The 61,520-nt window shown below is 44.6% G+C and overlaps 22 non-coding genes and 2 pseudogenes across 22 annotated transcripts; 2 read left to right on the top strand and 22 right to left on the bottom strand.

Moving 5' to 3' along the window:
- Nucleotides 1–12,856: 12,856 nt before the first annotated feature.
- LOC135019897 (U1 spliceosomal RNA) lies at nt 12,857–13,035 on the bottom strand (annotated as a pseudogene).
- A 3,497-nt stretch (nt 13,036–16,532) lies between these two features.
- On the top strand, nt 16,533–16,696 carry LOC135019749 (U1 spliceosomal RNA). Its single transcript, XR_010217269.1, has one exon. It is a non-coding gene; the product is annotated as a U1 spliceosomal RNA (small nuclear RNA).
- Nucleotides 16,697–16,848: 152 nt separating this feature from the next.
- LOC135019777 (U1 spliceosomal RNA) lies at nt 16,849–17,011 on the top strand. Its single transcript, XR_010217292.1, has one exon. It is a non-coding gene; the product is annotated as a U1 spliceosomal RNA (small nuclear RNA).
- Nucleotides 17,012–17,835: 824 nt separating this feature from the next.
- Nucleotides 17,836–17,998, bottom strand: LOC135019818 (U1 spliceosomal RNA). Its single transcript, XR_010217329.1, has one exon. It is a non-coding gene; the product is annotated as a U1 spliceosomal RNA (small nuclear RNA).
- A 152-nt stretch (nt 17,999–18,150) lies between these two features.
- On the bottom strand, nt 18,151–18,314 carry LOC135019747 (U1 spliceosomal RNA). Its single transcript, XR_010217267.1, has one exon. It is a non-coding gene; the product is annotated as a U1 spliceosomal RNA (small nuclear RNA).
- Nucleotides 18,315–18,988: 674 nt separating this feature from the next.
- On the bottom strand, nt 18,989–19,149 carry LOC135019882 (U1 spliceosomal RNA). Its single transcript, XR_010217381.1, has one exon. It is a non-coding gene; the product is annotated as a U1 spliceosomal RNA (small nuclear RNA).
- Nucleotides 19,150–19,301: 152 nt separating this feature from the next.
- Nucleotides 19,302–19,465, bottom strand: LOC135019713 (U1 spliceosomal RNA). Its single transcript, XR_010217234.1, has one exon. It is a non-coding gene; the product is annotated as a U1 spliceosomal RNA (small nuclear RNA).
- A 674-nt stretch (nt 19,466–20,139) lies between these two features.
- On the bottom strand, nt 20,140–20,302 carry LOC135019802 (U1 spliceosomal RNA). Its single transcript, XR_010217315.1, has one exon. It is a non-coding gene; the product is annotated as a U1 spliceosomal RNA (small nuclear RNA).
- A 152-nt stretch (nt 20,303–20,454) lies between these two features.
- Nucleotides 20,455–20,618, bottom strand: LOC135019732 (U1 spliceosomal RNA). The gene has a single exon (XR_010217252.1). It is a non-coding gene; the product is annotated as a U1 spliceosomal RNA (small nuclear RNA).
- A 674-nt stretch (nt 20,619–21,292) lies between these two features.
- LOC135019819 (U1 spliceosomal RNA) lies at nt 21,293–21,455 on the bottom strand. The gene has a single exon (XR_010217330.1). It is a non-coding gene; the product is annotated as a U1 spliceosomal RNA (small nuclear RNA).
- Nucleotides 21,456–21,607: 152 nt separating this feature from the next.
- On the bottom strand, nt 21,608–21,771 carry LOC135019733 (U1 spliceosomal RNA). The gene has a single exon (XR_010217253.1). It is a non-coding gene; the product is annotated as a U1 spliceosomal RNA (small nuclear RNA).
- Nucleotides 21,772–22,445: 674 nt separating this feature from the next.
- Nucleotides 22,446–22,608, bottom strand: LOC135019778 (U1 spliceosomal RNA). The gene has a single exon (XR_010217293.1). It is a non-coding gene; the product is annotated as a U1 spliceosomal RNA (small nuclear RNA).
- A 152-nt stretch (nt 22,609–22,760) lies between these two features.
- On the bottom strand, nt 22,761–22,924 carry LOC135019701 (U1 spliceosomal RNA). The gene has a single exon (XR_010217222.1). It is a non-coding gene; the product is annotated as a U1 spliceosomal RNA (small nuclear RNA).
- A 674-nt stretch (nt 22,925–23,598) lies between these two features.
- On the bottom strand, nt 23,599–23,761 carry LOC135019784 (U1 spliceosomal RNA). Its single transcript, XR_010217299.1, has one exon. It is a non-coding gene; the product is annotated as a U1 spliceosomal RNA (small nuclear RNA).
- Nucleotides 23,762–23,913: 152 nt separating this feature from the next.
- On the bottom strand, nt 23,914–24,078 carry LOC135019793 (U1 spliceosomal RNA). The gene has a single exon (XR_010217307.1). It is a non-coding gene; the product is annotated as a U1 spliceosomal RNA (small nuclear RNA).
- Nucleotides 24,079–24,749: 671 nt separating this feature from the next.
- LOC135019826 (U1 spliceosomal RNA) lies at nt 24,750–24,912 on the bottom strand. The gene has a single exon (XR_010217335.1). It is a non-coding gene; the product is annotated as a U1 spliceosomal RNA (small nuclear RNA).
- Nucleotides 24,913–25,064: 152 nt separating this feature from the next.
- Nucleotides 25,065–25,228, bottom strand: LOC135020004 (U1 spliceosomal RNA). Its single transcript, XR_010217497.1, has one exon. It is a non-coding gene; the product is annotated as a U1 spliceosomal RNA (small nuclear RNA).
- Nucleotides 25,229–25,899: 671 nt separating this feature from the next.
- LOC135019791 (U1 spliceosomal RNA) lies at nt 25,900–26,062 on the bottom strand. Its single transcript, XR_010217305.1, has one exon. It is a non-coding gene; the product is annotated as a U1 spliceosomal RNA (small nuclear RNA).
- A 152-nt stretch (nt 26,063–26,214) lies between these two features.
- LOC135019773 (U1 spliceosomal RNA) lies at nt 26,215–26,380 on the bottom strand. The gene has a single exon (XR_010217288.1). It is a non-coding gene; the product is annotated as a U1 spliceosomal RNA (small nuclear RNA).
- A 972-nt stretch (nt 26,381–27,352) lies between these two features.
- Nucleotides 27,353–27,516, bottom strand: LOC135020008 (U1 spliceosomal RNA). Its single transcript, XR_010217501.1, has one exon. It is a non-coding gene; the product is annotated as a U1 spliceosomal RNA (small nuclear RNA).
- A 674-nt stretch (nt 27,517–28,190) lies between these two features.
- On the bottom strand, nt 28,191–28,353 carry LOC135019885 (U1 spliceosomal RNA). The gene has a single exon (XR_010217384.1). It is a non-coding gene; the product is annotated as a U1 spliceosomal RNA (small nuclear RNA).
- A 152-nt stretch (nt 28,354–28,505) lies between these two features.
- Nucleotides 28,506–28,669, bottom strand: LOC135019703 (U1 spliceosomal RNA). The gene has a single exon (XR_010217224.1). It is a non-coding gene; the product is annotated as a U1 spliceosomal RNA (small nuclear RNA).
- A 692-nt stretch (nt 28,670–29,361) lies between these two features.
- LOC135019767 (U1 spliceosomal RNA) lies at nt 29,362–29,503 on the bottom strand (annotated as a pseudogene).
- Nucleotides 29,504–29,655: 152 nt separating this feature from the next.
- Nucleotides 29,656–29,819, bottom strand: LOC135019851 (U1 spliceosomal RNA). The gene has a single exon (XR_010217359.1). It is a non-coding gene; the product is annotated as a U1 spliceosomal RNA (small nuclear RNA).
- Nucleotides 29,820–61,520: the final 31,701 nt, after the last annotated feature.

Genomic DNA, 61,520 nt, shown 5'->3' on the forward strand with positions numbered 1-61,520 from the left:
GATAGAGTACATTATATTTATGAATTAATTGCTTCCAGATTCTGCAGCAGCATCATCAGCACCACCAGTGTTACTCACAGTCACTTCACACTGACTGCTGCACAACACATCACTTAATTTCCGGGCCGCCCGCCACCTGGTGAAGAGACATGGGAGATGAAGGACCAGCAGTGCCACGTTGAGCGGAAGTATTGTGAATTAGTTACCCACACACTCCTTGTGACACCTGCTCCCCGTCTGCCCTCCCACCCGCCGCCTGCCGTCCGGAACCCGCACTGACAAGTAAGTCTCAGCAGAATGTGTCTGCCAGCAGCTCCCAGTCCCTCCTAGAGGAACACTGCCAGTGGTGTGGCGGCCGCGGCACACTAGGACTGAGAGACCGCAGCAGGAGGAAAGCACAGGTGGGCGGGAGGAGAGCATGGGCGGACATCACCATGTCACATTGCAAGGTGACGCCAGTCCCCCCAGTGAGGCCGCCGACGAATGCACTCAGCATAGTATTAGCAGCAGGCAGAGGGGGGTTGGGTGCAGCGGTGGTGGGAGGTACGGAAATGAGCTGCAGGCTAGGCTCCACCGATCACACACTCAGCGATCACTGTGCTACAGCAAGCGTGGCGTGCAGCGGTGCTGGACATTAGGGAGTGCCTGTGCGCACCAGGCACCCCCTGTACGCACGCCTATGCGCTACCACCACCCATATGCCACACTACATCACTATGCTACAGCCCTCCCATATGCTGCACTTCATAATTACACTATACCCCCCATACAACATACTACATCACCACACTACACTACTCACAATAAAATTAAAACATCCCAGTTCCTCATTCTTAATGAGCTCACGTGAGTTCTCTCCCCAACGGAGCTCCAGACCAAGTAACAATGAAGACACCAGCAGCGTGTAGGGGGCAGGCCTGGTCCACTTGTCAGGAGAGAGCAGTCACAGGAGGGTAAGAAGGGGGCGGGGCCTAGTCCTACAGACGGGAGAGAGCACAGACAGGAGAGAGCAAGGTACAGGGGTAGAAGGGGACGGAGCCTATTCTTACACGCTTTCAAAATTCGACTTTAAAATTCGACATTTGACAAATTCGACTTTTCTGCAATGGTACAAATGCGGCAATTCGACAAAAGTATATTCAATTGAAGTTTGTAAATTCGACAACAGTGCTTTTAAACAGTAAATTCGTCATTTTCAATCCGCCACACTTTGCTGGCGGAATCTAATAAAAAATTTTTAAAAACATGTTTTTTTTTTGCAGTTTTTTTTTTTTGGTAATAGCATATCTATTTATATTAGAAGGGATTAGGTACTTGGTTTGTCTTTTTTGGAGGCACAAGTATTATTTATATATTTTTTAAAATATTATTTATTTTTTAAATGGAATGTGAAAAACCCGAAAAAAAATTGCGTGGGTCCCCCCTCCAAAGCATAACCAGCCTCGGGCTCTTCGAGCCGGTCCTGGTTCTAAAAATCTGGGGGAAAAACGGACAGGGGATCCCCCATATTTTTAAAACCAGCACCGGGCTCTGCGCCTGGTGCTGGTGCAAAAAATACGGGGAACAAAAAGAGTAGGGGTCCCCCGTATTTTTTACACCAGCATCGGGCTCCACTAGCTGGACAGATAATGCCACAGCCGGGGGTCACTTTTATACAGTGCCCTGCGGCCGTGGCATTAAATATCCAACTAGTCACCCCTGGCCGGGGTACCCTTGGGGAGTGGGGACCCCTTCAATCAAGGGGTCCCCCCCAGCCACCCAAGGGCCAGGGGTGAAGCCCGAGGCTGTCCCCCCCATCCAAGGGCTGCGGATGGGAGGCTGATAGCCTTGAGAAAATTTAAATAATATTGTTTTTTCTAGTAGTACTACAAGTCCCAGCAAGCCTCCCCCGCAAGCTGGTACTTGGAGAACCACAAGTACCAGCATGCAGGAGAAAAACGGGCCCGCTGGTACCTGTAGTTCTACTGGGGAAAAAATACCCAAATAAAAACAGGACACAGACACCGTAAAAATTTAACTTTATTTCCCACCTGCCGACACACCCATACTTACCTATGTTGACATGAAGCAGTCGGTCCTCTTCTCCAAGTAGAATCCACGGGTACCTGAAAATAAAAGATAATTATACTCACCTGATCCAGGTTCCAGATTAAATCCACGTACTTGGCAAAACAACAAACCGAACACCCGGACCAGACGGACTGAAAGGGGTCCCATGTTTACACATGGGATCCCTTTCCACGAATGCAGACATCCGAATCTCGCGAGAATCCGACAGCGGGATGATGACGTTCGTGCGCGCTCGGGCTAGCCGAGCAAGGCGGGAAGGTTCGAACCTGCCTCGGACCCGTGTAAAATGGGTGAAGTTCGGGGGGTTCGGATTCCGACGAACCGAACCCACTCATCACTAGTATGTACGTGAGTGTCAGGTGCCATGCGCGTACATACGTGTCAGTGCCGTGCGTGTACGTACGTGTGTGTCAAGTGTCGTGCGTGTACGTGTGTGTGTGTGTGTCAGGTGGCGCGTACCTACATGTGTGTATGTCAGGTGCTGTGCATGTGTGTACGTACAGGCGTGTGTCAGGTGCCGCGCGTGTACGTACGTGTGTGTGTGTGCCAGGAGCCGCGCGTGTACATGCGTGTGGGTGTCAGGAGCCGTGCGTATACGTACATACGTGTAGGTGTCAGGTGCCGTGCGTATACGTATATACGTGTGTGTGTCAGGAGCCGCGCGTGTTCGTACATGTGTGTGTGTGTCAGGAGCCACGCGTGTGTGTGTGTGTGTCAGGAGCCGCGCGTGTTCGTACATGTGTGTCAGGTGCCGCACGTGTATGTGTGTGTGTGTGTTAAATTCCGCGTGTGTACGTACGTATGTGTGTGCCTGGAGCCGCGCGTGTACATACATGTGTGTGTGTGTCAGATGCTGTACGTGTATGTGTGTGTCTCAGGTGCTGCACGTGTATATGTGTGTATCTCAGGTGCTGCATTTGTATGCGTCAGCTGCCACGTGGGTGTCAGGTGTTGAGCGTGTATGTGTTTGTGTCGCATCTGTATGTGTGTGACTGTCAGGTGCTGCACGTGTATGTGTGTGTCAGGTGCTGCATGTATATATGTGTGTGTTAGGTGCTGTTCATGTATGTGGGAGTGGCAGGTGCTACATGTGTATATATGTGTGAGTGGCAGGTGCTGCGTGTGTATACGAGTGTGTGTGAGGTGCTGCGAGTGTATGTGTGTGTTAGGTGCTCTGAGTGTATATGATTGTGTGTCAGGTGCTGTGCGTGTGTGCGTTAAATGCCACATGTATGTATGTATGTGTGTCAGGTGCTGCGTGTGTGTGTGGGTGTGTCAGGTGCTGCATGTCTGTGTGTGTGGGTGTGTCAGGTGCTGCATGTGTGTGTGTGTGTGTCTGTCAGGTGCTGCATGTGTGTGTCAGGTGCTGCATGTCTGCGTGTGTGTCAGGCGCTGCATGTCTGTGTCAGGTGCTGCGTGTGTGTGTGTGTGTGTCAGGTGCTGTGTGTGTGTGTGTGTGTGTGTGTCAGGTGCTGCGTGTCTGCGTGTGTGTGTCAGGTGCTGCGTGTCTGCGTGTGTGTGTCAGGTGCTGCGTGTGTGTGTGTGTGTGTCAGGTGCTGCGTGTCTGCGTGTGTGTGTCAGGTGCTGCATGTCTGCGTGTGTGTGTCAGGCGTTGCATGTCTGTGTGTCAGGTGCTGCGTGTGTGTGTGTCAGGTACTGTGTGTGTGTGTCAGGTGCTGCGTGCCGTGTGCGTGTGTCAGGTGCGTGAGTGTGCGTGTGTCAGGTGCGTGAGTGTGTGTGTGTCAGGTGCGTGAGTGTGTGTGTGTGTCAGGTGCGTGAGTGTGTGTGTCAGGTGCGTGAGTGTGTGTGTGTCAGGCGCTGCGTGTCTGTGTGTGTCAGGCGCTGCGTGTCTGTGTGTGTAAGGCGCTGCGTGTGAGTGTGTGCGTGTGTGTCAGGTCCGTGTGAGTGTCAGGTGCTGCGTCTGTGTGTGTGTCAGGTGCTGCGTGTGTGTCAGGCGCTGCGTGTGCGTGTGTCAGGCGCTGCAGGGAGGGCGGGGGGGACGGACAGCAGGGAGGGCGGGGGGGGGACGGACACACAGCAGGGAGGGCGGGGGGAGAACGGACACACAGCAGAGAGGAGGAGGGGGGGTGGCCGGACACAGCGGGAGGAGGGGGGGTGGCCGGACACAGCGGGAGGAGGGGGGTGGCCGGACACAGCGGGAGGAGGGGGGGTGGCCGGACACAGCGGGAGGAGAGGGGGTGGCCGGACACAGCGGGAGGGGGGGTGGCCGGACACAGCGGGAGGGGGGGGTGGCCGGACACAGCGGGAGGGGGGGGTGGACGGACACAGCGGGAGGGGGGGGTGGCCGGACACAGCGGGAGGGGGGGGTAACCGGACACAGCGGGAGGAGGGGAGGGTGGCCGGACACAGCGGGAGGGGGGGGTGGCCAGACACAGCGGGAGTGGGGGGTGGTCGGACACAGCGGGAGGGGGGGGTGGCCGGACACAGCGGGAGGGGGGGGTGGACGGACACAGCGAGAGGGGGGGGTGGCCGGACACAGCGGGAGGGGGGGGTGGCCGGACACAGCGGGAGGAGGGGAGGGTGGCCGGACACAGCGGGAGGAGGGGAGGGTGGCCGGACACACAGCAGGGAGGGCGCGGGGGGGAACACACTGCAGGGAGGAGGGGGGGGGACACACAGCAGGGAGGGCAAGGGGGGGGCGACGGACACACAGCAGGGGGGGGGGAGGGAGACGGACACACAGCAGGGAGGGCGAGAGGGGGAGGGGGGGGTGACTGGTGACCATAGAGACCTTGATAAATACCGCATACTGCACGGAGGGAGGGCCGGACACAGCGGGAGGAGGAGGAGGGAGGAGTGGCCGGACACAGCTGCCCGAGGCGCCTCCTACTGCCAGCCGCACTACAGACGCGGGGAGGAGACGCAGGCAGCCACCAGGGAAGGTCCGGCGGGCGGCCGGGCACACAGCGGGCGAGCGGGCGGGCGAGCGGGCGGGCGGGCGGGCGGGAGGGGAGGGTGGCCGGGCGGGCGGGAGGGGAGGGTGGCCGGACACGCGGGGGAGAAGTGGAAGCTGGGTACACAGCGGTGGGCTGCCTGACAGAACTCACCCAGTGCTACGCAGCTCCTGCGATCTCCTCCCGCTTCATGGACCTCAATGAACTCACACGCCGGGAACCGCTGGCTGTCCTCCTGCAGCTCCACGTGACTCCTTCCCGCTCTGTCTCCTCGTGCCCAACTGCCAGAGCTACTCTCTGTACACCCCCTGCTGGCGGTCACTGCGCAGGCGCAACAAATTGAAATGTCCTATCTCTATAATGGGGCATATTTCTCTTAATTAAAAAAACCCTATAACTTTCTGAAAAACCACAACCCCAAAAGGCACTACACTGGGGCATACTCTATCTAGTAAAACAAACCCCAAGTCTTAATTCGTCCTCTATCCTGACTTATGCCTTCCCAAAAAAATCTTCATTCACTCTATGGGAAAACGTTGTCAAAAAGCCACAGAGGGAGTGGCAGAAAAAAACTGACAGTTGGAAATTTAGCTTACTCCCAATTCCTCATTTTTTATTATTTTGCCCTGAAATTTGTCCTGCAGCAGCGGGTGACGATTCTACGCGTCCATACCAAATTTCAGCTCAGTACGTCCAATCAGTTTTGAGGTGTAGCCCCTCAAACACCATGCCCCCATCTCAGAAGTTCCCTATGGGAGAATTCCGTTTGTTCGATTCAGCCTTAATATAAGGGCACGACCGTGCCCTTATAATTGACTGTATTGTTTTCTTTCAAAAATCCACTTAATTTTCTTTACCCGATTATTAAAATGGTAATTGACAAAAACAAACTACATTGTCACCAGAAGAGCAATACAAAATGTACAAGTGATATATTAAAATCATCTTTCCAGCTTGAATTTCAATGATGCATTGGGGCAACGATTTTGTGAGAAACATCTTCACCCTTAAATAAAGATTTTCTTAATTCCTTACCTGTGTGCTAATTAGATATCACCTTGTTTTCACATTAAACAGACTTCCACATGAGAAAACAGCAAAGATGCAGTGGCGTTAATGTTTCCTGGTGTCAACCTGTATTATTTCCGTAGATATTGAAATGAGGATGCATCTTGCTGCCTTTCCAATGAAGCAAGTTTAATTTAGTAATAGGTGAAAAACCATCCCTACAAAGATGTTAATCAGATACTTGGCTTTGTGGACACTTTTCAGAGAACAAATTTGTTATCATAAAAATTAAGCCAGAAAATGAAGAGCTGTTTAATCACTCAATTGGATTTTTCTGCCAGCATTTTTCTTTTTCTCTGCAACCCACTGCTAAATTGTGCTTCCTAGCTGTTTTTTTATAAAATCACTTAATCAAATCTAACTCTGATTACATCAGAGAAGGCCAGGTACCCTACACCATAAGAGGGGGTTTGCAATTTTGACTTGTCTACTTAAATATCACCAAAATCTGATCACAAGGTCAATTACGTCCCTGGGTGGGATTGAACCACCAACCTTTTGATTAATAGCTGAACACACTAACCGATTGCGCCACAGAGACACTTTGCAAAAACTATATACTGACAAAGACTAATAAGCATTCATCTAGAACGTTTCCTAGAAAAACTTTAAAAAGTCAATAATCTGGAGAGTTTTTGTAAGATGTTTCTTCCAGCAACCAATGAAGAAACACATTGGTACTTTCGCATGATGAGTGAGTGCTTCAGGATCTCTTGCACTTACATGTGCAGCAGAGTACTGCAATGGAAGCATGCTGGGCCCATAACCCAGAGGTAGGCAGATTGAAACTATCCTTTGCTATATGCATTTTTTTTTGTTCATTAAAGTAATCCAAAACTGGGATTGATATTTTAGCTTTTATTTTTACTTAAAGTACAATAACTTTTACCATTTTAATTTGTTTTAATAGTATATTGACAGTATTGTTTTCTTTCAAAAATCCACTTAATTTTCTTTACCCTATTATTAAAATGGTAATTGACAAAAACAAACTACATTGTCACCAGAAGAGCAATACAAAATGTACAAGTGATATATTAAAATCATCTTTCCAGCTTGAATTTCAATGATGCATTGGGGCAACGATTTTGTGAGAAACATCTTCACCCTTAAATAAATATTTTCTTAATTCCTTACCTGTGTGCTAATTAGATATCACCTTGTTTTCACATTAAACAGACTTCCACATGAGAAAGCAGCAAGGATGCAGTGGCGTTAATGTTTCCTGGTGTCAACCTGTATTATTTCAGTAGATATTGAAATGAGGATGCATCTTGCTGCCTTTCCAATGAAGCAAGTTTAATTTAGTAATAGGTGAAAAACCATCCCTACAAATATGTTAATCAGATACTTGGCTTTGTGGACACTTTTCAGAGAACAAATTAGTTAGCATAAAAATAAAGCCAGAAAATGAAGAGCTGTTTAATCACTCAATTGGATTTTTCTGCCAGCATATTTCTTTTTCTCTGCAACCCACTGCTAAATTGTGCTTCCTAGCTGTTTTTATAAAATCACTGAATCAAATCTAACTCTGATTACATCAGAGAAGGCCAGGTACCCTACACCATAACAGGGGGTTTGAAATTTTGACTTGTCTACTTAAAGATCACCAAAATCTGATAACAAGGTCAATTAAGTCCCTGGGTGGAATTGAACCACCAACCTTTTGGTTAATAGCCTTACACACTAACTGATTGCACCACAGCAACACTTTGCAAAAGTAGATACTGACAAAGGCTAATAAGCATTCATCTAGAACGATTCCTAGAAACATTTTAAAAAGTCAATAATGTGGAGAGTTTTTGTAAGATGTTTCTTCCATCAACCAATGAAGAAACACATTGGTACTTTCCCATGATGAGTGAGTGCTTCAGGATCTCTTGCACTTACATGTGCAGCAGAGTACTGTAATGGAAGCATGCTGGGTCCATAACCCAGAGGTAGGCAGATTGAAACTATCCTCTGCTATATGCATTTTTTTTTGTTAATTAAAGTAATCCAAAACTGGGATTGATATTTTTGCTCTTTTATTTTTACTTAAAGTACAATAACTTTTACCATTTTAATTTGTTTTAATAGTATATTGACAGTATTGTTTTCTTTCAAAAATCCAATTAATTTTCTTTACCCGATTATTAAAATGGTAATTGACAAAAACAAACTACATTGTCACCAGAAGAGCAATACAAAATGTACAAGTGATATATTAAAATCATCTTTCCAGCTTGAATTTCAATGATGCATTGGGGCAACGATTTTGTGAGAAACATCTTCACCCTTAAATAAAGATTTTCTTAATTCCTTACCTGTGTGCTAATTAGATATCTCCTTGTTTTCACATTAAACAGACTTCCACATGAGAAAGCAGCAAGGATGCAGTGGCGTTGATGTTTCCTGGTGTCAACCTGTATTATTTCAGTAGATATTGAAATGAGGATGCATCTTGCTGCCTTTCCAATGAAGCAAGTTTAATTTAGTAATAGGTGAAAAACCATCCCTACAAAGATGTTAATCAGATACTTGGCTTTGTGGACACTTTTCAGAGAACAAATTTGTTAGCATAAAAATAAAGCCAGAAAATGAAGAGCTGTTTAATCACTCAATTGGATTTTTTTGCCAGCATATTTCTTTTTCTCTGCAACCCACTGCTAAATTGTGCTTCCTAGCTGTTTTTATAAAATCACTGAATCAAATCTAATTCTGATTACATCAGAGAAGGCCAGGTACCCTACACCATAACAGGGGTATTCGAAATTTTGACTTGTCTACTTAAAGATCAACAAAATCTGATAACAAGGTCAATTACGTCCCTGGGTGGGATTGAACCACCAACCTTTTGGTTAATTGCCGTACACACTAACTGATTGCGCCACAGCGATACTTTTCAAAAGTACATACTGACAAAGGCTAATAAGCATTCATCTAGAACGTTTCCTATAAAAACTTTAAATAGTCAATAATCTGGAGAGTTTTTGTAAGATGTTTCTTCCATCAACCAATGAAGAAACACATTGGTACTTTCCCATGATGAGTGAGTGCTTCAGGATCTCTTGCACTTACATGTGCAGCAGAGTACTGTAATGGAAGCATGCTGGGTCCATAACCCAGAGGTAGGCAGATTGAAACTATCCTCTGCTATATGCATTTTTTTTTGTTAATTAAAGTAATCCAAAACTGGGATTGACATTTTTGCTCTTTTATTTTTACTTAAAGTACAATAACTTTTACCATTTTAATTTGTTTTAATAGTATATTGACAGTATTGTTTTCTTTCAAAAATCCAATTAATTTTCTTTACCCGATTATTAAAATGGTAATTGACAAAAACAAACTACATTGTCACCAGAAGAGCAATACAAAATGTACAAGTGATATATTAAAATCATCTTTCCAGCTTGAATTTCAATGATGCATTGGGGCAACGATTTTGTGAGAAACATCTTCACCCTTAAATAAAGATTTTCTTAATTCCTTACCTGTGTGCTAATTAGATATCACCTTGTTTTCACATTAAACAGACTTCCACATGAGAAAACAGCAAAGATGCAGTGGCGTTAATGTTTCCTGGTGTCAACCTGTATTATTTCCGTAGATATTGAAATGAGGATGCATCTTGCTGCCTTTCCAATGAAGCATGTTTAATTTAGTAATAGGTGAAAAACCATCCCTACAAAGATGTTAATCAGATACTTGGCTTTGTGGACACTTTTCAGAGAACAAATTTGTTATCATAAAAATAAAGCCAGAAAATGAAGAGCTGTTTAATCACTCAATTGGATTTTTCTGCCAGCATTTTTCTTTTTCTCTGCAACCCACTGCTAAATTGTGCTTCCTAGCTGTTTTTTTATAAAATCACTTAATCAAATCTAACTCTGATTACATCAGAGAAGGCCAGGTACCCTACACCATAAGAGGGGGTTTGCAATTTTGACTTGTCTACTTAAATATCACCAAAATCTGATCACAAGGTCAATTACGTCCCTGGGTGGGATTGAACCACCAACCTTTTGATTAATAGCTGAACACACTAACCGATTGCGCCACAGAGACACTTTGCAAAAAGTACATACTGACAAAGACTAATAAGCATTCATCTAGAACGTTTCCTAGAAAAACTTTAAAAAGTCAATAATCTGGAGAGTTTTTGTAAGATGTTTCTTCCAGCAACCAATGAAGAAACACATTGGTACTTTCGCATGATGAGTGAGTGCTTCAGGATCTCTTGCACTTACATGTGTAGCAGAGTACTGCACTGGAAGCATGCTGGGCCCATAACCCAGAGGTAGGCAGATTGAAACTATCCTTTGCTATATGCATTTTTTTTTGTTCATTAAAGTAATCCAAAACTGGGATTGATATTTTAGCTTTTATTTTTACTTAAAGTACAATAACTTTTACCATTTTAATTTGTTTTAATAGTATATTGACAGTATTGTTTTCTTTCAAAAATCCAATTAATTTTCTTTACCCGATTATTAAAATGGTAATTGACAAAAACAAACTACATTGTCACCAGAAGAGCAATACAAAATGTACAAGTGATATATTAAAATCATCTTTCCAGCTTGAATTTCAATGATGCATTGGGGCAACGATTTTGTGAGAAACATCTTCACCCTTAAATAAAGATTTTCTTAATTCCTTACCTGTGTGCTAATTAGATATCACCTTGTTTTCACATTAAACAGACTTCCATATGAGAAAACAGCAAAGATGCAGTGGCTTGGATTTTTGAAAGAAAACAATACTGTCAATATACTATTAAAACAAATTAAAATGGTAAAAGTTATTGTACTTTAAGTAAAAATAAAAGCTAAAATATCAATCCCAGTTATGAATTACTTTAATGTACAAAAAAATAATGCATATAGCAAAGGATAGTTTCAATCTGCCTACCTCTGGGTTATGGGCCCAGCATGCTTCCATTGCAGTACTCTGCTGCACATGTAAGTGCAAGAGATCCTGAAGCACTCACTCATCATGCGAAAGTACCAATGTGTTTCTTCATTGGTTGCTGGAAGAAACATCTTACAAAAACTCTCCAGATTATTGACTTTTTAAAGTTTTTCTAGGAAACGTTCTAGATGAATGCTTATTAGTCTTTGTCAGTATGTATTTTCTGCAAAGTGTCTCTGTGGCGCAATCGGTTAGTGTGTTCAGCTATTTATCAAAAGGTTGGTGGTTCAATCCCACCCAGGGACGTAATTGACCTTGTGATCAGATTTTGGTGATATTTAAGTAGACAAGTCAAAATTGCAAACCCCCTCTTATGGTGTAGGGTACCTGGCCTTCTCTGATGTAATCAGAGTTAGATTTGATTAAGTGATTTTATAAAAAAAACAGCTAGGAAGCACAATTTAGCAGTGGGTTGCAGAGAAAAAGAAAAATGCTGGCAGAAAAATCCAATTGAGTGATTAAACAGCTCTTCATTTTCTGGCTTTATTTTTATGATAACAAATTTGTTCTCAGAAAAGTGTCCACAAAGCCAAGTATCTGATTAACATCTTTGTAGGGATGGTTTTTCACCTATTACTAAATTAAACTTGCTTCATTGGAAAGGCAGCAAGATGCATCCTCATTTCAATATCTACGGAAATAATACAGGTTGACACCAGGAAACATTAACGCCACTGCATCTTTGCTGTTTTCTCATGTGGAAGTCTGTTTAATATGAAAACAAGGTGATATCTAATTAGCACACAGGTAAGGAATTAAGAAAATCTTTATTTAAGGGTGAAGATGTTTCTCACAAAATCGTTGCCCCAATGCATCATTGAAATTCAAGCTGGAAAGATGATTTTAATATATCACTTGTACATTTTGTATTGCTCTTCTGGTGACAATGTAGTTTGTTTTTGTCAATTACCATTTTAATAATCGGGTAAAGAAAATTAATTGGATTTTTGAAAGAAAACAATACTGTCAATATACTATTAAAACAAATTAAAATGGTAAAAGTTATTGTACTTTAAGTAAAAATAAAAGAGCAAAAATATCAATCCCAGTTTTGGATTACTTTAATTAACAAAAAAAAATGCATATAGCAGAGGATAGTTTCAATCTGCCTACCTCTGGGTTATGGACCCAGCACTTCCATTACAGTACTCTGCTGCACATGTAAGTGCAAAAGATCCTGAAGCACTCACTCATCATGGGAAAGTACCAATGTGTTTCTTCATTGGTTGATGGAAGAAACATCTTACAAAAACTCTCCACATTATTGACTTTTTAAAATGTTTCTAGGAATCGTTCTAGATGAATGCTTATTAGCCTTTGTCAGTATGGACTTTCGCAAAGTGTTGCTGTGGCGCAATCAGTTAGTGTGTAAGGCTATTAACCAAAAGGTTGGTGGTTCAACCCACCCAGAGACTTAATTGACCTTGTTATCAGATTTTGGTGATCTTTAAGTAGACAAGTCAAAATTTCAAACCCCCTGTTATGGTGTAGGGTACCTGGCCTTCTCTGATGTAATCAGAGTTAGATTTGATTCAGTGATTTTATAAAAACAGCTAGGAAGCACAATTTAGCAGTGGGTTGCAGAGAAAAAGAAATATGCTGGCAGAAAAATCCAATTGAGTGATTAAACAGCTCTTCATTTTCTGGCTTTATTTTATGCTAACAAATTTGTGCTCTGAAAAGTGTCCACAAAGCCAAGTATCTGATTAACATCTTTGTAGGGATGGTTTTTCACCTATTATTAAATTAAACTTGCTTCATTGGAAAGGCAGCAAGTGATGTCATCCAAGCAGTGGGTCAAAGTTGGCTTCAAACCTCGTCTGCTTATGAAAAGAGAAAAGGGGTATGCAGGGCATGGCGGCCTTTTGCGGTGCTTGGATGACCCCTAGTTCGCATTAAATAATGCAGTCGAGTTTCCCACATTTGGGGAAATCACAGGGGTCAGCATACCCAGAATGCAATGAATGAACCGCTCCCTGGGAGAACAGTCTTCATGACCATGGTATCTCCTATGCAAAATAAGTATGATTTGGGATAGGGCTGGGGAGGGCCGCTGCTCAGGCACATCTCTGTCAAGTAAAGGAGATTCAACTGAGGCAGCACAAGGGAACTCTCATCTGGGGACAACAACTGCAGGGAGAACACATATTTTCAGATGAACATGGGAGGGCAGAAGGCTGCCTAATACTGAAGCACCCCCAAACAACAAACCAAATGCAACAACTAGTGCAAGCATTCCTGGGGGAAGGCCTGCAGCAGATGGATTTGCATATGGCGATGTCATCCAAGCAGTGGGTCAAAGTTGGCTTCAACCCTCGTCTGCATATGAAAAGAGAAAAGGGGCGTGCAGGGCATGGCGGCCTTTTGCGGCACTTGGATGACCCCTAGTTCACATTTCTTGCAGCAGCTGGGCACTGTAACAGCTCCAGAGCTGCTCTGTAAGGCAAGTAAAAGGGTGTGGGCCCTGCAGCACTACCTGTAGTTCGCATTGTGCGAGACCCCTAGTTCGCATTAAACACCCCCACCCTCCTTCGGTGTGGGGCTCATGTTGGCCATGCCCCAGCCCCTGAAGCATTCACGCTGATTTCTTGCAGCAGCTGGGCACTGTAACAGCTCAAGAGCTGCTCTGTAAGGCAAGTAAAAGGGTGTGGGCCCTGCAGCACTACCTGTAGTTTGCATTGTGCTTTGGAAGGCACAAAGTAAGCAGACGGGAAGAGAAGTCAGGATAGTGCACAAGGGTATAGACGGGAGGGGCTCAAGAAAAAAGAAGTGGAAACAGACAGCAAACTAGGCTTCCAATGCACAATGCAAACTACAGGTAGTGCTGCAGGGCCCACACCCTTTTACTTGCCTTACAGAGCAGCTCTGGAGCTGTTTAATCACTCAATTGGATTTTTCTGCCAGCATAATTTTTCTCTTACGTCCTAGAGGATGCTGGGGACTCCGTAAGGACCATGGGGGATAGACGGGCTCCGCAGGAGACATGGGCACTTTAAGAAAGACTTTAGATCTGGGTGTGCACTGGCTCCTCCCTCTATGCCCCTCCTCCAGACCTCAGTTTACTACTGTGCCCAGAGGAGACTGGGTGCTTTTCAGGGAGCTCTCCTGAGTTTCCTGACAGAAAGTATATTTGTTAGATTTTTTTATTTTCAGGGAGCCTGCTGGCAACAGACTCCCTGCATCGAGGGGCGGAGGGGAGAGACGCACACCTACTTCTGTGAGTTGATAGGCTCTGCTTCTTAGGCTACTGTACAGCATTAGCTCCAGAGGTATCGGTACGCAGGTCTCACCCTCGCCGTCCGTCCCAGCGCCGCGCCGCCGTCCCCCTCGCAGAGCCGGAAGATAGAAGCCGGGTGAGTATGAGAAGAAAAGAAGACTTCAGAGGCGGCGGAAGACTTCATGATCTTCACTGAGGTAACGCACAGCAGTAAAGCTGTGCTCCATTGCTCCCATACACCTCTCACACGGCAGTCAGTGTAAGGGTGAAGGGCGCAGGGGGGACGCCCTGGGCAGCAATATAGACCTCTCTTTGGCAAAATAAATATATATGCAGCTAGGCACTGTATATATATATAAGAGCCCCCGCCTTTTTTTTACTATATTTGAGCGGGACAGAAGCCCGTCGCAGAGGGGGTGGGGCTTCTCCCTCAGCACTCACCAGCGCCATTTTCTCCACAGCACCGCTGAGGGGAAGCTCCATGGACTCTCCCCTGCTTATACCACGGTAGAAAGAGGGTCTTAAAGAAGAGGGGGGCACATAATTAGGCGCATATATATATGGAAATACAGCGCTACTGGGTAAACATAAAATTATTGTGTTTTTTTCCTGGGTCATATAGCGCTGGGGTGTGTGCTGGCATACTCTCTCTCTCTGTCTCTCCAAAGGGCCTTGTTGGGGAACTGTCCTCAGATAAGAGGATTCCCTGAGTGTATGGTGTGTCGGTACACGTGTGTCGACATGTCTGAGGTAGAAGGCTCTCCTAGAGAGGAGCAGGAGCAAATTAATGTGGTGTCTCCATCGACAACGCCGACACCTGACTGGATGGATATGTGGAATGTTTTAAGTGCTAATGTAAACTTATTACACAAGAGATTAGACAAAGCTGAAGCTAGGGAACAGTCAGGGAGTCAACCCATGCCTGTCCCTATGTCGCAGGGACCTTCGGGGTCTCAAAAGCGCCCACTATCCCAAATAGTTGACACAGATACCGACACGGATTCTGACTCCAGTGTCGACTACGATGATGCAAAGTTACAGCCAAAATTGGCTAAATGTATTCGATATATGATTATTGCACTAAAAGATGTTTTGCACATCACAGAGTCCCCTGTCCCTGACACGAGGGTACACATGTATAAGGGAAAGAAACCTGAGATAACCTTTCCCCCCTCACATGAGTTGAACGAATTATGTGAAAAAGCTTGGGAATCTCCAGACAAAAAGCTGCAGATTCCCAAAAGGATTCTTATGGCGTATCCTTTCCCGCCAATGGACAGGATACGGTGGGAATCCTCCCCTAGGGTGGATAAAGCATTGACACGCTTATCCAAAAAGGTAGCGCTGCCATCCCAGGATACGGCTACCATCAGGGACCCTGCTGACCGCAAGCAGGAGGTTACCCTAAAGTCCATTTACACACATTCTGGTACCTTACTCAGACCGGCAATTGCGTCGGCCGGGGTTGTAGCGCGGTGGCAGCGGAATTGCAGACCCGTCCTCAATTCCTGCTAAAAGTGGAATCATCCTTTCATATGAACCAACCTATTGTGATGCCTGTGGCTACGCGTGACTTGGAGGATTCCGAGTCCCTTGATGTGGTCAGGGCTTTGAAAATTTACGTGGCCAGAACGGCTAGAGTCAGAAAAACAGAAGCACTGTTTGTCCTGTATGCAGCCAACAAGATTGGCACCCCTGCTTCAAAGCAGACTATTGCTCTCTGGATCTGTAACACGATTCAGCAGGCGCATTCTATGGCGGCAAATCCATCTGCGAACTACAGGTAGTGCTGCAGGGCCCACACCCTTTTACTTGCCTTACAGAGCAGCTCTGGAGCTGTTACAGTGCCCAGCTGCTGCAAGAATTCAGCTTGAATGCTTCAGGGGCTGGGGCACAGCCAACATGAGCCCCACACCAAAGGAGGGTGGAGGTGTTTAATGCAAACTAGGGGTCAGCCAAGCGCCGCAAAAGGCCACCATGCCCTGCACGCCCCTTTTCTCTTTTCATATGCAGACGAGGGTTGAAGCCAACTTTGACCAACTGCTTGGATGACATCACCATATGCAAATCCATCTGCGGCAGGCCTTCCCCCAGGAATGCTTGCACTAGTTGTTGCATTTGGTTTGTTGTTTGGGGGTGCTTCAGTATTAGGCAGCCTTCTGCCCTCCCATGTTCATCTGAAAATATATGTTCTCCCTGCAGTTGTTGTCCCAAGATGAGAGTTCCCTTGTGCTGCCTCAGTTGAATCTCCTTTACTTGACAGAGATGTGCATGAGCAGCGGCCCTCCCCAGCCCTATTCCAAATCATACTTATTTTGCATAGGAGATACCATGGTCATGAAGATTTTTCTCCCAGGGTGAGGTTCATTCATTGCATTTTGGGTATGCTGACCCCTGTGATTTCCCCAAATGTGGGAAACTCGACTGCATTATTTGTGGTAGTGGGAGGCTGTGTTTGTGATTTCTTCTGGTCAGCTCTGGTAAAAGTCAGATTTCTTTGTTTCAGATTTTCCTTTAGCCTTGTTCTTCTTTCGAGAGTTCCCTTGTGCTGCCTCAGTTGGATCTCCTTCACTTAACAGGGGGGTGCCCGAGCAGCGACCCTCCCCAGCTCTAGCCCAACTCCTACTTACCTGCCAGGTGAGATACTATGATCATGAAGGTGCTTCTCCCAGGGCAAGGCTCACCCATTGCACTCTGGGTGTGCTGCCCCTGCGATTTCCCCAAATGTGGGAAACTTGACTGCATAATTTGTGTTTCCCCTGGTCGGCTCTCGTATAATTCAGATCTCTTTGTCTCAGATCTCTCTCCAGCCTAGTTTGCTGTCTGTTTCCACTTCTCTTTTCTTCAGCCGCTCCCTTCTATACCCTTGTGCACTATCCTGACTTCTCCTCCCGTCTGCTTACTTTGTGCCTTCCAATGCACAATGCAAACTACAGGTAGTGCTGCAGGGCCCACACCCTTTTACTTGCCTTACAGAGCGTCTCTGGAGCTGTTACAGTGCCCAGCTGCTGCAAGAAATCTGCTTGAATGCTTCAGGGGATGGGACATGGCCAACATGAGCCCCACACCAAAGGAGGGTGGAGCAGAAGGCTGCCTAATACTGAAGCACCCCCAAACAACAAACCAAATGCAACAACTAGTGCAAGCATTCCTGGGGGAAGGCCTGCCGCAGATGGATTTGTGGTGATGTCATCCAAGCAGTTGGTCAAAGGTGGCTTCAACCCTCGTCTGCATATGAAAACAGAAAAGGGGCGTGCAGGGCATGGTGGCCTTTTGCGGCGCTTGACTGACCCCTAGTTTGCATTAAACACCTCCACCCTCCTTCGGTGTGGGGCTCATGTTGGCTATGCCCCAGCCCCTGAAGCATTCAAGCTGATTTCTTGCAGCAGCTGGCCACTGTAACAGCTCCAGAGCTGCTCTGTAAGGCAAGTAAAAGGGTGTGGGCCCTGCAGCACTACCTGTAGTTTGCATTGTGCATTGGAAGGCACAAAGTAAGCAGACGGGAGGAGAAGTCAGGATAGTGCACAAGGGTATAGAAGGGAGCGGCTGAAGAAAAGAGAAGTGGAAACAGACAGCAAACTAGGCTGGAGAGAGACCTGAGACAAAGAGATCTGAATTATACGAGAGCCGACCAGGGGAAACACAAATTATGCAGTCAAGTTTCCCACATTTGGGGAAATCGCAGGAGCAGCACACCCAGAGTACAATGGGTGAGCCTTGCCCTGGGAGAAGCACCTTCATGATCATAGTATCTCACCTGGCAGGTAAGTAGGAGTTGGGCTAGAGCTGGGGAGGGTCGCTGCTCGGGTACCCCCCTGTAAAGTGAAGGAGATCCAACTGAGGCAGCACAAGGGAACTCTCGAAAGAAGAACAAGGCTAAAGGAAAATCTGAGACAAAGAAATCTGACTTTTACCAGAGCTGACCAGAAGAAATCACAAACACAGCCTCCCACTACCACAAATAATGCAGTCAAGTTTCCCACATTTGGGGAAATCACAGGGGTCAGCATACCCAAAATGCAATGAATAAACCTCACCCTGGGAGAAAAATCTTCATGACCATGGTATCTCCTATGCAAAATAAGTATGATTTGGAATAGGGCTGGGGAGGGCCGCTGCTCATGCACATCTCTGTCAAGTAAAGGAGATTTAACTGAGGCAACACAAGGGAACTCTCATCTGGGGACAACAACTGCAGGGAGAACATATATTTTCAGATGAACATGGGAGGGCAGAAGGCTGCCTAATACTGAAGCACCCCCAAACAACAAACCAAATGCAACAACTAGTGCAAGCATTCCTGGGGGAAGGCCTGCCGCAGATGGATTTGCATATGGTGATGTCATCCAAGCAGTGGGTCAAAGTTGGCTTCAACCCTCGTCTGCATATGAAAAGAGAAAAGGGGCGTGCAGGGCATGGTGGCCTTTTGCGGCGCTTGGCTGACCCCTAGTTTGCATTAAACACCTCCACCCTCCTTTGGTGTGGGGCTCATGTTGGCTATGCCCCAGCCCCTGAAGCATTCAAGCTGATTTCTTGCAGCAGCTGGGCACTGTAACAGCTCCAGAGCTGCTCTGTAAGGCAAGTAAAAGGGTGTGGGCCCTGCAGCACTACCTGTAGTTCGCATTGTGCGTTGGAAGGCACAAAGTAAGCAGACAGGAGGAGAAGTCAGGATAGTGCGCAAGGGCATAGAAGGGAGCGGCTCAAGAAAAGAGAAGTGGAAACAGACAGCAAACTAGGCTGGAGAGAGACCTGAGACAAAGAGATCTGAATTATACGAGAGCCGACCAGGGGAAACACAAATTATGCAGTCAAGTTTCCCACATTTGGGGAAATCGCAGGAGCAGCACACCCAGAGCAATGGGTGAGCCTTGCCCTGGGAGAAGCACCTTCATGATCATAGTATCTCACCTGGCAGGTAAGTAGGAGTTGGGCTAGAGCTGGGGAGGGTCGCTGCTCGGGTACCCCCCTGTAAAGTGAAGGAGATCCAACTGAGGCAGCACAAGGGAACTCTCGAAAGAAGAACAAGGCTAGAGGAAAATCTGAGACAAAGAAATCTGACTTTTACCAGAGCTGACCAGAGGAAAGCACAAACACAGTCCCCCACTACCACAAATAATGCAGTCAAGTTTCCCACATTTGGGGAAATCACAGGGGTCAGCATACCCAAAATGCAATGAATGAACCTCACCCTGGGAGAAAAATCTTCATGACCATGGTATCTCCTATGCAAAATAAGTATGATTTGGAATAGGGCTGGGGAGGGCCGCTGCTCATGCACATCTCTGTCAAGTAAAGGAGATTCAACTGAGGCAGCAAAAGGGAACTCTCATCTTGGGACAACAACTGCAGGGAGAACACATATTTTCAGATGAACATGGGAGGGCAGAAGGCTGCCTAATACTGAAGCACCCCCAAACAACAAACCAAATGCAACAACTAGTGCAAGCATTCCTGAGGGAAGGCCTGCCGCAGATGGATTTGCATATGGTGATGTCATCCAAGCAGTGGGTCAAAGTTGGCTTCAACCCTCCTCTGCATATGAAAACAGAAAAGGGGCGTGCAGGGCATGGTGGCCTTTTGCGGCGCTTGTCTGACCCCTAGTTTGCATTAAACACCTCCACCCTCCTTCGGTGTGGGGCTCATGTTGGCTATGCCCCAGCCCCTGAAGCATTCAAGCTGATTTCTTGCAGCAGCTGGGCACTGTAACAGCTCCAGAGCTGCTCTGTAAGGCAAGTAAAAGGGTGTGGGCCCTGCAGCACTACCTGTAGTTTGCATTGTGCATTGGAAGGCACAAAGTAAGCAGACGGGAGGAGAAGTCAGGATAGTGCACAAGGGTATAGAAGGGAGCGGCTGAAGAAAAGAGAAGTGGAAACAGACAGCAAACTAGGCTGGAGAGAGACCTGAGACAAAGAGATCTGAATTATACGAGAGCCGACCAGGGGAAACACAAATTATGCAGTCAAGTTTCCCACATTTGGGGAAATTGCAGGAGCAGCACACCCAGAGTACAATGGGTGAGCCTTGCCCTGGGAGAAGCACCTTCATGATCATAGTATCTCACCTGGCAGGTAAGTAGGAGTTGGGCTAGAGCTGGGGAGGGTCGCTGCTCGGGTACCCCCCTGTAAAGTGAAGGAGATCCAACTGAGGCAGCACAAGGGAACTCTCGAAAGAAGAACAAGGCTAAAGGAAAATCTGAGACAAAGAAATCTGACTTTTACCAGAGCTGACCAGAGGAAAGCACAAACACAGTCTCCCACTACCACAAATAATGCAGTCAAGTTTCCCACATTTGGGGAAATCACAGGGGTCAGCATACCCAAAATGCAATGAATGAACCTCACCCTGGGAGAAAAATCTTCATGACCATGGTATCTCCTATGCAAAATAAGTATGATTTGGAATAGGGCTGGGGAGGGCCGCTGCTCATGCACATCTCTGTCAAGTAAAGGAGATTCAACTGAGGCAGCACAAGGGAACTCTCATCTTGGGACAACAACTGCAGGGAGAACACATATTTTCAGATGAACATGGGAGGGCAGAAGGCTGCCTAATACTGAAGCACCCCCAAACAACAAACCAAATGCAACAACTAGTGCAAGCATTCCTGGGGGAAGTTCTGCAGAAGACGGATTTGCATACGGTGATGTCATCCAAGCAGTGGGTCAAAGTTGGCTTCAACCCTCATCTGCATATGAAAAGAGAAAAGGGGCGTGCAGGGCATGGCGGCCTTTTGCGGTGCTTGGATGACCCCTAGTTCGCATTAAACACCTCCACCCTCCTTTGGTGTGGGGCTCATGTTGGCCATGCCCCATCCCCTGAAGCATTCAAGCTGATTTCTTGCAGCAGCTGGGCACTGTAACAGCTCCAGAGCTGCTCTGTAAGGCAAGTAAAAGGGTGTGGGCCCTGCAGCACTACCTGTAGTTTGCATTGTGCATTGGAAGGCACAAAGTAAGCAGACGGGAGGAGAAGTCAGGATAGTGCACAAGGGTATAGAAGGGAGCGGCTGAAGAAAAGAGAAGTGGAAACAGACAGCAAACTAGGCTGGAGAGAGACCTGTGACAAAGAGATCTGAATTATACGAGAGCCGACCAGGGGAAACACAAATTATGCAGTCAAGTTTCCCACATTTGGGGAAATCGCAGGAGCAGCACACCCAGAGTACAATGGGTGAGCCTTGCCCTGGGAGAAGCACCTTCATGATCATAGTATCTCACCTGGCAGGTAAGTAGGAGTTGGGCTAGAGCTGGGGAGGGTCGCTGCTCGGGTACCCCCCTGTAAAGTGAAGGAGATCCAACTGAGGCAGCACAAGGGAACTCTCGAAAGAAGAACAAGGCTAAAGGAAAATCTGAGACAAAGAAATCTGACTTTTACCAGAGCTGACCAGAGGAAAGCACAAACACAGTCTCCCACTACCACAAATAATGCAGTCAAGTTTCCCACATTTGGGGAAATCACAGGGGTCAGCATACCCAAAATGCAATGAATGAACCTCACCCTGGGAGAAAAATCTTCATGACCATGGTATCTCCTATGCAAAATAAGTATGATTTGGAATAGGGCTGGGGAGGGCCGCTGCTCATGCACATCTCTGTCAAGTAAAGGAGATTCAACTGAGGCAGCACAAGGGAACTTTCATCTGGGGACAACAACTGCAGGGAGAACACATATTTTCAGATGAACATGGGAGGGCAGAAGGCTGCCTAATACTGAAGCACCCCCAAACAACAAACCAAATGCAACAACTAGTCCAAGCATTCCTGGGGGAAGTTCTGCAGAAGACGGATTTGCATACGGTGATGTCATCCAAGCAGTGGGTCAAAGTTGGCTTCAACCCTCATCTGCATATGAAAAGAGAAAAGGGGCGTGCAGGGCATGGCGGCCTTTTGCGGTGCTTGGATGACCCCTAGTTCGCATTAAACACCTCCACCCTCCTTTGGTGTGGGGCTCATGTTGGCCATGCCCCAGCCCCTGAAGCATTCAAGCTGATTTCTTGCAGCAGCTGGGCACTGTAACAGCTCCAGAGCTGCTCTGTAAGGCAAGTAAAAGGGTGTGGGCCCTGCAGCACTACCTGTAGTTTGCATTGTGCATTGGAAGGCACAAAGTAAGCAGATGGGAGGAGAAGTCAGGATAGTGCACAAGGGTATAGAAGGGAGCGGCTGAAGAAAAGAGAAGTGGAAACAGACAGCAAACTAGGCTGGAGAGAGACCTGAGACAAAGAGATCTGAATTATACGAGAGCCGACCAGGGGAAACACAAATTATGCAGTCAAGTTTCCCACATTTGGGGAAATCGCAGGGGCAGCACACCCAGAGTGCAATGGGTGAGCCTTGCCCTGGGAGAAGCACCTTCATGATCATAGTATCTCACCTGGCAGGTAAGTAGGAGTTGGGCTAGAGCTGGGGAAAGTCGCTGTTCGGGCACCCCCCTGTCAAGTGAAAGAGATCCAACTGAGGCAGCACAAGGGAACTCTCGAAAGAAGAACAAGGCTAGAGGAAGATCTGAGACAAAGAAATCTGACTTTTTCCAGAGCTGACCAGAGGAAAGCACAAACACAGTCCCCCACTACCACAAATAATGCAGTCGAGTTTCCCACATTTGGGGAAATCACAGGGGTCAGCATACCCAAAATGCAATGAATGAACCTCACCCTGGGAGAACAATCTTCATGACCATGGTATCTCCTATGCAAAATAAGTATGATTTGGGATAGGGCTGGGGAGGGCCGCTGCTCATGCACATCTCTGTCAAGTAAAGGAGATTCAACTGAGGCAGCACAAGGAAACTCTCATCTGGGGACAACAACTGCAGGGAGAACACATATTTTCAGATGAACATGGGAGGGCAGAAGGCTGCCTAATACTGAAGCACCCCCAAACAACAAACCAAATGCAACAACTATTACAAGCATTCCTGGGGGAAGTTCTGCAGAAGACGGAATTGCATACGGTGATGTCATCCAAGCAGTGGGCCAAAGTTGGCTGGAACCCTCATCTGCATATGAAAAGAGAAAAGGGGTATGCAGGGCATGGCGGCCTTTTGCGGCGCTTGGATGACCCTTAGTTCGCATTAAACACCCCCACCCTCCTTCGGTGTGGGGCTCATGTTGGCCATGCCCCATCCCCTGAAGCATTCAAGCTGATTTCTTGCAGCAGCTTGGCACTGTAACAGCTCCAGAGCTGTTCTGTTAGGCAAGTAAAAGGGTGTGGGCCCTGCAGCACTACCTGTAGTTTGCATTGCGCATTGGAAGGCACAAAGTAAGCAGACAGGAGGAGAAGTCAGGATAGTGCACAAGGGTATAAAAGGGAGCGGCTCAAGAAAAGAGAAGTTGAAACAGACAGCAAACTAGGCTGGAGAGAGACCTGAGACAAAGAGATCTGAATTATACGAGACCTGACCAGGGGAAACACAAATTATGCAGTCAAGTTTCCCACATTTGGGGAAATCGCAGGGGCAGCACACCCAGAGTGCAATGGGTGAGCCTTGCCCTGGGAGAAGCACCTTCATGATCATAGTATCTCACCTGGCAGGTAAGTAGGAGTTGGGCTAGAGCTGGGGAGGGTCGCTGCTCGGGCACCCCCCTGTCAAGTGAAGGAGATCCAACTGAGGCAGCACAAGGAAACTCTCGAAAGAAGAACAAGGCTAGAGGAAGATCTGAGACAAAGAAATTTGACTTTTACCAGAGCTGACCAGAGGAAAACACAAACACAGTCCCCCACTACCAACAAATAAAGCAGTCGCGTTTCCCACATTTGGGGAAATCACAGGGGTCAGCATACCCAGAATGCAATGAATGAACCTCACCCTGGGAGAGTAATCTTCATGACCATGGTATCTCCTATGCAAAATAAGTATGATTTGGGATAGGGCTGGGGAGGGCCGCTGCTCATGCACATCTCTGTCAAATAAAGGAGATTCAACTGAGGCAGCACAAGGGAACTCTCATCTGGGGACAACAACTGCAGGGAGAACACATATTTTCAGATGAACATGGGAGGGCAGAAGGCTGCCTAATACTGAAGCACCCCCAAACAACAAACCAAATGCAACAACTAGTGCAAGCATTCCTGGGGTAAGTTCTGCAGAAGACGGATTTGCATACGGTGATGTCATCCAAGCAGTGGGTCAAAGTTGGCTTCAACCCTCATCTGCATATGAAAAGAGAAAAGGGGCGTGCAGGGCATGGCGGCCTTTTGCGGTGCTTGGATGACCCCTAGTTCGCATTAAACACCCCCACCCTCCTTTGGTGTGGGGCTCATGTTGGCCATGCCCCATCCCCTGAAGCATTCAAGCTGATTTATTGCAGCAGCTGGGCACTGTAACAGCTCCAGAGCTGCTCTGAACGGCAAGTAAAAGGGTGTGGGCCCTGCAGCACTACCTGTAGTTTGCATTGTGCATTGGAAGGCACAAAGTAAGCAGACGGGAGAAGTCAGGATAGTGCGCAAGGGCATAGAAGGGAGCGGCTCAAGAAAAGAGAAGTTGAAACAGACAGCAAACTAGGCTGGAGAGAGACCTGAGACAAAGAGATCTGAATTATACGAGAGCCGACCAGGGGAAACACAAATTATGCAGTCAAGTTTCCCACATTTGGGGAAATCGCAGGAGCAGCACACCCAGAGTGCAATGGGTGAGCCTTGCCCTGGGAGAAGCACCTTCCTGATTATAGTATCTCACCTGGCAGGTAAGTAGGAGTTGGGCTAGAGCTTGGGAGGGTCGCTGCTCGGGCACCCCCCTGTCAAGTGAAGGAGATCCAACTGAGGCAGCACAAGGAAACTCTCGAAAGAAGAACAAGGCTAGAGGAAGATCTGAGACAAAGAAATCTGACTTTTACCAGAGCTGACCAGAGGAAAGCACAAACACAGTCCCCCACTACCACAAATAATGCAGTCGAGTTTCCCAAATTTGGGGAAATCACAGGGGTCAGCATACCCAGAATGCAATGAATGAACCTCACCCTGGGAGAACAATCTTCATGACCATGGTATCTCCTATGCAAAATAAGTATGATTTGGGATAGGGCTGGGGAGGGCCGCTGCTCAGGCACATCTCTGTCAAGTAAAGGAGATTCAACTGAGGCAGCACAAGGGAACTCTCATCTGGGGACAACAACTGCAGGGAGAACACATATTTTCAGATGAACATGGGAGGACAGAAGGCTGCCTTATACTGAAGCACCCCCAAACAACAAACCAAATGCAACAACTAGTAAAAGCATTCCTGGGTGAAGGTCTGCAGAAGACGGATTTGCATACGGTGATGTCATCCAAGCAGTGGGCCAAAGTTGGCTGGAACCCTCATCTGCATATGAAAAGAGAAAAGGGTTATGCAGGGCATGGCGGCCTTTTGCGGCGCTTGGATGACCCCTAGTTCGCATTAAACACCTCCACCCTCCTTCGGTGTGGGGCTCATGTTGGCTATGCCCCAGCCCCTGAAGCATTCAAGCTGATTTCTTGCAGCAGCTGGGCACTGTAACAGCTCCAGAGCTGCTCTGTAAGGCAACTAAAAGGGTGTGGGCCCTGCAGCACTACCTGTAGTTCGCATTGTGCGTAGGAAGGCACAAAGTAAGCAGACGGGAGAAGTCAGGATAGTGCGCAAGGGCATAGAAGGGAGCGGCTCAAGAAAAGAGAAGTGGAAACAGACAGCAAACTAGGCTGGAGAGAGACCTGAGACAAAGAGATCTGAATTATACGAGAGCCGACCAGGGGAAACACAAATTATGCAGTCAAGTTTCCCACATTTGGGGAAATCGCAGGGGAAGCACACCCAGAGTGCAATGGGTGAGCCTTGCCCTGGGAGAAGCACCTTCATGATCATAGTATCTCACCTGGCAGGTAAGTAGGAGTTGGGCAAGAGCTGGGGAGGGTCGCTGCTCGGGCACCCCCCTGTCAAGTGAAGGAGATCCAACTGAGGCAGCACAAAGGAACTCTCGAAAGAAGAACAAGGCTAGAGGAAGATCTGAGACAAAGAAATCTGACTTTTACCAGAGCTGACCAGAAGAAAGCACAAACACAGTCCCCCCACTACCAACAAATAAAGCAGTCGCGTTTCCCACATTTGGGGAAATCACAGGGGTCAGCATACCCAGAATGCAATGAATGAACCTCACCCTGGGAGAGTAATCTTCATGACCATGGTATCTCCTATGCAAAATAAGTATGATTTGGGATAGGGCTGGGGAGGGCCGCTGCTCATGCACATCTCTGTCAAGTAAAGGAGATTCAACTGAGGCAGCACAAGGGAACTCTCATCTGGGGACAACAACTGCAGGGAGAACACATATTTTCAGATGAACATGGGAGGGCAGAAGGCTGCCTAATACTGAAGCACCCCCAAACAACAAACCAAATGCAACAACTAGTGCAAGCATTCCTGGGGGAAGGCCTGCAGCAGATGGATTTGCATACGGTGATGTCATCCAAGCAGTGGGTCAAAGTTGGCTTCAACCCTCGTCTGCATATGAAAAGAGAAAAGGGGCGTGCAGGGCATGGCGGCCTTTTGCGACGCTTGGATGACCCCTAGTTCGCATTAAACACCTCCACCCTCCTTCGGTGTGGGGCTCATGTTGGCTATGCCCCAGCCCCTGAAGCATTCAAGCTGATTTCTTGCAGCAGCTGGGCACTGTAACAGCTCCAGAGCTGCTCTGTACGGCAAGTAAAAGGGTGTGGGCCCTGCAGCACTACCTGTAGTTTGCATTGTGCATTGGAAGGCACAAAGAAAGCAGACAGGAGGAGAAGTCAGGATAGTGCACAAGGGTATAAAAGGGAGGGGCTCATGAAAAAAGAAGTGGAAACAGACAGCAAATTAGGCTGGAGAGAGACCTGAGACAAAGAGATCTGAATTATACGAGAGCCGACCAGGGGAAACACAAATTATGCAGTCAAGCTTCCCACATTTGGGGAAATCAGAGTGCAATGGGTGAGCCTTGCCCTGGGAGAAGCACCTTCATGATCATAGTATCTCACCTGGCAGGTAAGTAGGAGTTGGGCTAGAGCTGGGGAGGGTCGCTGCTCGGGTACCCCCCTGTCAAGTGAAAGAGATCCAACTGAGGCAGCACAAGGGAACTCTCGAAAGAAGAACAAGGCTAGAGGAAGATCTGAGACAAATAAATCTGACTTTTACCAGAGCTGACCAGAGGAAAGCACAAACACAGTCCCCCACTACCACAAATAATGCAGTCGAGTTTCCCACATTTGGGGAAATCACAGGGGTCAGCATACCCAGAATACAATGAATGAACCTCACCCTGGGAGAACAATCTTCATGACCATGGTATCTCCTATGCAAAATAAGTATGATTTGGGATAGGGCTGGGGAGGGCCGCTGCTCAGGCACATCTCTGTCAAGTAAAGGAGATTCAACTGAGGCAGCACAAGGGAACTCTCATCTGGGGACAACAACTGCAGGGAGAACACATATTTTCAGATGAACATGGGAGGGCAGAAGGCTGCTTAATACTGAAGCACCCCCAAACAACAAACCAAATGCAACAACTAGTGCAAGCATTCCTGGGGGAAGGCCTGCAGCAGATGGATTTGCATACGGTGATGTCATCCAAGCAGTGGGTCAAAGTTGGCTTCAACCCTCGTCTGCATATGAAAAGAGAAAAGGGGCGTGCAGGGCATGGCGGCCTTTTGCGGCGCTTGGATGACCCCTAGTTCACATTAAACACCTCCACCCTCCTTCGGTGTGGGGCTCATGTTGGCTATGCCCCAGCCCCTGAAGCATTCGAGCTGATTTCTTGCAGCAGCTGGGCACTGTAACAGCTCCAGAGCTGCTCTGTACGGCAAGTAAAAGGGTGTGGGCCCTGCAGCACTACCTGTAGTTTGCATTGTGCATTGGAAGGCACAAAGTAAGCAGACAGGAGGAGAAGTCAGGATAGTGCACAAGGGTATAAAAGGGAGGGGCTCATGAAAAAAGAAGTGGAAACAGACAGCAAACTAGGCTGGAGAGAGACCTGAGACAAAGAGATCTGAATTATACGAGAGCTGACCAGGGGAAACACAAATTATGCAGTCAAGCTTCCCACATTTGGGGAAATCGCAGGGGCACCACACCCAGAGTGCAATGGGTGAGCCTTGCCCTGGGAGAAGCACCTTCATGATCAAAGTATCTCACCTGGCAGGTAAGTAGGAGTTGGGCTAGAGCTGAGGAGGGTCGCTGCTCTGGCACCCCCCTGTCAAGTGAAAGAGATCCAACTGAGGCAGCACAAGGGAACTCTCGAAAGAAGAACAAGGCTAGAGGAAGATCTGAGACAAATAAATCTGACTTTTACCAGAGCTGTCCAGAGGAAAGCACAAACACAGTCCCCCACTACCACAAATAATGCAGTCGAGTTTCCCACATTTGGGGAAATCACAGGGGTCAGCATACCCAGAATGCAATGAATGAACCTCACCCTGGGAGAACAATCTTCATGACCATGGTATCGCCTATGCAAAATAAGTATGATTTTGGATAGGGCTGGGGAGGGCCGCTGCTCAGGCACATCTCTGTCAAGTAAAGGAGATTCAACTGAGGCAGCACAAGGGAACTCTCATCTGGGGACAACAACTGCAGGGAGAACACATATTTTCAGATGAACATGGGAGGGCAGAAGGCTGCCTAATACTGAAGCACCCCCAAACAACAAACCAAATGCAACAACTAGTGCAAGCATTCCTGGGGGAAGTTCTGCAGAAGACGGATTTGCATACGGTGATGTCATCCAAGCAGTGGGTCAAAGTTGGCTTCAACCCTCATCTGCATATGAAAAGAGAAAAGGGGCGTGCAGGGCATGGCGGCCTTTTGCGGCGCTTGGATGACCCCTAGTTCGCATTAAACACCTCCACCCTCCTTCGGTGTGGGGCTCATGTTGGCTATGCCCCAGCCCCTGAAGCATTCAAGCTGATTTCTTGCAGCAGCTGGGCACTGTAACAGCTCCAGAGCTGCTCTGAACGGCAAGTAAAAGGGTGTGGGCCCTGCAGCACTACCTGTTGTTTGCATTGTGCATTGGAAGGCACAAAGTAAGCAGACGGGAGAAGTCAGGATAGTGCGCAAGGGCATAGAAGGGAGCGGCTCAAGAAAAGAGAAGTTGAAACAGACAGCAAACTAGGCTGGAGAGAGACCTGAGACAAAGAGATCTGAATTATATGAGAGCCGACCAGGGGAAACACAAATTATGCAGTCAAGTTTCCCACATTTGGGGAAATCGCAGGAGCAGCACACCCAGAGTGCAATGGGTGAGCCTTGCCCTGGGAGAAGCACCTACATGATCATAGTATCTCACCTGCCAGGTAAGTAGAAGTTGGGCTAGAGCTGGGGAGGGTCGCTGCTCGGGTACCCCCCTGTCAAGTGAAGGAGATCCAACTGAGGCAGCACAAGGGAACTCTCGAAAGAAGAACAAGGCTAGAGGAAGATCTGAGACAAATAAATCTGACTTTTACCAGAGCTGACCAGAGGAAAGCACAAACACAGTCCCCCACTACCACAAATAATGCAGTCGAGTTTCCCACATTTGGGGAAATCACAGGGGTCAGCATACCCAGAATGCAATGAATGAACCTCACCCTGGGAGAACAATCTTCATGACCATGGTATCTCCTATGCAAAATAAGTATGATTTGGGATAGGGCTGGGGAGGGCCGCTGCTCAGGCACATCTCTGTCAAGTAAAGGAGATTCAACTGAGGCAGCACAAGGGAACTCTCATCTGGGGACAACAACTGCAGGGAGAACACAAATTTTCAGATGAACATGGGAGGGCAGAAGGCTGCCTAATAATGAAGCACCCCCAAACAACAAACCAAATGCAACAACTAGTGCAAGCATTCCTGGGGGAAGGCCTGCAGCAGATGGATTTGCATACGGTGATGTCATCCAAGCAGTGGGTCAAACAACAAACCAAATGCAACAACTAGTGCAAGCATTCCTGGGGGAAGGCCTGCAGCAGATGGATTTGCATACGGTGATGTCATCCAAGCAGTGGGTCAAAGTTGGCTTCAACCCTCGTCTGCATATGAAAAGAGAAAAGGGGCGTGCAGGGCATGGCGGCCTTTTGCGGCGCTTGGATGACCCCTAGTTCGCATTAAACACCTCCACCCTCCTTCGGTGTGGGGCTCATGTTGGCTATGCCCCAGCCCCTGAAGCATTCAAGCTGATTTCTTGCAGCAGCTGGGCACTGTAACAGCTCCAGAGCTACTCTGTACGGCAAGTAAAAGGGTGTGGGCCCTGCAGCACTACCTGTAGTTTGCATTGTGCATTGGAAGGCACAAAGTAAGCAGGCAAGGTCCAGAGAACAGTTAGAGGTCGGAGTAGCACTATCTCAAGTAGTACTACGACAGCACGGATGGATTCTAAATATTCCAAAATCGCAGCTGATTCCGACGACACGTCTGCTGTTCCTAGGGATGATTCTGGACACAGTACAGAAAAAGGTGTTTCTCCCGGAGGAGAAAGCCAAGGAGTTATCCGACATAGTCAGGAACCTCCTAAGACCAGGCCAAGTGTCAGTACAATGCACAATGGTCCTGGGAAAGATGGTGGCTTCTTACGAAGCGATTCCATTCGGCAGATTCCATGCAAGAACTTTTCAGTGGGATCTGCTGGACAAATGGTCCGGATCGCATCTTCAAATGCATCAGCGGATAACCCTGTCTCCAAGGACAAGGATGTCTCTCCTGTGGTGGTTACAGAGTGCTCATCTCCTAGAGGGCCGCAGATTCGGCATTCAGGATTGGGTCCTGGTGACCACGGATGCCAGCCTGAGAGGCTGGGGAGCAGTCACACAGGGAAGAAATTTCCTGGGCTTGTGGTCAAGCATGGAAACGTCACTTCACATAAATATCCTGGAACTAAGGGCCATTTACAATGCCCTAAGTCAGGCAAGACCTCTGCTTCAGGGTCAGCCGGTGTTGATCCAGTCGGACAACATCACGGCAGTCGCCCACGTAAACAGACAGGGCGGCACAAGAAGCAGGAGGGCAATGATGGAAGTGGCAAGGATTCTTCGCTGGGCGGAGAATCATGTGATAGCACTGTCAGCAGTGTTCATTCCGGGAGTGGACAACTGGGAAGCAGACTTCCTCAGCAGACACGATCTTCACCCGGGGGAGTGGGGACTTCACCCAGAAGTCTTCCACATGATTGTGAACCGTTGGGAAAAACCAAAGGGTGGACATGATGGCGTCCCGCCTCAACAAAAAGCTGGACAGATATTGCGCCAGGTCAAGGGACCCTCAGGCAATAGCTGTGGACTCTCTGGTAACACCGTGGGTGTACCAGTCAGTGTATGTGTTCCCTCCTCTTCCTCTCATACCAAAAGTACTGAGAATCATAAGAAGGAGAGGAGTAAAGACTATACTCGTGGCTCCGGATTGGCCAAGAAGGACTTGGTACCCGGAAATTCAAGAGATGCTCACGGAAGACCCGTGGCCTCTACCTCTAAGAAAGGACCTGCTCCAGCAGGGACCATGTCTGTTCCAAGACTTACCGCGGCTGCGTTTGACGGCATGGCGGTTGAACGCCGGATCCTGAAGGAAAAAGGCATTCCGGATGAAGTCATCCCTACCCTGATCAAAGCCAGGAAGGATGTAACCATACAACATTATCACCGTATTTGGCGTAAATATGTTGCGTGGTGCGAGGCCAGGAAGGCCCCTACAGAGGAATTTCAACTGGGTCGTTTCCTGCATTTCCTGCAAACAGGACTGTCTATGGGCCTCAAATTAGGGTCCATTAAGGTTCAAATTTCGGCCCTGTCAATATTCTTCCAAAAAGAACTGGCTTCTGTTCCTGAAGTTCAGACGTTTGTCAAGGGAGTACTGCATATACAGCCTCCTTTTGTGCCTCCAGTGGCACCTTGGGATCTCAATGTAGTTTTGGGATTCCTAAAATCACATTGGTTTGAACCACTCACCACTGTGGACTTAAAATATCTCACATGGAAAGTGGTAATGCTGTTAGCCCTGGCTTCAGCCAGGCGTGTCTCAGAATTGACCAAAACAAAAAACTGCAACAAACGAGCGCCTAATCATCAAAATAAAAAGTGAAAACCAATACGTGTTTCATAGAATTAAATAATCACAATTTTATGTTCCTGATAGTCTGCGCTTGCCGGAATACTATGTGTAGTATTGTGGTGATAGCATAGAAAAAGAACAAACGGCTGCGCTGAATATCAGGAACGAAACATGATGTACAGAGAGCCAACGTAAAAAATAACAATGTTTATTAATAAAACATATAAAAAGATTAATTGTCAAATAACCGGTGAAAAATATATACAAATATATATAAGAACAGTCACTAGACGTGAACTAGTGGTATATTGTAATGACTCAGCTTATTGGGGTGAAAAGTTCAGTGATTCACTTGTTAGATAGTTGATAAATACCAGGTGTGTTGGTAGGATCCTAATGAATAAAAAAGTCCCTCAGTTGAAATTGATATTCAATACCTTTCCAAAATGGGCTGGTAAGAGCCGAGCGTCCTCGGCTTCAATGTCCTGCAATGCCCATATACGCTGTGCAGCGGAAAGGAATGGACCGTCTCTCTCACAACCCGGTCGTGGCGGCGTGTGCGCTGAAGCCGCTGATGTCGGATGCTGTAGAAGGAGGGTGCAGCGGGGACCAAGGAACACCTGGAAGATTTCACCTGAGCTGAGTGTGGATAGGGGCGGGTCCTGACGCGTTTCGTCACGTTCACGTGACTTTCTCAAAGGTAGAATGTTCTTATATATATTTATATATATTTTTCACCGGTTATTTGACAATTAATCTTTTTATATGTTTTATTAATAAACATTGTTATTTTTTACGTTGGCTCTCTGTACATCGTGTCTCAGAATTGGCGGCTTTATCCTATAAAAGCCCTTACCTAATTTTTCATATGTGGTGCCTGCGGCTACTAGGGACTTGGAGGATTCCAAGTTGCTGGACGTAGTCAGGGCCCTGAAAATATATGTTTCCAGGACGGCTGGAGTCAGAAAATCTGATTCGCTGTTTATCCTGTATGCACCCAGCAAGCTGGGTGCTCCTGCTTCTAAGCAGACGATTGCTCGTTGGATTTGTAGTACAATTCAGCTTGCACATTCTGTGGCAGGCCTGCCACAGCCAAAATCTGTAAAAGCCCATTCCACACGGAAAGTGGGCTCATCTTGGGCGGCTGCCCGAGGGGTCTCGGCTTTACAACTTTGCCGAGCAGCTACTTGGTCAGGGGAAAACATGTTTGCTAAATTCTACAAATTTGATACCCTGGCTGAGGAGGACCTGGAGTTCTCTCATTCGGTGCTGCAGAGTCATCCGCACTCTCCCACCCGGTTGGGAGCTTTGGTATAATCCCCATGGTCCTTTCGGAGTCCCCAGCATCCACTAGGACGTTAGAGAAAATAAGAATTTACTTACCGATAATTCTATTTCTCATAGTCCATAGTGGATGCTGGGCGCCCATCCCAAGTGCGGATTGTCTGCATTACTTGTACATAGTTATTGTTACAAAAATCGGGTTATTGTTGTTGTGAGCCATCTTTTCAGAGGCTCCTTCTGTTATCATGCTGTTAACTGGGTTCAGATCACAAGTTGTACGGTGTGATTGGTGTGGCTGGTATGAGTCTTACCCGGGATTCAAAATCCTTCCTTATTGTGTACGCTCGTCCGGGCACAGTATCCTAACTGAGGCTTGGAGGAGGGTCATAGGGGGAGGAGCCAGTGCACACCAGCTAGTCCTAAAGCTTTTACTTTGTGCCCAGTCTCCTGCGGAGCCGCTATTCCCCATGGTCCTTTCGGAGTCCCCAGCATCCACTACGGACTATGAGAAATAGAATTATCGGTAAGTAAATTCTTATTTTCTGGACTGTGTCCAGGATCATCCTTAGGAATAGAAGACGTGTCGTCGGAATCAGCTGCGATTTTGGAATATTAAGAATCCAACCGTGCTGCCGCAACACTACTTGAGATAGTGCTACCCCGACTACCAACTGTTCCCTGGATCTTGCCCTTATCCGGAGATCGTCCAAGTAAGGGATAATTAAAACTCCCTTCCTTCGAAGGAGTATCATCATTTCGGCCATTACTTTGGTAAAGACCCGGGGTGCCGTGGACAAACCAAACGGCAGCGTCTGAAACTGATAGTGACAGTTCTGTACCACAAACCTGAGGTACCCTTGGTGAGAAGGGTAATTTGGGACATGGAGATAAGCATCCTTGATGTCCAGAGACACCATATAATCCCCTTCTTCCCGGTTTGCCATCACCGCTCTGAGTGACTCCATCTTGAATTTGAACCTTTGTATGTAAGTGTTCAAGGATTTCAGATTTAAATTAGGTCTCACCGAGCCGTCCGGCTTCGGTACCACAAACAGCGTGGAATAATACCCCTTTCCCTGTTGTAGGAGGGGTACCTTGATTATCACCTGCTGGGAATACAGCTTGTGAATGGCTTCCCATACCGCCTCCCTGTCGGAGGGAGACGTCGGTAAAGCAGACTTTAGGAAAACGGCGAAGGGGAGACGTCTCGAATTCCAATTTGTACCCCTGAGATACCACCTGAAGGATCCAGGGGTCCACCTGTGAGTGAGCCCACTGCACGCTGAAATTTATGAGACGGGCCCCCACCGTTTCTGTTCCTGGGAACTGGCTGTTTGCTGCAGCCTTTTTCCTCTCCCTCTGCCACGGGGCAGAAATGAGGAGCCTTTTGCCCGCTTGCCCTTATGGGGCCCAAAGGACTGCGCCTGATAATACGGCGTCTTCTTATGTTGAGAGGCTACCTGGGGTAAAAATGTGGATTTCCCAGCCGTTGCCGTGGCCACCAGGTCTGTTAGACCTACCCCAAATAACTCCTCCCTTTTATAAGGCGATACTTCCATATGCCTTTTGGAATCAGCATCACCTGACCACTGTCTTGTCCATAACCCTCTTCTGGCAGAAATGGACAGCGCACTTACTCTTGATGCCAGTCGGCAAATATCCCTCTGTGCATCACGCATATATAGAAAGCATCTTTTAAATGCTCTATAGTCAGTAATATACTGTCCCTATCTAGGGTATCAATATTGTCAGTCAGGGAATCCGACCAAGCCACCCCAGCACTGCACATCCAGGCTGAGGCGATTGCTGGTCGCAGTATCACACCCGTGTGAGTGTATATACATTTTAGGATATTTTACTGCTTTCTGTCAGCAGGTTCCTTAAGGGCGGCCGTATCCGGGGACGGTAGTGCCACCTGTTTAGACAAGCGTGTGAGCGCTTTATTCACCCTAGGGGGTGTTTCCCAATGTGCCCTATCCTCTGGCGGGAAGGGGTATGATGCTAATAACTTTTTAGGAATTAACAGTTTTTATCGGGGGAAACCCACGCATCATCACACACTTCATTTAATTCCTCAGATGCAGGAAAAACTACAGGCAGTTTTTTCTCACCCAACATAATACCCTTTTTAGTGGTACTGGTATTATCAGAAATGTGTAAAAACATTTTCCATAGCCTCAATCATGTAACGTGTGGCCCTACTGGAAGTCACATTCGTCTCTTAATCGTCGACACTGGAATCAGTATCCGTGTCGGCGTCTGTATCTGCCATCTGCGGTAACGGGCGTTTTAGAGCCCCTGATGGCTTTTGAGACACCTGGACAGGCACAGGCTGAGTAGCCGGCTGTCTCATGTCATCAATCTTTTGTAAAGAGCTGACACTGTCACGTAATTCCTTCCATAAGCTCAGCCACTCAGGTGTTGACTCCCTAGGGGGTGACAACTCCATTACAGGCAATTGCTCCGCCTCCACACCATTTTCCTCCTCATACATGTCGACACAATCGTACCGACACACAGCACACACACAGGGAATGCTCTGATAGAGGACAGGACCCCACTAGCCCTTTGGGGAGACAGAGGGAGAGTATGCCAGCACACACCAGAGCGCTAATAATATATATACAGGGATAACCTTATATAAGTGTTTTTCCCCTTATAGCTGCTGTATTGTTATACTACGCCTAATTAGTGCCCCCCTCTCTTTTTTAACCCCTTTCTGTAGTGTAGTAACTGCAGGGGAGAGCCAGGGAGTTTCCCTCCAACGGAGCTGTGAGAGAAAATGGCGCCAGTGTGCTGAGGAGATAGGCTCCGCCCCCTTCTCGGCGGCCTTTTCTCCCGTTTTTCTGTGGAATCTGCCAGGGGTTAAAATTCATCCATATAGCCCTGGGGGCTATATGTGATGTATTTTCGCCAGCCAAGGTGTTTCTATTGCTGCTCAGGGTGCCCCCCCCTAGCGCCCTGCACCCTCAGTGACCGAAGTGTGAAGTGTGCTGAGGAGCAATGGCGCACAGCTGCAGTGCTGTGCGCTACCTTGGTGAAGACAGGATGTCTTCTGCCGCCGATTTTCCGGACCTCTTCTTGCTTCTGGCTCTGTAAGGGGGCCGGCGGCGCGGCTCTGGGACCGAGCTCCGAGGCTGGGCCTGTGTTCGGTCCCTCTGGAGCTAATGGTGTCCAGTAGCCTAAGAAGCCCAATCCACTCTGCACGCAGGTGAGTTCGCTTCTTCTCCCCTTAGTCCCTCGATGCAGTGAGCCTGTTGCCAGCAGGTCTCACTGAAAATAAAAAACCTAAAACTAAACTTTCACTAAGAAGCTCAGGAGAGCCCCTAGTGTGCACCCTTCTCGGCCGGGCACAAAAATCTAACTGAGGCTTGGAGGATTGTCATAGGGGGAGGAGCCAGTGCACACCAGGTAGTCCTAAAGCTTTACTTTTGTGCCCAGTATCCTGCGGAGCCGCTAATCCCCATGGTCCTTACGGAGTTCCCAGCATCCACTAGGACGTCAGAGAAACACTGATAGAGTACATTATATTTATGAATTAATTGCTTCCAGATTCTGCAGCAGCATCATCAGCACCACCAGTGTTACTCACAGTCACTTCACACTGACTGCTGCACAACACATCACTTAATTTCCGGGCCGCCCGCCACCTGGTGAAGAGACATGGGAGATGAAGGACCAGCAGTGCCACGTTGAGCGGAAGTATTGTGAATTAGTTACCCACACACTCCTTGTGACACCTGCTCCCCGTCTGCCCTCCCACCCGCCGCCTGCCGTCCGGAACCCGCACTGACAAGTAAGTCTCAGCAGAATGTGTCTGCCAGCAGCTCCCAGTCCCTCCTAGAGGAACACTGCCAGTGGTGTGGCGGCCGCGGCACACTAGGACTGAGAGACCGCAGCAGGAGGAAAGCACAGGTGGGCGGGAGGAGAGCATGGGCGGACATCACCACGTCACATTGCAAGGTGACGCCAGTCCCCCCAGTGAGGCCGCCGACGAATGCACTCAGCATAGTATTAGCAGCAGGCAGAGGGGGGTCGGGTGCAGCGGTGGTGGGAGGTACGGAAATGAGCTGCAGGCTAGGCTCCACCGATCACACAGTCAGCGATCACTGTGCTACAGCAAGCGTGGCGTGCAGCGGTGCTGGACATTAGGGAGTGCCTGTGCGCCCAGGCACCCCCTGTACGCACGCCTATGCGCTACCACCCCCCATATGCCACACTACATCACTATGCTACAGCCCTCCCATATGCTGCACTTCATAATTACACTATACCCCCCATACAACATACTACATCACCACACTACACTACTCACAATAAAATTAAAACATCCCAGTTCCTCATTCTTAATGAGCTCACGTGAGTTCTCTCCCCAACGGAGCTCCAGACCAAGTAACAATGAAGACACCAGCAGCGTGTAGGGGGCAGGCCTGGTCCACTTGTCAGGAGAGAGCAGTCACAGGAGGGTAAGAAGGGGGCGGGGCCTAGTCCTACAGACGGGAGAGAGCACAGACAGGAGAGAGCAAGGTACAGGGGTAGAAGGGGACGGAGCCTATTCTTACAGGCTTTCAAAATTCGACTTTAAAATTCGACATTTGACAAATTCGACTTTTCTGCAATGGTACAAATGCGGCAATTCGACAAAAGTATATTCAATTGAAGTTTGTAAATTCGACAACAGTGCTTTTAAACAGTAAATTCGTCATTTTCAATCCGCCACACTTTGCTGGCGGAATCTAATAAAAAAAATTTAAAAACATGTTTTTTTTTTTGCAGTTTTTTTTTTTTGGTAATAGCATATCTATTTATATTAGAAGGGATTAGGTACTTGGTTTGTCTTTTTTGGAGGCACAAGTATTATTTATATATTTTTTAAAATATTATTTATTTTTAAATGGAATGTGAAAAACCCGAAAAAAAAATTGCGTGGGTCCCCCCTCCAAAGCATAACCAGCCTCGGGCTCTTCGAGCCGGTCCTGGTTCTAAAAATCCGGGGGAAAAACGGACAGGGGATCCCCCGTATTTTTAAAACCAGCACCGGGCTCTGCGCCTGGTGCTGGTGCAAAAAATACGGGGGACAAAAAGAGTAGGGGTCCCCCGTATTTTTTACACCAGCATCGGGCTCCACTAGCTGGACAGATAATGCCACAGCCGGGGGTCACTTTTATACAGTGCCCTGCGGCCGTGGCATTAAATATCCAACTAGTCACCCCTGGCCGGGGTACCCTGGGGGAGTGGTGACCCCTTCAATCAAGGGGTCCCCCCCCCAGCCACCTAAGGGCCAGGGGTGAAGCCCGAGGCTGTCCCCCCCATCCAAGGGCTGCGGATGGGAGGCTGATAGCCTTGAGAAAATTTAAAGAATATTGTTTTTTCTAGTAGTACTACAAGTCCCAGCAAGCCTCCCCCGCAAGCTGGTACTTGGAGAACCACAAGTACCAGCATGCAGGAGAAAAACGGGCCCGCTGGTACCTGTAGTTCTACTGGGGAAAAAATACCCAAATAAAAACAGGACACAGACACCGTGAAAGTATAACTTTATTTCCCACCTGCCGACACACACATACTTACCTATGTTGACATGAAGCAGTCGGTCCTCTTCTCCAAGTAGAATCCACGGGTACCTGAAAATAAAAGATAATTATACTCACCTGATCCAGGTTCCAGATTAAATCCACGTACTTGGCAAAACAACAAACCGAACACCCGGACCAGACGGACTGAAAGGGGTCCCATGTTTACACATGGGATCCCTTTCCACGAATGCAGACATCCGAATCTCGCGAGAATCCGACAGCGGGATGATGACGTTCGTGCGCGCTCAGGCTAGCCGAGCAAGGCGGGAAGGTTCGAACCTGCCTCGGACCCGTGTAAAATGGGTGAAGTTCGGGGGGTTCGGATTCCGACGAACCGAACCCACTCATCACTAGTATGTACGTGAGTGTCAGGTGCCGTGCGCGTACATACGTGTCAGTGCCGTGCGTGTACGTACGTGTGTGTCAAGTGTCGTACGTGTACGTGTGTGTGTGTGTGTGTGTCAGGTGGCGCGTACCTACATGTGTGTATGTCAGGTGCTGTGCATGTGTGTACGTACAGGCGTGTGTCAGGTGCCGCGCGTGTACGTACGTGTGTGTGTGTGTGTGTGCCAGGAGCCGCGCGTGTACATGCGTGTGGGTGTCAGGAGCCGTGCGTATACGTACATACGTGTAGGTGTCAGGTGCCGTGCGTATACGTATATATGTGTGTGTGTCAGGAGCCGCGCGTGTTCGTACATGTGTGTGTGTGTGTGTCAGGAGCCACGCGTGTGTGTGTGTCAGGAGCCACGCGTGTTCGTACATGTGTGTCAGGTGCCGCACGTGTATGTGTGTGTGTGTGTTAAATTCCGCGTGTGTACGTACGTATGTGTGTGCCTGGAGCCACGCGTGTACATACATGTGTGTGTGTGTCAGGTGCTGTACGTGTATGTGTGTGTCTCAGGTGCTGCACGTGTATATGTGTGTATCTCAGGTGCTGCATTTGTATGCGTCAGCTGCCACGTGGGTGTCAGGTGTTGAGCGTGTATGTGTTTGTGTCGCATCTGTATGTGTGTGACTGTCAGGTGCTGCACGTGTATGTGTGTGTCAGGTGCTGCATGTATATATGTGTGTGTTAGGTGCTGTTCATGTATGTGGGAGTGGCAGGTGCTACATGTGTATATATGTGTGAGTGGCAGGTGCTGCGTGTGTATACGAGTGTGTGTGAGGTGCTGCGAGTGTATGTGTGTGTTAGGTGCTCTGAGTGTATATGATTGTGTGTCAGGTGCTGTGCGTGTGTGCGTTAAATGCCACATGTATGTATGTGTGTCAGGTGCTGCGTGTGTGTGTGGGTGTGTCAGGTGCTGCATGTCTGTGTGTGTGGGTGTGTCAGGTGCTGCATGTGTGTGTGTGTGTGTGTGTGTCTGTCAGGTGCTGCATGTGTGTGTCAGGTGCTGCATGTCTGCGTGTGTGTGTCAGGCGCTGCATGTCTGTGTCAGGTGCTGCGTGTGTGTGTGTCAGGTGCTGTGTGTGTGTGTGTGTCAGGTGCTGCGTATGTGTGTGTGTGTCAGGTGCTGCGTGTCTGTGTCAGGTGCTGCGTGTCTGCGTGTGTGTGTCAGGTGCTGCGTGTCTGCGTGTGTGTGTCAGGTGCTGCATGTCTGCGTGTGTGTGTCAGGTGCTGCGTGTGTGTGTGTGTGTCAGGTGCTGCGTGTCTGCGTGTGTGTGTCAGGTGCTGCGTGTCTGTGTGTGTGTGTCAGGCGCTGCATGTCTGTGTGTCAGGTGCTGCGTGTGTGTGTGTGTGTGTCAGGTGCTGTGTGTGTGTGTCAGGTGCTGCGTGCCGTGTGCGTGTGTCAGGTGCGTGAGTGTGCGTGTGTCAGGTGCGTGAGTGTGTGTGTGTCAGGTGCGTGAGTGTGTGTGTGTGTGTCAGGTGTGTGAGTGTGTGTGTCAGGTGCGTGAGTGTGTGTGTGTCAGGCGCTGCGTGTCTGTGTGTGTCAGGCGCTGCGTGTCTGTGTGTGTCAGGCGCTGCGTGTGAGTGTGTGCGTGTGTGTCAGGTCCGTGTGAGTGTCAGGTGCTGCGTCTGTGTGTGTGTGTCAGGTGCTGCGTGTGTGCGTGTGTGTCAGGCGCTGCGTGTGCGTGTGTCAGGCGCTGCAGGGAGGGCGGGGGGGGACGGACACACAGCAGGGAGGGCGGGGGGAGAACGGACACACAGCAGAGAGGAGGAGGGGGGGTGGACAGACACAGCGGGAGGAGGGGGGGTGGCCTGACACAGCGGGAGGAGGGGGGGTGGCCGGACACAGCGGGAGGAGGGGGGGTGGCCGGACACAGCGGGAGGGGGAGGGTGGCCGGACACAGCGGGAGGGGGGGGTGGACGGACACAGCGGGAGGGGGGGTGGCCGGACACAGCGGGAGGGGGGGGGTGGCCGGACACAGCGGGAGGAGGGGAGGGTGGCCGGACACAGCGGGAGGAGGGGAGGGTGGCCGGACACAGCGGGAGGGGGGGGGTGGCCAGACACAGCGGGAGTGGGGGGGGGTGGCCGGTCACAGCGGGAGGGGGGGGTGGCCGGACACAGCGGGAGGGGGGGGGTGGACGGACACAGCGAGAGGGGGGGGGGGTGGCCGGACACAGCGGGAGGGGGGGGTGGCCGGACACAGCGGGAGGAGGGGAGGGTGGCCGGACACACAGCAGGGAGGGCACGGGGGGAACACACTGCAGGGAGGAGGGGGGGACACACAGCAGGGAGGGCAAGGGGGGGGGGGCGACGGACACACAGCAGGGGGGGGGAGACGGACACACAGCAGGGAGGGCGAGAGGGGGAAGGGGGGGTGACTGGTGACCATAGAGACCTTGATAAATACCGCATACTGCAGGTAGGGAGGGCCGGACACAGCGGGAGGAGGAGGAGGGAGGAGTGGCCGGACACAGCTGCCCGAGATGCCTCCTACTGCCAGCCGCACCACAGACGCGGGGAGGAGACGCAGGCAGCCACCAGGGAAGGTCCGGCGGGCGGCCGGGCACACAGCGGGCAAGCGGGCGGGCGAGCGGGCGGGCGGGCGGGCGGGAGGGGAGGGTGGCCGGGCGGGCGGGAAGGGAGGGTGGCCGGACACGCGGGGGAGAAGTGGAAGCTGGGTACACAGCGGTGGGCTGCCTGACAGAACTCACCCAGTGCTACGCAGCTCCGGCGATCTCCTCCCGCTTCATGGACCTCAATGAACTCACACGCCGGGAACCGCTGGCTGTCCTCCTGCAGCTCCACGTGACTCCTTCCCGCTCTGTCTCCTCGTGCCCAACTGCCAGAGCTACTCTCTGTACACCCCCTGCTGGCGGTCACTGCGCAGGCGCAACAAATTGAAATGCCCTATCTCTATAATGGGGCATATTTCTCTTAATTAAAAAAACCCTATAACTTTCTGAAAAACCACAACCCCAAAAGGCACTACACTGGGGCATACTCTATCTAGTAAAACAAACCCCAAGTCTTAATTCGTCCTCTATCCTGAGTTATGCCTTCCCAAAAAAATCTTCATTCACTCTATAGGAAAACGTTGTCAAAAAGCCACAGAGGGAGTGGCAGAAAAAAACTGACAGTTGGAACTTTAGCTTACTCCCAATTCCTCATTTTTTATTATTTTGCCCTGAAATTTGGCCTGCAGCAGCGGGTGACGATTCTACGCGTCCATGCCAAATTTCAGCTCAGTACGTCCTATCAGTTTTGAGGTGTAGCCCCTCAAACACCATGCCCCCATCTCAGAAGTTCCCTATGGGAGAATTCCGTTTGTTCGATTCAGCCTTAATATAAGGGCACGACCGTGCCCTTATAATTGACAGTATTGTTTTCTTTCAAAAATCCACTTAATTTTCTTTACCCGATTATTAAAATGGTAATTGACAAAAACAAACTACATTGTCACCAGAAGAGCAATACAAAATGTACTAGTGATATATTAAAATCATCTTTCCAGCTTGAATTTCAATGATGCATTGGCGCAACGATTTTGTGAGAAACATCTTCACCCTTAAATAAAGATTTTCTTAATTCCTTACCTGTGTGCTAATTAGATATCACCTTGTTTTCACATTAAACAGACTTCCACATGAGAAAACAGCAAAGATGCAGTGGCGTTAATGTTTCCTGGTGTCAACCTGTATTATTTCCGTAGACATTGAAATGAGGATGCATCTTGCTGCCTTTCCAATGAAGCAAGTTTAATTTAGTAATAGGTGAAAAACCATCCCTACAAAGATGTTAATCAGATACTTGGCTTTGTGGACACTTTTCAGAGAACAAATTAGTTAGCATAAAAATAAAGCCAGAAAATGAAGAGCTGTTTAATCACTCAATTGGATTTTTCTGCCAGCATTTTTCTTTTTCTCTGCAACCCACTGCTAAATTGTGCTTCCTAGCTGTTTTTTTATAAAATCACTGAATCAAATCTAACTCTGATTACATCAGAGAAGGCCAGGTACCCTACACCATAAGAGGGGGTTTGCAATTTTGACTTGTCTACTTAAATATCACCAAAATCTGATCACAAGGTCAATTACGTCCCTGGGTGGGATTGAACCACCAACCTTTTGATTAATAGCTGAACACACTAACCGATTGCGCCACAGAGACACTTTGCAAAAAGTATATACTGACAAAGACTAATAAGCATTCATCTAGAACGTTTCCTAGAAAAACTTTAAAAAGTCAATAATCTGGAGAGTGTAAGATGTTTCTTCCAGCAACCAATGAAGAAACACATTGGTACTTTCGCATGATGAGTGAGTGCTTCAGGATCTCTTGCACTTACATGTGCAGCAGAGTACTGCAATGGAAGCATGCTGGGTCCATAACCCAGAGGTAGGCAGATTGAAACTATCCTTTGCTATATGCATTTTTTTGTTGTTCATTAAAGTAATCCAAAACTGGGATTGATATTTTAGCTTTAATTTTTACTTAAAGTACAATAACTTTTACCATTTTAATTTGTTTTAATAGTATATTGACAGTATTGTTTTCTTTCAAAAATCCACTTAATTTTCTTTACCCTATTATTAAAATGGTAATTGACAAAAACAAACTACATTGTCACCAGAAGGGCAATACAAAATGTACAAGTGATATATTAAAATCATCTTTCCAGCTTGAATTTCAATGATGCATTGGGGCAACGATTTTGTGAGAAACATCTTCACCCTTAAATAAAGATTTTCTTAATTACTTACCTGTGTGCTAATTAGATATCACCTTGTTTTCACATTAAACAGACTTCCACATGAGAAAGCAGCAAGGATGCAGTGGCGTTAATGTTTCCTGGTGTCAACCTGTATTATTTCAGTAGATATTGAAATGAGGATGCATCTTGCTGCCTTTCCAATGAAGCAAGTTTAATTTAGTAATAGGTGAAAAACCATCCCTACAAATATGTTAATCAGATACTTGGCTTTGTGGACACTTTTCAGAGAACAAATTAGTTAGCATAAAAATAAAGCCAGAAAATGAAGAGCTGTTTAATCACTCAATTGGATTTTTCTGCCAGCATTTTTCTTTTTCTCTGCAACCCACTGCTAAATTGTGCTTCCTAGCTGTTTTTATAAAATCACTGAATCAAATCTAACTCTGATTACATCAGAGAAGGCCAGGTACCCTACACCATAACAGGGGGTTTGAAATTTTGACTTGTCTACTTAAAGATCACCAAAATCTGATAACAAGGTCAATTAAGTCCCTGGGTGGGATTGAACCACCAACCTTTTGGTTAATAGCCTTACACACTAACTGATTGCGCCACCGCGACACTTTGCAAAAGTACATACTGACAAAGGCTAATAAGCATTCATCTAGAACGATTCCTAGAAACATTTTAAAAAGTCAATAATGTGGAGAGTTTTTGTATGATGTTTCTTCCATCAACCAATGAAGAAACACATTGGTACTTTCCCATGATGAGTGAGTGCTTCAGGATCTCTTGCACTTACATGTGCAGCAGAGTACTGTAATGGAAGCATGCTGGGTCCATAACCCAGAGGTAGGCAGATTGAAACTATCCTCTGCTATATGCATTTTTTTTTTGTTAATTAAAGTAATCCAAAACTGGGATTGATATTTTTGCTCTTTTATTTTTACTTAAAGTACAATAACTTTTACCATTTTAATTTGTTTTAATAGTATATTGACAGTATTGTTTTCTTTCAAAAATCCAATTAATTTTCTTTACCCGATTATTAAAATGGTAATTGACAAAAACAAACTACATTGTCACCAGAAGAGCAATACAAAATGTACAAGTGATATATTAAAATCATCTTTCCAGCTTGAATTTCAATGATGCATTGGGGCAACGATTTTGTGAGAAACATCTTCACCCTTAAATAAAGATTTTCTTAATTCCTTACCTGTGTGCTAATTAGATATCACCTTGTTTTCACATTAAACAGACTTCCACATGAGAAAGCAGCAAGGATGCAGTGGCGTTAATGTTTCCTGGTGTCAACCTGTATTATTTCAGTAGATATTGAAATGAGGATGCATCTTGCTGCCTTTCCAATGAAGCAAGTTTAATTTAGTAATAGGTGAAAAACCATCCCTTCAAAGATGTTAATCAGATACTTGGCTTTGTGGACACTTTTCAGAGAACAAATTTGTTAGCATAAAAATAAAGCCAGAAAATGAAGAGCTGTTTAATCAGTCAATTGGATTTTTTTGCCAGCATATTTCTTTTTCTCTGCAACCCACTGCTAAATTGTGCTTCCTAGCTGTTTTTATAAAATCACTGAATCAAATCTAACTCTGATTACATCAGAGAAGGCCAGGTACCCTACACCATAACAGGGGTTTTCGAAATTTTGACTTGTCTACTTAAAGATCACCAAAATCTGATAACAAGGTCAATTAAGTCCCTGGGTGGGATTGAACCACCAACCTTTTGGTTAATAGCCTTACACACTAACTGATTGCGCCACCGCGACACTTTGCAAAAGAACATACTGACAAAGGCTAATAAGCATTCATCTAGAACGATTCCTAGAAACATTTTAAAAAGTCAATAATGTGGAGAGTTTTTGTATGATGTTTCTTCCATCAACCAATGAAGAAACACATTGGTACTTTCCCATGATAAGTGAGTGCTTCAGGATCTCTTGCACTTACATGTGCAGCAGAGTACTGTAATGGAAGCATGCTGGGTCCATAACCCAGAGGTAGGCAGATTGAAACTATCCTCTGCTATATGCATTTTTTTTTTGTTAATTAAAGTAATCCAAAACTGGGATTGATATTTTTGCTCTTTAATTTTTACTTAAAGTACAATAACTTTTACCATTTTAATTTGTTTTAATAGTATATTGACAGTATTGTTTTCTTTCAAAAATCCAATTAATTTTCTTTACCCGATTATTAAAATGGTAATTGACAAAAGCAAACTACATTGTCACCAGAAGAGCAATACAAAATGTACAAGTGATATATTAAAATCATCTTTCCAGCTTGAATTTCAATGATGCATTGGGGCAACGATTTTGTGAGAAACATCTTCACCCTTAAATAAAGATTTTCTTAATTCCTTACCTGTGTGCTAATTAGATATCACCTTGTTTTCACATTAAACAGACTTCCACATGAGAAAGCAGCAAGGATGCAGTGGCGTTAATGTTTCCTGGTGTCAACCTGTATTATTTCAGTAGATATTGAAATGAGGATGCATCTTGCTGCCTTTCCAATGAAGCAAGTTTAATTTAGTAATAGGTGAAAAACCATCCCTACAAAGATGTTAATCAGATACTTGGCTTTGTGGACACTTTTCAGAGAACAAATTTGTTAGCATAAAAATAAAGCCAGAAAATGAAGAGCTGTTTAATCAGTCAATTGGATTTTTTTGCCAGCATATTTCTTTTTCTCTGCAACCCACTGCTAAATTGTGCTTCCTAGCTGTTTTTATAAAATCACTGAATCAAATCTAACTCTGATTACATCAGAGAAGGCCAGGTACCCTACACCATAACAGGGGTTTTCGAAATTTTGACTTGTCTACTTAAATATCACCAAAATCTGATCACAAGGTTAATTACATCCCTGGGTGGGATTGAACCACCAACCTTTTGATTAATAGCTGAACACACTAACCGATTGCGCCACAGAGACACTTTGCAAAAAGTACATACTGACAAAGACTAATAAGCATTCATCTAGAACGTTTCCTAGAAAAACTTTAAAAAGTCAATAATCTGGAGAGTTTTTGTAAGATGTTTCTTCCAGCAACCAATGAAGAAACACATTGGTACTTTCGCATGATGAGTGAGTGCTTCAGGATCTCTTGCACTTACATGTGCAGCAGAGTACTGCACTGGAAGCATGCTGGGCCCATAACCCAGAGGTAGGCAGATTGAAACTATCCTTTGCTATATGCATTTTTTTTTTGTTCATTAAAGTAATCCAAAACTGGGATTGATATTTTAGCTTTTATTTTTACTTAAAGTACAATAACTTTTACCATTTTAATTTTTTTTAATAGTATATTGACAGTATTGTTTTCTTTCAAAAATCCAATTAATTTTCTTTACCCGATTATTAAAATGGTAATTGACAAAAACAAACTACATTGTCACCAGAAGAGCAATACAAAATGTACAAGTGATATATTAAAATCATCTTTCCAGCTTGAATTTCAATGATGCATTGGGGCAACGATTTTGTGAGAAACATCTTCACCCTTAAATAAAGATTTTCTTAATTCCTTACCTGTGTGCTAATTAGATATCACCTTGTTTTCACATTAAACAGACTTCCACATGAGAAAGCAGCAAGGATGCAGTGGCGTTAATGTTTCCTGGTGTCAACCTGTATTATTTCAGTAGATATTGAAATGAGGATGCATCTTGCTGCCTTTCCAATGAAGCAAGTTTAATTTAGTAATAGGTGAAAAACCATCCCTACAAATATGTTAATCAGATACTTGGCTTTGTGGACACTTTTCAGAGAACAAATTAGTTAGCATAAAAATAAAGCCAGAAAATGAAGAGCTGTTTAATCACTCAATTGGATTTTTCTGCCAGCATTTTTCTTTTTCTCTGCAACCCACTGCTAAATTGTGCTTCCTAGCTGTTTTTATAAAATCACTGAATCAAATCTAACTCTGATTACATCAGAGAAGGCCAGGTACCCTACACCATAACAGGGGGTTTGAAATTTTGACTTGTCTACTTAAAGATCACCAAAATCTGATAACAAGGTCAATTAAGTCCCTGGGTGGGATTGAACCACCAACCTTTTGGTTAATAGCCTTACACACTAACTGATTGCGCCACCGCGACACTTTGCAAAAGTACATACTGACAAAGGCTAATAAGCATTCATCTAGAACGATTCCTAGAAACATTTTAAAAAGTCAATAATGTGGAGAGTTTTTGTATGATGTTTCTTCCATCAACCAATGAAGAAACACATTGGTACTTTCCCATGATGAGTGAGTGCTTCAGGATCTCTTGCACTTACATGTGCAGCAGAGTACTGTAATGGAAGCATGCTGGGTCCATAACCAAGAGGTAGGCAGATTGAAACTATCCTCTGCTATATGCATTTTTTTTTTGTTAATTAAAGTAATCCAAAACTGGGATTGATATTTTTGCTCTTTTATTTTTACTTAAAGTACAATAACTTTTACCATTTTAATTTGTTTTAATAGTATATTGACAGTATTGTTTTCTTTCAAAAATCCAATTAATTTTCTTTACCCGATTATTAAAATGGTAATTGACAAAAGCAAACTACATTGTCACCAGAAGAGCAATACAAAATGTACAAGTGATATATTAAAATCATCTTTCCAGCTTGAATTTCAATGATGCATTGGGGCAACGATTTTGTGAGAAACATCTTCACCCTTAAATAAAGATTTTCTTAATTCCTTACCTGTGTGCTAATTAGATATCACCTTGTTTTCACATTAAACAGACTTCCACATGAGAAAGCAGCAAGGATCCAGTGGCGTTAATGTTTCCTGGTGTCAACCTGTATTATTTCAGTAGATATTGAAATGAGGATGCATCTTGCTGCCTTTCCAATGAAGCAAGTTTAATTTAGTAATAGGTGAAAAACCATCCCTACAAAGATGTTAATCAGATACTTGGCTTTGTGGACACTTTTCAGAGAACAAATTTGTTAGCATAAAAATAAAGCCAGAAAATGAAGAGCTGTTTAATCAGTCAATTGGATTTTTTTGCCAGCATATTTCTTTTTCTCTGCAACCCACTGCTAAATTGTGCTTCCTAGCTGTTTTTATAAAATCACTGAATCAAATCTAACTCTGATTACATCAGAGAAGGCCAGGTACCCTACACCATAACAGGGGTTTTCGAAATTTTGACTTGTCTACTTAAATATCACCAAAATCTGATCACAAGATCAATTACGTCCCTGGGTGGGATTGAACCACCAACCTTTTGATTAATAGCTGAACACACTAACCGATTGCGCCACAGAGACACTTTGCAAAAAGTACATACTGACAAAGACTAATAAGCATTCATCTAGAACGTTTCCTAGAAAAACTTTAAAAAGTCAATAATCTGGAGAGTTTTTGTAAGATGTTTCTTCCAGCAACCAATGAAGAAACACATTGGTACTTTCGCATGATGAGTGAGTGCTTCAGGATCTCTTGCACTTACATGTGCAGCAGAGTACTGCACTGGAAGCATGCTGGGCCCATAACCCAGAGGTAGGCAGATTGAAACTATCCTTTGCTATATGCATTTTTTTTTTGTTCATTAAAGTAATCCAAAACTGGGATTGATATTTTAGCTTTTATTTTTACTTAAAGTACAATAACTTTTACCATTTTAATTTTTTCTAATAGTATATTGACAGTATTGTTTTCTTTCAAAAATCCAATTAATTTTCTTTACCCGATTATTAAAATGGTAATTGACAAAAACAAACTACATTGTCACCAGAAGAGCAATACAAAATGTACAAGTGATATATTAAAATCATCTTTCCAGCTTGAATTTCAATGATGCATTGGGGCAACGATTTTGTGAGAAACATCTTCACCCTTAAATAAAGATTTTCTTAATTCCTTACCTGTGTGCTAATTAGATATCACCTTGTTTTCACATTAAACAGACTTCCACATGAGAAAGCAGCAAGGATGCAGTGGCGTTAATGTTTCCTGGTGTCAACCTGTATTATTTCAGTAGATATTGAAATGAGGATGCATCTTGCTGCCTTTCCAATGAAGCAAGTTTAATTTAGTAATAGGTGAAAAACCATCACTACAAATATGTTAATCAGATACTTGGCTTTGTGGACACTTTTCAGAGAACAAATTAGTTAGCATAAAAATAAAGCCAGAAAATGAAGAGCTGTTTAATCATTCAATTGGATTTTTCTGCCAGCATATTTCTTTTTCTCTGCAACCCACTGCTAAATTGTGCTTCCTAGCTGTTTTTATAAAATCACTGAATCAAATCTAACTCTGATTACATCAGAGAAGGCCAGGTACCCTACACCATAAGAGGGGGTTTGCAATTTTGACTTGTCTACTTAAATATCACCAAAATCTGATCACAAGGTCAATTACGTCCCTGGGTGGGATTGAACCACCAACCTTTTGATTAATAGCTGAACACACTAACCGATTGCGCCACAGAGACACTTTGCAAAAAGTATATACTGACAAAGACTAATAAGCATTCATCTAGAACGTTTCCTAGAAAAACTTTAAAAAGTCAATAATCTGGAGAGTGTTTGTAAGATGTTTCTTCCAGCAACCAATGAAGAAACACATTGGTACTTTCGCATGATGAGTGAGTGCTTCAGGATCTCTTGCACTTACATGTGCAGCAGAGTACTGCAATGGAAGCATGCTGGGTCCACAACCCAGAGGTAGGCAGATTGAAACTATCCTTTGCTATATGCATTTTTTTTTGTTCATTAAAGTAATCCAAAACTGGGATTGATATTTTAGCTTTTATTTTTACTTAAAGTACAATAACTTTTACCATTTTAATTTGTTTTAATAGTATATTGACAGTATTGTTTTCTTTCAAAAATCCACTTAATTTTCTTTACCCTATTATTAAAATGGTAATTGACAAAAACAAACTACATTGTCACCAGAAGAGCAATACAAAATGTACAAGTGATATATTAAAATCATCTTTCCAGCTTGAATTTCAATGATGCATTGGGGCAACGATTTTGTGAGAAACATCTTCACCCTTAAATAAAGATTTTCTTAATTCCTTACCTGTGTGCTAATTAGATATCACCTTGTTTTCACATTAAACAGACTTCCACATGAGAAAGCAGCAAGGATGCAGTGGCGTTAATGTTTCCTGGTGTCAACCTGTATTATTTCAGTAGATATTGAAATGAGGATGCATCTTGCTGCCTTTCCAATGAAGCAAGTTTAATTTAGTAATAGGTGAAAAACCATCCCTACAAATATGTTAATCAGATACTTGGCTTTGTGGACACTTTTCAGAGAACAAATTAGTTAGCATAAAAATAAAGCCAGAAAATGAAGAGCTGTTTAATCACTCAATTGGATTTTTCTGCCAGCATTTTTCTTTTTCTCTGCAACCCACTGCTAAATTGTGCTTCCTAGCTGTTTTTATAAAATCACTGAATCAAATCTAACTCTGATTACATCAGAGAAGGCCAGGTACCCTACACCATAACAGGGGGTTTGAAATTTTGACTTGTCTACTTAAAGATCACCAAAATCTGATAACAAGGTCAATTAAGTCCCTGGGTGGGATTGAACCACCAACCTTTTGGTTAATAGCCTTACACACTAACTGATTGCGCCACCGCGACACTTTGCAAAAGTCCATACTGACAAAGGCTAATAAGCATTCATCTAGAACGATTCCTAGAAACATTTTAAAAAGTCAATAATGTGGAGAGTTTTTGTATGATGTTTCTTCCATCAACCAATGAAGAAACACATTGGTACTTTCCCATGATGAGTGAGTGCTTCAGGATCTCTTGCACTTACATGTGCAGCAGAGTACTGTAATGGAAGCATGCTGGGTCCATAACCCAGAGGTAGGCAGATTGAAACTATCCTCTGCTATATGCATTTTTTTTTTGTTAATTAAAGTAATCCAAAACTGGGATTGATATTTTTGCTCTTTTATTTTTACTTAAAGTACAATAACTTTTACCATTTTAATTTGTTTTAATAGTATATTGACAGTATTGTTTTCTTTCAAAAATCCAATTAATTTTCTTTACCCGATTATTAAAATGGTAATTGACAAAAGCAAACTACATTGTCACCAGAAGAGCAATACAAAATGTACAAGTGATATATTAAAATCATCTTTCCAGCTTGAATTTCAATGATGCATTGGGGCAACGATTTTGTGAGAAACATCTTCACCCTTAAATAAAGATTTTCTTAATTCCTTACCTGTGTGCTAATTAGATATCACCTTGTTTTCACATTAAACAGACTTCCACATGAGAAAGCAGCAAGGATGCAGTGGCGTTAATGTTTCCTGGTGTCAACCTGTATTATTTCAGTAGATATTGAAATGAGGATGCATCTTGCTGCCTTTCCAATGAAGCAAGTTTAATTTAGTAATAGGTGAAAAACCATCCCTACAAAGATGTTAATCAGATACTTGGCTTTGTGGACACTTTTCAGAGAACAAATTTGTTAGCATAAAAATAAAGCCAGAAAATGAAGAGCTGTTTAATCAGTCAATTGGATTTTTTTGCCAGCATATTTCTTTTTCTCTGCAACCCACTGCTAAATTGTGCTTCCTAGCTGTTTTTATAAAATCACTGAATCAAATCTAACTCTGATTACATCAGAGAAGGCCAGGTACCCTACACCATAACAGGGGTTTTCGAAATTTTGACTTGTCTACTTAAATATCACCAAAATCTGATCACAAGGTCAATTACGTCCCTGGGTGGGATTGAACCACCAACCTTTTGATTAATAGCTGAACACACTAACCGATTGCGCCACAGAGACACTTTGCAAAAAGTACATACTGACAAAGACTAATAAGCATTCATCTAGAACGTTTCCTAGAAAAACTTTAAAAAGTCAATAATCTGGAGAGTTTTTGTAAGATGTTTCTTCCAGCAACCAATGAAGAAACACATTGGTACTTTCGCATGATGAGTGAGTGCTTCAGGATCTCTTGCACTTACATGTGCAGCAGAGTACTGCACTGGAAGCATGCTGGGCCCATAACCCAGAGGTAGGCAGATTGAAACTATCCTTTGCTATATGCATTTTTTTTTTGTTCATTAAAGTAATCCAAAACTGGGATTGATATTTTAGCTTTTATTTTTACTTAAAGTACAATAACTTTTACCATTTTAATTTGTTTTAATAGTATATTGACAGTATTGTTTTCTTTCAAAAATCCAATTAATTTTCTTTACCCGAGTATTAAAATGGTAATTGACAAAAACAAACTACATTGTCACCAGAAGAGCAATACAAAATGTACAAGTGATATATTAAAATCATCTTTCCAGCTTGAATTTCAATGATGCATTGGGGCAACGATTTTGTGAGAAACATCTTCACCCTTAAATAAAGATTTTCTTAATTCCTTACCTGTGTGCTAATTAGATATCACCTTGTTTTCACATTAAACAGACTTCCACATGAGAAAGCAGCAAGGATGCAGTGGCGTTAATGTTTCCTGGTGTCAACCTGTATTATTTCAGTAGATATTGAAATGAGGATGCATCTTGCTGCCTTTCCAATGAAGCAAGTTTAATTTAGTAATAGGTGAAAAACCATCCCTACAAAGATGTTAATCAGATACTTGGCTTTGTGGACACTTTTCAGAGAACAAATTTGTTAGCATAAAAATAAAGCCAGAAAATGAAGAGCTGTTTAATCAGTCAATTGGATTTTTTTGCCAGCATATTTCTTTTTCTCTGCAACCCACTGCTAAATTGTGCTTCCTAGCTGTTTTTATAAAATCACTGAATCAAATCTAACTCTGATTACATCAGAGAAGGCCAGGTACCCTACACCATAACAGGGGTTTTCGAAATTTTGACTTGTCTACTTAAATATCACCAAAATCTGATCACAAGGTCAATTACGTCCCTGGGTGGGATTGAACCACCAACCTTTTGATTAATAGCTGAACACACTAACCGATTGCGCCACAGAGACACTTTGCAAAAAGTACATACTGACAAAGACTAATAAGCATTCATCTAGAACGTTTCCTAGAAAAACTTTAAAAAGTCAATAATCTGGAGAGTTTTTGTAAGATGTTTCTTCCAGCAACCAATGAAGAAACACATTGGTACTTTCGCATGATGAGTGAGTGCTTCAGGATCTCTTGCACTTACATGTGCAGCAGAGTACTGCACTGGAAGCATGCTGGGCCCATAACCCAGAGGTAGGCAGATTGAAACTATCCTTTGCTATATGCATTTTTTTTTGTTCATTAAAGTAATCCAAAACTGGGATTGATATTTTAGCTTTTATTTTTACTTAAAGTACAATAACTTTTACCATTTTAATTTTTTCTAATAGTATATTGACAGTATTGTTTTCTTTCAAAAATCCAATTAATTTTCTTTACCCGATTATTAAAATGGTAATTGACAAAAACAAACTACATTGTCACCAGAAGAGCAATACAAAATGTACAAGTGATATATTAAAATCATCTTTCCAGCTTGAATTTCAATGATGCATTGGGGCAACGATTTTGTGAGAAACATCTTCACCCTTAAATAAAGATTTTCTTAATTCCTTACCTGTGTGCTAATTAGATATCACCTTGTTTTCACATTAAACAGACTTCCACATGAGAAAGCAGCAAGGATGCAGTGGCGTTAATGTTTCCTGGTGTCAACCTGTATTATTTCAGTAGATATTGAAATGAGGATGCATCTTGCTGCCTTTCCAATGAAGCAAGTTTAATTTAGTAATAGGTGAAAAACCATCACTACAAATATGTTAATCAGATACTTGGCTTTGTGGACACTTTTCAGAGAACAAATTAGTTAGCATAAAAATAAAGCCAGAAAATGAAGAGCTGTTTAATCATTCAATTGGATTTTTCTGCCAGCATATTTCTTTTTCTCTGCAACCCACTGCTAAATTGTGCTTCCTAGCTGTTTTTATAAAATCACTGAATCAAATCTAACTCTGATTACATCAGAGAAGGCCAGGTACCCTACACCATAAGAGGGGGTTTGCAATTTTGACTTGTCTACTTAAATATCACCAAAATCTGATCACAAGGTCAATTACGTCCCTGGGTGGGATTGAACCACCAACCTTTTGATTAATAGCTGAACACACTAACCGATTGCGCCACAGAGACACTTTGCAAAAACTATATACTGACAAAGACTAATAAGCATTCATCTAGAACGTTTCCTAGAAAAACTTTAAAAAGTCAATAATCTGGAGAGTGTTTGTAAGATGTTTCTTCCAGCAACCAATGAAGAAACACATTGGTACTTTCGCATGATGAGTGAGTGCTTCAGGATCTCTTGCACTTACATGTGCAGCAGAGTACTGCAATGGAAGCATGCTGGGTCCATAACCCAGAGGTAGGCAGATTGAAACTATCCTTTGCTATATGCATTTTTTTTTGTTCATTAAAGTAATCCAAAACTGGGATTGATATTTTAGCTTTTATTTTTACTTAAAGTACAATAACTTTTACCATTTTAATTTGTTTTAATAGTATATTGACAGTATTGTTTTCTTTCAAAAATCCACTTAATTTTCTTTACCCTATTATTAAAATGGTAATTGACAAAAACAAACTACATTGTCACCAGAAGAGCAATACAAAATGTACAAGTGATATATTAAAATCATCTTTCCAGCTTGAATTTCAATGATGCATTGGGGCAACGATTTTGTGAGAAACATCTTCACCCTTAAATAAAGATTTTCTTAATTCCTTACCTGTGTGCTAATTAGATATCACCTTGTTTTCACATTAAACAGACTTCCACATGAGAAAGCAGCAAGGATGCAGTGGCGTTAATGTTTCCTGGTGTCAACCTGTATTATTTCAGTAGATATTGAAATGAGGATGCATCTTGCTGCCTTTCCAATGAAGCAAGTTTAATTTAGTAATAGGTGAAAAACCATCCCTACAAATATGTTAATCAGATACTTGGCTTTGTGGACACTTTTCAGAGAACAAATTAGTTAGCATAAAAATAAAGCCAGAAAATGAAGAGCTGTTTAATCACTCAATTGGATTTTTCTGCCAGCATTTTTCTTTTTCTCTGCAACCCACTGCTAAATTGTGCTTCCTAGCTGTTTTTATAAAATCACTGAATCAAATCTAACTCTGATTACATCAGAGAAGGCCAGGTACCCTACACCATAACAGGGGGTTTGAAATTTTGACTTGTCTACTTAAAGATCACCAAAATCTGATAACAAGGTCAATTAAGTCCCTGGGTGGGATTGAACCACCAACCTTTTGGTTAATAGCCTTACACACTAACTGATTGCGCCACCGCGACACTTTGCAAAAGTACATACTGACAAAGGCTAATAAGCATTCATCTAGAACGATTCCTAGAAACATTTTAAAAAGTCAATAATGTGGAGAGTTTTTGTATGATGTTTCTTCCATCAACCAATGAAGAAACACATTGGTACTTTCCCATGATGAGTGAGTGCTTCAGGATCTCTTGCACTTACATGTGCAGCAGAGTACTGTAATGGAAGCATGCTGGGTCCATAACCCAGAGGTAGGCAGATTGAAACTATCCTCTGCTATATGCATTTTTTTTTGTTAATTAAAGTAATCCAAAACTGGGATTGATATTTTTGCTCTTTTATTTTTACTTAAAGTACAATAACTTTTACCATTTTAATTTGTTTTAATAGTATATTGACAGTATTGTTTTCTTTCAAAAATCCAATTAATTTTCTTTACCCGATTATTAAAATGGTAATTGACAAAAGCAAACTACATTGTCACCAGAAGAGCAATACAAAATGTACAAGTGATATATTAAAATCATCTTTCCAGCTTGAATTTCAATGATGCATTGGGGCAACGATTTTGTGAGAAACATCTTCACCCTTAAATAAAGATTTTCTTAATTCCTTACCTGTGTGCTAATTAGATATCACCTTGTTTTCACATTAAACAGACTTCCACATGAGAAAGCAGCAAGGATGCAGTGGCGTTAATGTTTCCTGGTGTCAACCTGTATTATTTCAGTAGATATTGAAATGAGGATGCATCTTGCTGCCTTTCCAATGAAGCAAGTTTAATTTAGTAATAGGTGAAAAACCATCCCTACAAAGATGTTAATCAGATACTTGGCTTTGTGGACACTTTTCAGAGAACAAATTTGTTAGCATAAAAATAAAGCCAGAAAATGAAGAGCTGTTTAATCAGTCAATTGGATTTTTTTGCCAGCATATTTCTTTTTCTCTGCAACCCACTGCTAAATTGTGCTTCCTAGCTGTTTTTATAAAATCACTGAATCAAATCTAACTCTGATTACATCAGAGAAGGCCAGGTACCCTACACCATAACAGGGGTTTTCGAAATTTTGACTTGTCTACTTAAATATCACCAAAATCTGATCACAAGGTCAATTACGTCCCTGGGTGGGATTGAACCACCAACCTTTTGATTAATAGCTGAACACACTAACCGATTGCGCCACAGAGACACTTTGCAAAAAGTACATACTGACAAAGACTAATAAACATTCATCTAGAACGTTTCCTAGAAAAACTTTAAAAAGTCAATAATCTGGAGAGTTTTTGTAAGATGTTTCTTCCAGCAACCAATGAAGAAACACATTGGTACTTTCGCATGATGAGTGAGTGCTTCAGGATCTCTTGCACTTACATGTGCAGCAGAGTACTGCACTGGAAGCATGCTGGGCCCATAACCCAGAGGTAGGCAGATTGAAACTATCCTTTGCTATATGCATTTTTTTTTTGTTCATTAAAGTAATCCAAAACTGGGATTGATATTTTAGCTTTTATTTTTACTTAAAGTACAATAACTTTTACCATTTTAATTTGTTTTAATAGTATATTGACAGTATTGTTTTCTTTCAAAAATCCAATTAATTTTCTTTACCCGAGTATTAAAATGGTAATTGACAAAAACAAACTACATTGTCACCAGAAGAGCAATACAAAATGTACAAGTGATATATTAAAATCATCTTTCCAGCTTGAATTTCAATGATGCATTGGGGCAACGATTTTGTGAGAAACATCTTCACCCTTAAATAAAGATTTTCTTAATTCCTTACCTGTGTGCTAATTAGATATCACCTTGTTTTCACATTAAACAGACTTCCACATGAGAAAGCAGCAAGGATGCAGTGGCGTTAATGTTTCCTGGTGTCAACCTGTATTATTTCAGTAGATATTGAAATGAGGATGCATCTTGCTGCCTTTCCAATGAAGCAAGTTTAATTTAGTAATAGGTGAAAAACCATCCCTACAAATATGTTAATCAGATACTTGGCTTTGTGGACACTTTTCAGAGAACAAATTTGTTAGCATAAAAATAAAGCCAGAAAATGAAGAGCTGTTTAATCAGTCAATTGGATTTTTTTGCCAGCATATTTCTTTTTCTCTGCAACCCACTGCTAAATTGTGCTTCCTAGCTGTTTTTATAAAATCACTGAATCAAATCTAACTCTGATTACATCAGAGAAGGCCAGGTACCCTACACCATAACAGGGGTTTTCGAAATTTTGACTTGTCTACTTAAATATCACCAAAATCTGATCACAAGGTCAATTACGTCCCTGGGTGGGATTGAACCACCAACCTTTTGATTAATAGCTGAACACACTAACCGATTGCGCCACAGAGACACTTTGCAAAAAGTACATACTGACAAAGACTAATAAGCATTCATCTAGATCGTTTCCTAGAAAAACTTTAAAAAGTCAATAATCTGGAGAGTTTTTGTAAGATGTTTCTTCCAGCAACCAATGAAGAAACACATTGGTACTTTCGCATGATGAGTGAGTGCTTCAGGATCTCTTGCACTAACATGTGCAGCAGAGTACTGCACTGGAAGCATGCTGGGCCCATAACCCAGAGGTAGGCAGATTGAAACTATCCTTTGCTATATGCATTTTTTTTTGCTCATTAAAGTAATCCAAAACTGGGATTGATATTTTAGCTTTTATTTTTACTTAAAGTACAATAACTTTTACCATTTTAATTTGTTTTAATAGTATATTGACAGTATTGTTTTCTTTCAAAAATCCAATTAATTTTCTTTACCCGATTATTAAAATGGTAATTGACAAAAACAAACTACATTGTCACCAGAAGAGCAATACAAAATGTACAAGTGATATATTAAAATCATCTTTCCAGCTTGAATTTCAATGATGCATTGGGGCAACGATTTTGTGAGAAACATCTTCACCCTTAAATAAAGATTTTCTTAATTCCTTACCTGTGTGCTAATTAGATATCACCTTGTTTTCACATTAAACAGACTTCCACATGAGAAAGCAGCAAGGATGCAGTGGCGTTAATGTTTCCTGGTGTCAACCTGTATTATTTCAGTAGATATTGAAATGAGGATGCATCTTGCTGCCTTTCCAATGAAGCAAGTTTAATTTAGTAATAGGTGAAAAACCATCACTACAAATATGTTAATCAGATACTTGGCTTTGTGGACACTTTTCAGAGAACAAATTAGTTAGCATAAAAATAAAGCCAGAAAATGAAGAGCTGTTTAATCACTCAATTGGATTTTTCTGCCAGCATATTTCTTTTTCTCTGCAACCCACTGCTAAATTGTGCTTCCTAGCTGTTTTTATAAAATCACTGAATCAAATCTAACTCTGATTACATCAGAGAAGGCCAGGTACCCTACACCATAACAGGGGGTTTGAAATTTTGACTTGTCTACTTAAAGATCACCAAAATCTGATAACAAGGTCAATTAAGTCCCTGGGTGGGATTGAACCACCAACCTTTTGGTTAATAGCCTTACACACTAACTGATTGCGCCACAGCGACACTTTGCAAAACTATATACTGACAAAGGCTAATAAGCATTCATCTAGAACGATTCCTAGAAACATTTTAAAAAGTCAATAATGTGGAGAGTTTTTGTAAGATGTTTCTTCCATCAACCAATGAAGAAACACATTGGTACTTTCCCATGATGAGTGAGTGCTTCAGGATCTCTTGCACTTACATGTGCAGCAGAGTACTGTAATGGAAGCATGCTGGGTCCATAACCCAGAGGTAGGCAGATTGAAACTATCCTCTGCTATATGCATTTTTTTTTTGTTAATTAAAGTAATCCAAAACTGGGATTGATATTTTTGCTCTTTTATTTTTACTTAAAGTACAATAACTTTTACCATTTTAATTTGTTTTAATAGTATATTGACAGTATTGTTTTCTTTCAAAAATCCAATTAATTTTCTTTACCCGATTATTAAAATGGTAATTGACAAAAGCAAACTACATTGTCACCAGAAGAGCAATACAAAATGTACAAGTGATATATTAAAATCATCTTTCCAGCTTGAATTTCAATGATGCATTGGGGCAACGATTTTGTGAGAAACATCTTCACCCTTAAATAAAGATTTTCTTAATTCCTTACCTGTGTGCTAATTAGATATCACCTTGTTTTCACATTAAACAGACTTCCACATGAGAAAGCAGCAAGGATGCAGTGGCGTTAATGTTTCCTGGTGTCAACCTGTATTATTTCAGTAGATATTGAAATGAGGATGCATCTTGCTGCCTTTCCAATGAAGCAAGTTTAATTTAGTAATAGGTGAAAAACCATCCCTACAAAGATGTTAATCAGATACTTGGCTTTGTGGACACTTTTCAGAGAACAAATTTGTTAGCATAAAAATAAAGCCAGAAAATGAAGAGCTGTTTAATCAGTCAATTGGATTTTTTTGCCAGCATATTTCTTTTTCTCTGCAACCCACTGCTAAATTGTGCTTCCTAGCTGTTTTTATAAAATCACTGAATCAAATCTAACTCTGATTACATCAGAGAAGGCCAGGTACCCTACACCATAACAGGGGTTTTCGAAATTTTGACTTGTCTACTTAAATATCACCAAAATCTGATCACAAGGTCAATTACGTCCCTGGGTGGGATTGAACCACCAACCTTTTGATTAATAGCTGAACACACTAACCGATTGCGCCACAGAGACACTTTGCAAAAAGTCCATACTGACAAAGACTAATAAGCATTCATCTAGAACGTTTCCTAGAAAAACTTTAAAAAGTCAATAATCTGGAGAGTTTTTGTAAGATGTTTCTTCCAGCAACCAATGAAGAAACACATTGGTACTTTCGCATGATGAGTGAGTGCTTCAGGATCTCTTGCACTTACATGTGCAGCAGAGTACTGCACTGGAAGCATGCTGGGCCCATAACCCAGAGGTAGGCAGATTGAAACTATCCTTTGCTATATGCATTTTTTTTTTTGTTCATTAAAGTAATCCAAAACTGGGATTGATATTTTAGCTTTTATTTTTACTTAAAGTACAATAACTTTTACCA

This window comes from Pseudophryne corroboree, unplaced genomic scaffold (assembly GCF_028390025.1).
Source record: "Pseudophryne corroboree isolate aPseCor3 unplaced genomic scaffold, aPseCor3.hap2 scaffold_337, whole genome shotgun sequence".
In the NCBI taxonomy this organism is placed as follows: Eukaryota; Metazoa; Chordata; class Amphibia; order Anura; family Myobatrachidae; genus Pseudophryne; species Pseudophryne corroboree.